The sequence below is a fragment of the Phalacrocorax carbo genome, chromosome Z (assembly GCF_963921805.1).
Source record: "Phalacrocorax carbo chromosome Z, bPhaCar2.1, whole genome shotgun sequence".
In the NCBI taxonomy this organism is placed as follows: domain Eukaryota; kingdom Metazoa; phylum Chordata; class Aves; order Suliformes; family Phalacrocoracidae; genus Phalacrocorax; species Phalacrocorax carbo.
The window spans coordinates 39,525,115-39,597,203 of record NC_087548.1 but is presented as its reverse complement, the minus strand read 5'-3'; the positions used below and the strand labels follow the sequence as shown (position 1 = coordinate 39,597,203).

Below are 72,089 nucleotides of genomic sequence, written 5' to 3'. Positions count from 1 at the left end.
CACTGGAAGTGAGATACCATTAGAAAAAAGCCACTGGTTATACGTAGATTTATTTAGGCCTTTATCTGAGCAAGCCTAGGCTGGGTAGGTTTACTTTTAAAAATTATATGGTATGTTTGACATGACTCTAATGTTTTGTAAAAGGCACTCATTAACTCTTTGAATCCCATCCTTAGCCTGTTTCTTTATTAAAAGGTGCCCCTAAGCCAAATTAAATTAGGTTGATAAAATCCTTTTTGCATTTTTATATTCCAGAGTGTTTGAACTAGGAGATAGTTTATCTCAGTAGTTCATCAGGTTTAACTGAAGACAAATATGTCACATTTTTCTTGTCAGTATCTGAACTTAATGAAATTTTGTCCCTGAATTCTTCCTTGCCTTCCTCTCAACCTTCAACCCTTCCTGAAATCCTGCTCTTTGCCTTCCTTGCTAACAGTGGGCCTCACTTGTAGTTTAGCTTCTACTCTACTCACTCTATCACTACACACTATAGATAGAGAGATCATAATCCAGCATTTAAATATGAATTTAGTAAATGGTTCACTGGTTGCAGAAGGGTGCCTTGTGTACTCACTTTAATAACCGCTGAATTTAAGTTGAAGGTAACTTATAAAAAGAATTATTACTATTGCCTTCATCTGCCTAGCCACTTCCTTTTCAGCTATTTTCCTTTGTCAAACTTACTGACTACATCAAGTCCTAAGCTGTATATAAACTCTTTGGGGTTGCTTAGCCTTTTTATCTGTTTTTGAGGTTCCCACTGCAGAGCTGCTCGAAATCTAACTAGAATCTTTGAGTACTATTATTAAAGTGAACATCTAGGTGTGTGAGTACTTAACCATTAGTTTCACATTGATATGTGCCATCAGATAGAAATTGATCTATTACCTGAATGCATACTAAGAAAGGGTTTTAAAGCTTATGGTGAAGTAAAAAGTGCCTTTTTCATTTCCTTTCCATTTTCCTAAAAAAAAAAAAGAAAGAACCCAAACAAAAAAAAACAACACCAATCAAAACAAAAAAAACCACAAAATACAAAAGTTACATATGCCTTGGTGTTTTCTCCAGCAGAGGTCACAACAACATAAGATATTGCCCTGCATCCATGTGAGCAACTGCCTTAGGAAAGAATAAATCCTTACTATTTGATCCTGTAAAAGCTGTCAAAACTAAGGCTGCTAGTAGAGTTTCAGATCAAATGGGAATTTGCAGGAACACAAGAAGTTTGCTGATGAGATGTTTTGACTAATGTCAATAGTACAAGCTTTGGCTATCTAAAAGAAACAAAGGATTTTAATAGGCCACCTGGAATAGTGCATGGGAAAATTCAGTGAAAAAAACAATTTTTCCAACATTTGTGTGTTTTTCAGATATGATAACTGGTAATATAACTGCTTGGGAATAAGTCTGTTTCTCTTTTTAAAACAGCATTGCTATATCTTGTAGTCTGACCCATAGGCATTTTGCAGGTCAAAATAGTCCATCTATTCTTTCATTTCAAACATGACAATATGTAATGCTTGTTCAAAAAGCCAGCTTTAAACATTATTTGTAAGTACATATGAAAGGTGAACTGCAAACTCATCAAAGTGAGCTTTCATTTCAGGGGTCTTTATTTGGGAAAGGAAAATAATACCCTCTGTCTTACATGCCTTGTTTAAATAACTGGGTAATGATTTTTGTTTTGCTGGATAAACACATAGATATGTGGTAATGTCCCCCTAGACAATCTCTGGAATTGCGCTAGAAGACAAATAACCCCTTAGCTCTAGCTACCACTGTGCAATATAGAGTAAGTTCTTGCTATCTCCTGAGCCACAGGCAAACTAAAATAATATGGGCATCTCACAAGCAAGAAACAAGGAAAGCTAACTCCAGAGAAGTATGAATACAAAACCCAGAATCATCGGGATAATTTTCTTCACTGTATTAATTGCTAGCAATATCTTATTACTTATGTAGCATTATTTTTCTGTGTTTTATGATTGCCAAAGTACATGACATCCAATACGTAGCAGAACTGCTCATGCTGCATTTCAAGTGATGGTACTGTCTCTTGCACATGTGGTGAACCTTGGTTACATCCTAGCAAGACTGAAGGAGACCCTGCTGCTTGAAACTGCTCTTTTAGTTTGGCTACTTTTTCTAGGGTTAGTCTACAAACAAGTACATGACCATCCAAAGTGACTCAGCTAAGACCTTTCTGCTGGGTGGTTAAGAAATTAATAGATACTTCTCCTGTGTCAGCTGCACCTAGCTGAGAGATACAAGTAAGGAGCAGTAGCTGAGTCCACAAAGAGAGGCATTTAACTTCCACTTTCATTGCGTGTATGCAGAATTACAGAATAAAAATGTCCCTTTCTTGTTGCCTTGCCTGAAGTTATCTGAAGTTACTGTGAAATCATCTTTCCACTAGCAAAGTTGCGCTAGTACCCAAATGTCTACTAGGGCATGCATAGACCTGCTAAAGACCTGATTGTTACAAGTGCCAAAAAACAGGTCACCCAGTATGTGCCTAAATTATACTAAGAGTAACAAACCCAGATTCCAGCTTAAACCCTGCAGCTTTAAGCATGTAAGCATTGCAGAGTGTGACTAACACTGTGTGAATAGTCAGGCCAGTGTTCCCCTTTTTCTCTCCTGGGGTCCTAGTGGTGGATGGATTTTGTTGTGCAGGACTCCAGTTTTAAACCTCTGGTACCAGACTTTTCCCAGTATCTTTTGTCTCTCCAGGAAATGCCAATACAGCAGCCTGCTCTGTAGATGGCACTTTCTCATTTTCTCCTGTTTCACTTGCAACAAACCATCCTTGTGCCAGAGATGGAGCCAGAATGACTCCAGAGCCTACTGATTATAGGGGCTATTCCCTGCAAATGCAGGAAGCTGGCCCCTAGTCTGTACTGTGTTTAGTTGCCCCCGTTACTCGACTGTTTTGCAATTGTTAGCTCAGTGCTTAGTGTACAAGAGTTTGCAGATTTCATTTCAATGCTATTAATATGCCCATACAGAGAGCTCAGGGCACCTCCTGGAAATGTTCATTGACAGCAGGGTGCCTTGCAGTTAGACTGCAGCCCTGAGCAGTGTAACATTTATGCTTCTTTGTCAATCTCCTCGGACTTCACAGGTGTATTTGAGGAGGGATTTCAACAAACACTAAATAGAAACAAATTAAAATGTTTAAACTTAATTGTAGTGTAGCTTTACACATAATTTATATTGGATTGTGGCATAAAAAGTATGATTTTCTTCCAGGCAGATAATGAAATAAAGAATATTTCAATCCTAGGTTAAAATAGGATCCTTCCTGGTTCTGCAGCAACTATATAATTGTTCACTCCTGTGTTTCTTATTTCACTGACAAACAAGGCAAGTTGAAGTAATGTTGTGCCATCACCTCCTTGAGGCTAGGAACATTTCCTTTATATAAATCTTTCTGCAGGTATTTTTGTTGTCGTTGTTGAGGAAGTGTATGTATTGCATTATGGCAAAGGAAAAATGTATTTACTTGGAAGAGAAAACACAGCCTATCTGTCACATATGTCATAGCAGTAGAATCAGATTTCACAGATAAGCCATTGTTCAAAACCTTCTTGAGATCCACTTTAATAACTACATGAAAGGTTGAGCTGAATGGCACCCTACTCATCAGTAAGTTATCTGTGGAAGACTGTTCTTTTACACAGGTATTTCTTAAGTACTGACAAGAAGGGAGAAAATATAAAAAGCTGAAACATAATTTAGATTAAAATAATTATTTCCTCTAATGTGGCTACATAGGTTCTGAAACTGCTTCTTTTCCTTCGCTAACTACAGAGTGTCACTGTGAATATTACTGATGTCTGAGGGCCATATTGACTTTTCTGTGCTATGTACTTGCATTTCTTTTAAGTCTAATCTTAACTGTGAATTGTCTGAATCTGTCCATTATGGTGTTTGTTCTATATAACTTTTTTCCTCAATTCTAAGTTCTTCATAAATATGCTGATCTCTGGCGTTCTGGTATATGCATTCCTTAAGGAATTATATGAGGAAGAGCTATATGAGCTTAGGAGCTAGACTTTTTAGAAGTTGACAGAAAAATATCATGGGTAGAATGTTTAATTTATTGTCACTTTCAAAACTTGTAACCAAAAGTTCATTCTTACAAATGTTAAAATACATAATTACCTTAATTTTCAAGCCTATTACATAATGCGACATTTTCTTTCTATCTCTGCAAGAGGTTCATTGTGTTTTTCTGTATCAAATTCCAGCTGACTTTTCTGCTAGCATATCTTTTCTGTAGGCATATAAATGTTCTCCTTCCTTAGTAAGGATTCTTAATTTACTTTATATCTTTGCTCCTGATTGTTTTTTTGAGCTTTACTTTTTAAGCCCATAAAGGTTTCAGGGGATAAAATCTTGTCCACCTCATTCACTGGAGTCCCTCTGCCTTCATCTGATTATTATGAACAAGATTTGACCTTGGCATTGTGGATTTTTCTAGATGATTGTAGTCCACTGCCGTACACACTCACAGATTTGTGTATCAGTACTTTAGAGCAGCATGTTTTCTCACAGAGAGCACAATGACTAAAAAGTAAAGAGATATTTTCTGTTTAATCATGTAATGTCTTATTTACACAATAAGAATTTTAGTTTTAAATATTTAACTTGCTTCTGGATTCTCTCAACTGGTGTGCTCTTTTCTGTGTCTTCACATTTGTTATACATTTCCCTGGTTGAACACCATTATTAAAAGTCTCACCTTCAAAATAATGCACCATTCAAGAGAAAGATTAGTTTTAAAGATGTTAATTTGGTTTGTTTAAAAATTAAAGAGCTAAAAACCATCTTTCAGATAAAACATGTTTTTGGAAGTTAAAGCAGTAATGTCATACAAGCAGCCCTGAGGCAGTAAAGCACTGGACCATGATGAATAACTGGTTCTTCTATTCAGAGCATGGCAATGCTCACAGTAGATGTTTACCTGAATCACATGGCTATCTGGAGCTGTCAAAATTAATGCTGGTGACAGCTGACACCCATAGAAATCTTCAGTTTAAAAAGTCTCTTTGTGGATGAGACAGAAATTTTTATACAGGTTATAGAGTGTTCAGGCTGGGTCTGTCATTGACAAGTCAGTGCCAGCATGGACAGTGCTGAGTGCTTGATTTAAGTAAAAATTTATGTCAGACTCTACTAGATTTCGTAGTTATAGAAAGTTTCAGTCTGTTTGGAATTGATCGCTTTAATACACGGCTAGCTTTTCCCATCAAGCTCTTCGTATGACATGAAAGAACTCCTAATGAGCTGTGAATCTCTTCTTTCCAGCTGCAACAGAGACATAAAACCACACAAAAATCTGAGGAAAGATGACTTACCCGCTCTCCTCCCAGACAACTGCTCGTGTGCTAGGGAAGTAGGCACAAAGAGGTGAGTGATACTGCTATGACCTTGAGCTGGACAGGTGTTTGGAGTGAAGCGTACATATTTTTCTTCCTGTATGTCCAGAATGTCAAAGTTTTTCATTTTCACAATCTCCTTTTATGAAATAAAATGATTTCATGCTCTGTTCTTGTAAATATACTTAATAACACAATGACTTACATATAAGGACATATTTGTGTATCAGTTGCACAGTATTAGTACTGAAGTGTAGCTTTTTATAAGCAAAATAAATAAAAAAGAAGAATGAAGCAAATAGGCAGTAAATGTGCAACAAATACATCTTATAAAAAATTAGTCACCTAGCTAAATAAATTTTTAAAAGTGTCTTACAGTGGGGATAGAGCCACATACATAAGTAGCCCAATTTCTAGCAGTGAATAAGCCAGTGGAGGTTAAGTATTCAGCCTGCCTGTTCATGGTGACAGGGAAAAGTGACAGAAAAAATGTTGAAGATTTTACAGGGGCTCAGTTGTTTAGTGGTAGCTAGTACATCACATACAGAAAGGAAAAAAATAGTAGGTGGTTCCTGAGATAGCAACATACTGTCAGATATGATCTGTCTTGTATGGGTGAGTAGTGTAATGCATGGACATTTTTCCTTTTGTTAAAGATACTTAAGACCTCTCTGAAGACTCTGAAGAGGAGTACAGGTGACACAGTGCAAGCTGAGGAAACATACTGTGAATGAAACACACACCTTACAGATTCCTTCTGCTAGCTTTAGTCAACCTATGCTGAAGGTCTCCATATTCAACAAACAGAACACAATGCTTGCTCAGGACATTAAAAAATAAATACTTACATTTATTTTATTTTAGATTATTTTGACTTAGTATACATAGAAGATGTAAAAGACCAATTTTCTCTGGAAATTCCCCAGTAGGAGAAAAGGATAGGTTAAGAATGTTGAATAATAATTAGTATGTTAATATTGAAGAAGTAATATATTCATCATAGTCCTCTACTGGATAAATATCTGCAGACAATGATCTTCTTGTGTTCACTCTTCATCCAAATGTAAGCATTGGCATTTTTCACTGTAATTTGAACTTGACCAATGTGCTGTATGAGGGCCCATGCATTGTACTGAAAATAAGAGCTCTGTTTAGTGGTTAGGGTTTATAGGAGATAACTTGCATGGATTCTTTTCCTTGAGGATTTCTATATTCAGAAGGAATATAGCTTCGGAACTCAGAAGGCCTTGACAGCTTGTATCATTTAGCAAGGTACGATGATACAAAGGCACTATTCTGTTTGCTACAGCTGAATTTGTGTTGTATGGATCATGCTATATTACAAAAGCTTCTTAATAGCACATGAACAAGGTATTGGTGGCTAAGGGATTTTTCTATGCTGACAGTGGGAGGATGGTGCCCAGTTGCAGTGGTTTGTTTAATAATATGAAATGGTTGTCTGAGTTTGTCTAATTGCTCTTTATGTCTGGAGCCATTTTGACTGGGATGTATTGTGCATTTGTAATTATCAAGCTATTATTTAGTCGTAATCTTATACTCCACATAGAACTCTAAGCAATATGAAGATACAAACTAAAAATATAAGACAAACCCTCTCCTTGTTGCCGTCTCTTATAGCTTGCTTGCTTCTAAATAACCCTCAATACAAATGATTTTTCTTGGAAGAGTTAGCTCCTTCTATTCTTTTCCATTGAGAACAACCTTATTGTATTTTGGTTAATACTTTCCCTAAATCCTTCTGCAATGCCTGGTAGTAATGTGTAAAAGCAGCTATCGTCTCTTCCTCTTTCATGGCCAGTTTATCATACTGTGTAGGAATCATCTATGTTGCTGCCTTCTGAGGAACGTTTCATGAGTTGGATTTTCAAGAGTCAAACTACCCAATACTCGGTTCTGTTTATTGGATCTTTATGCCTATCCAATTTTTCATGCAACAACTCATTTATGTCCTTCCTACAAGACTACGCAGCATTTTATTTCCCTGAGTCAGTTTATGTTGTGCTTCCAGATCTTTAACTTTTTTTTCCAGAGCAGTATATTAATCAAGCCACTGTTTTTCTCTCAGCATAGCAAAGGTTAAAATTCAGTCTGTAGGTCCTCCCACTAACTTCACAGGGAATTATTATTCCCATATTTGCAGAGACTGTTTATTTACTACTTTATCTTAAAATGGAATTTTCCTAATAAGGAATTATTTAAATCACACTTTTCAGTAGGGGAATAGATGAAAGACAACATTAACAGCAAGAGAACTGCAGCATGACTTGAATGAGAAGAGGTAAAGCAGAAGAATCAGGAAGGGCAAATACAATCTTACAGCAAACATGATGTTGGAGGGGCTGAGGAGGTACATTTTATCTATTAAAGTCTTTCATGTTAACTCTTACAAGAATTATAATGAGATCTTACAGTGACATCTTTCAGAGTCTCAAGGTGATTCTTAGCTTTGCTTTCATTCTTCATCAGACTCATACTTCTGCTATTGCTCCCTTCATTTCTCTCTATTTTTGTTGCACTTGTCTTTCTTTTGTGTCCCAGATGGAACATCCCACTCTCCTCCCCCCAAGACCTTTTGCCTGCCAAGCTCTCATAACTTTCAAATTCCTCCCTAAAACCTACTTCATCAGGGAATTTTCACTCCTTATCCAAGCCAGATGCCTTTCTTGCTCTGAATATATTTTCCATTTCTCCCCTTGCCTGTCTTAAGACCAGGATATCTGGCAGTTGAGGATTATCAATAATTTTCTTTTCTGAGACAGAATGAGAATTCCTTACAGCTTCACTATTTCGACTGAAATAGCCTGAGGATCCCTTTATCCTGCTGTTGACATTCAATGGCTTCCCCCCTGTAAAAAAAATAGTATGTCAGGGTCAGGGGAGGGGCCAGGGATGGCCTTGGTGGTGGTAATACAATGGCTTTAAGGAGCCCAAGTTTCTAGGACTTGCTTTTCTGTATGGCATAAAATTGCCTGAAAAAGACAACTTTCCAAGAAGACTGCAAAAACATCTACTTGGTCATACTTTAATGAAAATTAAACATATGCGTTCAGTAGTGTTAAGGAGATGATAGAAAAGTAGTTCACTGGAAAAAGTAGTCCCATTCAAATCTGCTGGGATCTTGCTGTATATTATTTACTCAGGCACCCACTGCCTTAGATAACTATATGGAAAATATAATCGTTTCAATGTAAACATAAATATTTAGTAATTGCTGCTGACTATAGCACTTAGTTTTCAGGGGCTTTGAAAGGAAATGCAGACATTTTCTTCTTAATTTGTATTCTCTGTGAACTGCTGACTAGGACTTCACTATCATTATAAGCAATATTTACATAGAGATCAACTATTCCTCTTCTTGTGTTTCATGCCAGTAAATTTCAATGGTGCTGCTTTGGCATGTAACAGGAGTAACATGATAGTGATTCAAGCTCAGAAGGAAAGGGCCTCCTTAATTACCTGTGTAATATTTGCAGAGTATAAGTCCTCATTTATTCCTGCCCAGACTGGGTGATCACAAGCCACTGTACTCATGTGCAGGTGTAAGATGGAGCCTTTAGTAGTATGAACACAGTTAAAGAGCACTCTTAATTGTGAAAGGTCATTTCTTGTACTCACAGAGAGATTGTATTAGTACTAATAGTGTGTGCATTGTGGAGAGAAATTCCATCTTGACCGTGACTTTGAGTTAGTAACCAGGTGGTTGAGGACTAAATGGGACCATATTCTGAAATTGTTTTGAGTTGGACACTTTGCCATGCACTGTGAACCAGTCTGCTCTTGCAAGGTAAACTGGACTATTAAGCCCTTGTTTGCCTCCTTCAAACGTATGTCAGGTGGTTTAGGCAAATACACACATATTAAATTCCTTAAATTTAGATGCCAAAAGGTGTATCTCTTTACATTGGCATCTCTTGGGAACAACTTCAATGAGTCATCAGATTAACCAAAAGCTATACTTGTCTCTGATCAAAAAGTTGGCTGGTTCATCTTGGTTGAATGGCATTTTTTGCCTTCTTTTTCCTCCCCCACCCCCTCCACCTCCTGACCCCCAATATACACATGGAAACACTTCTCTAACTCAAGGCTTTTGAAAAAAATGAGAACTTAAAGTCTCTACACTGTTTTTGATCACTTTGAAACATTTAAATTGACAAAGCAAGATGATTGACATCTTTCTTATACATGTAAATAAGAGAAAGACTCTGTCAAACAAGGACTAAAGTAGATTTACAATATTCCTGAGAACAGTGTTAATATATTTTAGGCATTGTAAAGGAGAATACATATATGTTTGCAAGGGTCAAGTTGATCCTCCTTCTATACCCCTCTATTTATGTTGGGTTTTCTCTTCCCTTGGATTATATTTCCAAGTCATTCTTTGCTTGTGCTTGCAGTTGCAGTTGCAGTTGCAGTTGCAGTTGCAGTTGCAGTTGTAGTTGCATGGTAGGACTGGATATGCAGCCTTATGCTACCAAAGGACCTGTGAGGAGATGAGAACCAGCCCCCCACATAGTACACATTCAAAGGGAAGTTGCTTCAGACCAGCCTTAGTCTGTTTCTAAGAGCTGAATGGTTATTAGTGGTTGGATTATACCAGACAAAGGCCAAGTGTGCACCTTTTGGCTTAGTGTCATTGAAAAGGCACTCAATTTTGCTCCCTTGTATCACTCTTCCATGTGAACCAAAGAAGGCAAGTGGGGATGATCCGTAATATAATTTCAGAAGTCCAGTCCTGATCCAAACCAAAATGCAAATGTAGACTTACTGTCATAAGGCTTATTTATCCTCCTTTGAGACTTCTACGATTGACTTCAGCAGAAGCAGGGTTTGGACAGTAGAGATTTATGAGGACCTTAAGCTGTTTTACATACGGGTTTTCATATATTTATAAATACTTAATCCTTTATTGTATCCAGTTTTCTTTAATACTGTGTTCATTACTACTTTTAAAGTCATTCAGAGTGTCTAGCCATTCTTTTATTCTCTGCATCTTATTTCTTTAAGATTTTTTTTCCTTTCTATTTATTTGGCACTTATTTTGATTTTTGTGTTTTCTTTTGTACACTTTCCTTTGCTGAACAATCTCTGCTAGTTATTGCCACAGTATATTTTTACTTTTGATTCACTTTCCCTTCTTTTCCTTCTTCTATTTTGTTACTTGTTTCTTGATATGGGACAAGATTGGGTTTCTTTGACAACTATGGCTAAAGAAATTATTTCAGAGGCAAATATATATAGGATTTGGAACTGACACCTTTCAAAAACAGACAATGTAGGTGCCTGTGGAGAGATATAGCTGTGCCACAGGTCTTAGGTCCTGTTCTTAGCTTCATGAAAAAAGGTGTCCAGAGAAGAGTCATAGGGTGAAAGCCTGATCCAGGATTTGTTTTAACCACCTTATTGAAAAAAAAAAAAAAGACAAGCATCCAAACAAACCAAAATGTCTTTTCTTTCAACACTGTGCAAATTGTCCATACTTGCTGCTTAAAAATTTGTGGTGTGCTATGTCTTTACTAATGGGCAGAGCTTGTACATAAGATTGTATGTAAGGCTGCCCCTCTCTAACAAGATATGAATTGTGTCTCTGGATTCAGTCCAGAGAAAATATGGCCCTGTCAATAGCAGGCTATGTAACTGCTGTACTTGGTGTCTGTAGACCACTGTCCCAGAGTTATCTGGTGGCTGCTGATGGTGAGCGGCCTTTGGAGGGTGTTGATAGCTGCACAGACCAAGACACCTTAGAGGTTATTATCAGCTTGGGGCACATATATCTGCAGAGGGCCTTTATGAGAATAAGCAGCTATATGAAAAAGAGAGGATGAGGAAAAAGGGTGAAGGGAAACAATGGACTAGAGGAGGAAAGAGGAGGGAGGAAAACATGCAAGTTATATGCAGGCATATGAGTACAGAAAAAATGAGGCAGATGTAAATCACAAAGGAGATTGCCTTCCCTCACCTCTCCTTCTCTTATTTCCCTTCAATATTTCTTGTGGGTTATCTGTTAAGACTTTTTTATATACTTATCACTACAAAGCTGGCTCTTTGCAAATTGTTCAGTGTTCTGTGTGTTCATAGTTTTCCATTTACAATACTGTCGAAGAATTAGGGACTTTAGTCTCCATGTAGCCAGTGTATATTCCATCAGGAGTATACACTCCTGATGATCTAAACACACCATTGAGACAGTAGTGCTTCTAAGGATATAAAATACGTGCTACATAGTACCCAGTGGTAAGCCAATGTAATAGAAAAGACTAATGAAAGGGGCAACATTAGGTTTTGAAGGTGGATTTTAATATTGTTTAATATTATCCAGATTACATATTTGTAGTATGATGAACAAATTCAGTAGTCTAAGATATATATCTAGAAGTCTATTATTTTTGAAAGACACACAAAAGTATCTATCTGCTAATTAGCAGATAAAGCACTTGTTAAAGTGCTTTTGTTAAGGCCACAAAGAAAAGAAAATGTGAAGAGAGCTTGCCATCTGACATTTAGGGGATCACATAAATTCAAACCATACCTGTAGAATATATTGAAAATGGAACATTTTCATAGCACTACAGAGAACTTCCACTGAAAATAAAAAATAGTTCTTTCTGAACATGAATTTCAAAATTAGTTGACTGGGTACCAGGCATTAAAGTTTCCTTTTCTCAATTAATCACAATAAGTTTTTCTACATTATTCTCTTTATTGTTAGTGTAAGCAAATACCTCTTATATAGTCAGAAAGCAAAAAGGTTGATGAATAATTTGGGATATAGAACTTTTCAGAATTCAGATAGGCTTTTCAGATTACTTTGAAGATGTTAAGTTCTTCACCTCAAGCAACATTATGAGTTCTTCTGTGGGATTTTGATTGTGACAGTCTTAACTTCTGTGTATTCATGAAGTCCATATTCTCCCCTAGATAAAAGACACCCAAGAGCAATATTTATGTTAATACTTTTTATATGAGTTATGTCCTGGATGGGATTTTTGGTGGTGCTGTGCAATTGTCCAGATGTATAACAAGTATACTGGACATATTTGAGAGACATCTGTGCAGCTAGACTGCTGCTGGAAGCCTTTCGAAAAGCTACAGCAATTCTCTCCTGAGAAAAGTGGGAGAGAAAGCAATTTAATTTATGTTCAAAAGAATGGCATTTAATTGATCTAGTACATTTCTAAACTGGCTTTCTGCGCAGCAAATCAGGCACACATTAAGTCTTCACAAGCATGCTCAACAAGTTATTTGCAAAGGCTCTAATGTCAAGAGTTTTCTCCAGAGTCAAAGAATAGATGCTTCATCTCAAGTAAGTAGGGGACATAATTAATCCACTATAAAATCTCCCAGAGAGTGAAAAACACTTAAATCTTACTGACATGTTATTAGCACGATTCCTCTTTTACATTTTACATGATGAGATGAGGCTTGCTTCTGTGCCTAGATGTTTGACATCTGACACAGTCAAACTATTTAGACATAATTAATAGTTTTGTAGAACAAAGGTTTGCTACAGTATTTTGTTACCCGGTTCTTACTGACATTTTACTAGATACATATGTATGGGAAACAGAAATATGTGCTCAGGACTTTCATGCTGTGGGATTCTGTTAATTTTTAAAGAGGCATCCTATTAGTATATGTCATTCAGTAGCTTAATTCATAATGGTACTATTATTCCAAAAATTATATATGGAATTTTATCCTGGGATTCATGGAAGTCAATGGCTGGACACACTGACTTCCTAATTTCAGTGCTGTTGTTTCACATATATTTCTGCCTCTTCTAAAACAGATTGGCTCAGGTTTACAAAGCTTTTTCCATGGCAGACACCTATCTGGTGCTAATTCCTTCCTGTCCTTTAGCAGGAATATTTTTATTGGTCCACTGATTGTAATTTTGAACGAAACATTAGGAAAAAATTCACTTGCACAAAAGCTTAACTCCTTCAAAATGCACTGTTACAGAGAATATTAATTTTTATCATAGCTTATTATTGTTTTCCTATTATTTGCAGCAAATAAATCCTCTAAAATTTTTTTGCAAAAGGCTGTAATTCAGAATTGATGATCTCCCAATTTTTGGCACCCAGTAAATGCAAAACAGTCCTTGACAGTAATGCCCTAAATTATTGGGTTTTTTTCATTTTGACATTTTCTAAAGCTCTCAGCTTTGGCATAACTCTGTTTCCTTTGAAGTAATTGGGAACTTTGCCATCAGGAGCAGATTGAGTCCAGTGATGAGCAAGCATGAAAAGCCTAGCCTTTATCTCTTAAAAAAGAATATGAAAAAGAGAAAAAGAATCTCTGAAGCACTTCACCTGCAAATATATTTTTAATTACTTCTATTATTCATTAAAAGTACTATGCATATGGCTTAATAAAAGGGAAAACTTACATGTTTTGGTTTTAATTCATGATTTTAAAAATAAATTCTTCTTTCCAGATATATAGCATTTTTAACAAAGGATTTCTTGTGATTTATGTACCAAAAAAACCCCAGAAGACACAATTCTACGTAATATAATGAAAATGTATGATATCAAATGTTTCATGATGTAACACAATACATGATTCTTTTGCTAATATGAAGATCAGGATGAATAGAGGTAAGACAGGACATGCTTCTAATTAAAGCTGGACTAAACCTTGGAAGTTTGAAATAATTTGATTAGCTTATAATTTCTGTATACCTCTCCACTTCTAGTTTGGGAAAAGACCAAAGGTCTGAACACTACAGAGGACTATTTTTGTCATAACTTTTGACTAAGCTGGAATGTACTGTAAAAACATTGTTGCCACAAGACTTTTAAACTAAAAACTCTTGTTTAAATCAAGGATTTTGAAATGTCTTGTGTTTTCAAAAACCTAGCATTAAAAAGGGATTCCACTGCACACATATATATATTTTATATATAGAGAGGCACTGCACACATATATAATTATGCAAGTGACACTTTATATATATCTGCAAAAACTGTAAATCATAAACACAATGATCAGCTTTGCATAAGAGTAGACCACAGGCCAATAAAAATGGTCATTTTGAAAAAGTGTGTTTCTAAGTATTTTTATTATTTGTTTTATAGAGGAGTTCTTTGCTTGACATTGCCTCTGACAACGTGAAGCCTCTAACAGTATATAGACTAATTTGACAAAATCTCAAACTGGGCATCCTAGTTATCAGTGTTTAAGCTGGGTTTTGGCATTTCATATTGCAGTTTCTGTGAATCTACTTTTAAAAGTTTTTACTTACATTTCTCGTCCATTTCCTGACATCTTAAATCCTCCAAAAGGACACTGAGCGGACATTGCACTATAACAATTAACCCTGGAAGAACAGGAAAATTACTTCTGACAGTGTGAAACAACTTTTTCCTCTTCTGAAAAATCAGTGGTTTTCTGTCACCTGTAAAAAACCTATAGTGATATTCACAAATGATACCTGAATACCGTATTTGCAAAAATGTGTGTAGTTCAACATTCAGAGAAAATAATAATTACTAGAAAGTATATTTATGGTCAGGATTCTAACACTCATCAAGAGTCTTAAGCAGAGTGACAGTCATATCTTTGACAGTTATGATAAAATTCCTTCTTAACTACTGCATAACTTTCTTCCATTTAGGAAAAACAACCTCCTAAGTCAAAACTGTTAACTTATTTTTAGAAAACGTATGTTTTTAGGTCACAGGACCTGGGCAGGAATTTGTGCTGGTTACAAGTTCTTCCAGATAAAATGCCAATTGGACACAGGCTTTGTTTCAAGTAAAATTGGTTGTTCTCTGATACATTAGATAACTGTAGGGAAATGCAAAGCGCTGTCAGTGATAGTCATCAGACTCAGTCTGCTATTCCTCCATGCTTTCACTCTTGCACCTCTCAGCCTTTGCTGTTCCAGCTCCATGAAATTTGCCTCTTACTTTTCCATTGCTGGGAACAGTTGTTCTTGGTCTTGTAGCAGTTCTCTCCCACTTGTGTTTCCTTCTTTTCTCAACCGTGTTTTATAAATCTTTCCCATCACAGGTCAGTGTTCTGCCCAGATAATTAATTGATTTACACAGTACAGAAAACAATTCTGCAAATTAAGTATGCATTGAACTATCCCCAGATCCTGAATGGAAAGGAAAGTGGCACTCTCACTTGATTTCCTTTTGTCTCCTTTCCCTTTCAACAAGACACTTTCCTTTTTCAGACTAAGTTTATGGGACAACTATGTGAAGACTTACAAGTATTTATTTAATAGCATGTTGAATATGGAAAGGTGAGGAGAAGAGAGACAGAGGAGGATGGCATTAATCTGCCTCTCTGAAGATGACAAAGAATTGAAATATTAAAGTATACCAACCAAAGAAGAGATAAAATGTCCTACAGTTACTGCCATTGGCACCTGAAGTTCTGAAGGAAGCATTAAAAAAGCCACTACTTACCATACAGTTCCAGCCTGAAGAGCAGCTGCAAATGTCAGTGCTTTATCAATGTCTTTGGTAAAAACGGCTGCTGCTAAGCCATAGGCAGTATTATTTGCCCTCTTGATAACTTCATCTGTAGTTTTAAATTTCATGATTTGTTGAACAGGTCCAAATATCTGGTTCAGACATATGTAAGCATATGAAGACTATTAGTATAACATATTTTTTGTAAACAATTTATATTTTAAAACTTTATTTCTGTCAGATGGTCTTATTTCTGAATTCATTCAGTCAAGAGTGTACATCTCAGAACAGAGTTCTAAAAAGGATTATAAATTCACATAAAGAAAAGATTCATGTAGTATGGAGCAGAGATAGCCTATTGGAAAATTATTAATAAAACAATAAATAAATATATAAAACAATAAGAGACAAAAACAGATAAAGATTAAAAGACACCCACATAAAGGTAGTTAGCATGGAGTCACAGTGTGTTACATATCCCTACTGGTTACCAATGAACTGGTATTTTCTTGGTAAGCTCCAGTTTTAGAGTTGTGAAAGACATTCAACTTTTCCTTTCCATAAATATTCTATTAGTCTTTTATCTCTGCCGGTAGCTGCACAAACAGGCATGTACACTAAGTGAAACAACTATTTCTGCTTTTCAGATGGGTGTTATGAGAGATAATAGTTCCTCAGGCTTAGCTTTCCCACTATTGCCGCTCACCACAGAGTGCCAAGGCTGTGTAGGACGGGGGGCTTTACCACATCTAATTACTTTCACTCTCATAGATCATGAACTTTCCACTTGATTCTCCTGGAAACTGTTTAGTACTAGTTTCTAACTAGAGTTGCAGGGGTTGATTTACATAGATCATAAAACCACTGAATGTTCCCCCACTGTTCAAGCTGTGAGTTTCAGAACCTGACTATTTTTAAAATTGCCTTGGGTCTCTGGGTTTTCATTATTGAATACACTCAAAATAGTGTGAGAGAAGCAGTTCTTGTACTGCTGACCGAAAGGAAACTCATAGGTTTGTCAAGGAACATACCTATGTGCAGTTTCCTACCTGTCTCCCAGACTGGCAGAAACAATGCAATGATTTTTCATATGGCTCTCTCCTGTTTTTCAGATCACTCCCCATCACAATTAACTCTAGATGATCTGGTCTTTATTTTAACCTAGCCTGTTGACTCTTGCTGAATGTACTAGGTATGCTCAGCAGACTGCATCAGCAGTATCACTGGCTATATAAAGGAACACATAGATTTGTACCAATTTTGAAGGAGCTTTCTAGTATGAGGAAGTATAATGGACATCACTTGCAGCATAATTGCAGTGGTTATTAATCAAAATGAATGTAAAAAAAAAAAACATAAAGAAGTCATGACCGGCTTTTTCTCATGACCGGCTTTTTCTCATGACCAGCTTTTTCTCAATGGCATAGCAGCTCTGCATTCCTCACTCTCCCATCCCTTGCAGATGATCACTGCTGCCCTGGCACTGCCACCTTAGCTGGGTTAGTAAAACCTCCTTCAACGCTGTGTAGACACATCTGCAAACTGATGTAGGTTAAATGACCCTGCAGAGGCAAAACTCTGCTTTACTGTAATTGCCACTAAAAAAATGCCTGTGCAAGAACAATCTCTTTTCTGTTATTGCAGAATAGCTGCTTGGTGCATATTGTGCCCACACCCCAACTTAAGTGGCTCCTTAGGCAGTGCAAAGAGTTCACAGGCTGTGACTTCAAGGTTTGCTTCTCTGCTACAGGTTACTGTGACTTTGTTATGTGAGATGTGGGCAGTGTGGCAGTATGGGGTGATGTAAACAAACTGAACCTCAGTATTTCTTATCTACTGCCAGCCTATGCTGGAGCCTTTGTTGGCAGGCCAACCTCATACTCCTCTCCCTCACCTCCACTGAGTTGGTGAAATAGATATCAGAAACCAAGAAAAGCATTTTAAACACCACCGGAATGAAATGACAGATTTACTGAGAGTGTTTTTATGTAGCTACTTGACCTTCTAAATGGATATTTTGTTCAGACATTTAAACAGACAACCTCCAGTGAGCGTACAGACTGCCAAGAGTTTATTTACCTCTTCTTTGGCAATGCGCATATCATCTGTAACATTAGAAAAAACTGTGGGCTGGATGAAGTAACCTTTGTCTCCCCATGGACCGCCTCCACATTCCAGTTTGGCTCCTTCTTTCTTCCCACTCTCAATTAACTCCAGGATTTTTTGAAACTGCTCCTTATCAATCTAAATTAAAAGATATCACAGGGATGAAAAGAGCACACACTGATAATGTGTTCTTCTAACTCATTTACCAAAACCTAACAATGTTCCAGCTTTGTTCAATTGCATGTGTTGAAGAGGGACACCTGGAGAGCCCTGCAAATATTATTGTCTCTAACTTCTCAAAACTTTGCAGGCTTCTCTCAAATAGACCAATGATCAGAAATTTTGACATAGGAGAATCAGCTGTAGATGGATATCCTGGTTTTCTTTAACAAATAAGGAAAAAAATCTATAAAATGGTTAAGTTTTGTACTTCTCCCAGTACTCTTGCCAACTGCAAATGGTTCATCAAAATAAAAACTGCTGTGTTGATTCTGCAAAAATAACAGAGGACTTGATCTAGCCGACAAGACTCTTCTGTACTTCACTAGGTCTGGTAGATTGACCATACGTTTTCCTAAACTATTAAAGAAATTCAAAAAGCAACAATAAAACAACTGAAATTAAATTTTTTTTTTTCAATTCATTCTGATTTATTAGTGGAATAAAGACATTTACTTTTGTGGTTTGAGACACATAAATGGCAGATTGTTTTTCGTATGAAGCCAATCTCTGCTCCTCCACTCACCCAAGCCTACCAACAAATTCCATATATGCCAAGCATATTGCAGTTTGGCTCTATAGTAAGGCAAATGCATGCTCGTTGGCTGAAAAAGGAGTTTATGGTGGCAGTACAATAGGGGCTTATAGCTCTCTAACCCCCTCTAGTTTTTAGTGAAAAAGTGCGTAAAGGGAAATAGTGTAAATGAGGACTAGAAACAGATCACACATTGTTTCTTCTTCACCTCTCTCCAAATCAACCAATCACCACTTCAGGCCTGAAGGGAAATTGTGGACAAGATAACATTTATATCAAGAAAAACTCAACAGTAAGGCTTTTTTGGTAAAGGCGTTTAATGCCCTCTTTTTTTTTTTTTTCATTTGTTCCATTGTCGTGATTCTTTCCTTCAGTCTTTCAGAGTTCAGCTCTTGAAGCACTGGCTCATGAACATACTGAGATTACTTCTAGGGGAACTCTTGCACAGAAGCTTCTTCTCTGTGACCATGCTCATCAATCAGCAAAATAGGTGCTGCCTTTAATTCTCTTATTTATACAATAAAAAGGTTGCATTTCAGTTTAAGCAACAGGTTTTACCATGGTCATAGAATGCAACAATATTTTCAGAGGTTCTGGGGAATCCTGGATGCATATTAGACTAAACAGCTATCCAGCTAAAGCTGTGATAAAAGCTTATATTTATAAGGATATGAATTTATAAGACTATTTATAAGGAGGTGATTTGTAGTTTGCTGTGTTCCCTTTGTCATTTGCTTTCAAACAGTTGCCTTACTGAGTGCTGAAGTCATAAAATTTCAGCTGCGCTGGTGGCCAAACATCTCTTGTGCAATAAACATCTTGAAGAGAATACGAGGTTTAGATGATACAGCTCACGTTACTGTCAGTGGTTCCTTTGCTATTATTATCATAATTATTTTTCTTAATAATCTGTGAATTAGCATATATATGATCTTTTGAATTCCAGTAGGCCTTTGGCTTTTTGGTGCCTACTGTGAAAAGTGTTACTCAAACCTGCTGCATGAGGCAGGTCCTGCCCCAGAGGGCCTGTGAACTAGAGGACAAATACGGCTTGCATGGAGGCTCTATGACAAAGAAGTATAATGAATATGCCTGATAAAGTCTATCATTTTTTGTTTCTAGAAAGATTTAGTTAAAGCACAACAAAGAATTTGAAGACAAAGAGAGATATTTAACATGATTACCACAGAAGAAATGTACCTAAACCGCATGGTTACAATTGTCCATTAAATAGGATCATGCCAGTTCCAAAAGGAGAAACTGCTAACTTGTGAAAAAGTCCTGGTCTTCCAGACTAACCGCTAGACAACTGTACTTAGCCTTGAAGATAATGTAACAATAGGTTTAGAAGTACATTTAACTGTGGTGTCATGTCACATTTATATTGGAAACACATAACATTACTTACTTGAGGGCCTTGCTGTACACCAGGCAACAGAGGATTCCCAAGAGTATACTTCTTTGCTCGTTCAATGCTCCGCTGAACAAACTCATCATAAACAGGTTCTTCCACAAAAATCCTAGATCCTGCTATACAACACTGTCCCTGGTGGTAGAACAGACCAATATGTGCAAATTCCACAGCGCTGTCCACTGCAAAGAAATGCAGTTTATCTGATCATAAGTTTGAATGGTCATGTCATAAATTCTTTGTCACTCCATCTTATTTCCCTTTTTAGTACTTTTTATTTTTATGGTCCTTTGAAACACAGATATTAATCCATTTACTTATTTCCAAAACTACTTTTATCAAGAGTAGCACAGTACACCTAGACAAACACACATTCAGATGTTCTATGTGAAATGTAGATTCAACAGTATTTGCCCTATCAGCAGTACCAAGAGGAGTATCCAGCTAGAAAGTTAATAAACCTGTATAAGATCCATCTAGCTGCTTTTGGTTCTGCATTCAGGTTGCATTAGGGTGATCTTAATTACAGTAAGGGTGGACAAGCTGTCAGAGGCTCATTTCTTTTCAGGAACCATGTATTTTTTGGTGGCAATCTAACTTAAAACTATGGTGTGACCAGAAAACATTAAAAATTACTCCTTCATTAAACAGATACAAATCATTTACTGACAAAGAAGAGAAAAAGAACAGGGGACTTGCAAAAGTAGTAGGTTTATATAATAAAAATGCTACTAACAGTCTGCGTCTGCAAATATAATGTTAGGACTTTTTCCTCCAAGTTCCAATGTAACTCTCTTCAGATTGCTCTTCCCTGCTGCTTCTTTAATCAGTTTGCCAACCTAAAAGGTAGGGAGAGGACAGCTTCATCTCAAAAAGTTTATTATGAACTCAGTAACACTTCTCTGAATTCCTCAAAAATGAAAAACAGTTCACAGTTGTCTACTATCCCAGTAACTGTAGAAATTAAAAATAAATTTTAAAAAAATTTTGAAAAGAAGAGCCAAGGTGCAAATGACTTGCAGTCTACAAATCAGAAACACTTTCTAGAAGAGTTTCTCCCTCGATGCACTCATGTTAACTGCCAAAACTGTCTAATGATTTTTTGGTTACTACCACTCTACTTGCTTGTATCTGTAATATAAAGTAGACACTGATTTCTGCTCTGCCTGTTACTCCCATTAGGTTGAAATACCGGTTTTATACATGTAAAGGCCATTTGATACACAAAATGTATGAGAGAAAAAGTAGATATCTGTACTGCCTGCACGGCCAGCCCTTCTATATTCCAGTTTCTCCCTTAGAAGAAAGAAGAAGAGAAAATGGATGCTGTGAGGCAGAAGACCTACCCTGCTTCTTCTATTGATAGTATAATTAAAGGAACTACTTAATATGAATCATCCTGGAAGAACTGTGAAAAGAAAACATGCTTGTAGTCCTTGTAGCTTTGGTCTGTAACTGCTTGTGTGTAGCAAGTATCAGGTAGCTTCCTCCCTCTGCCAGCCTTCTTGCCTTCATTTCTCACTGCTAAATTACACTGTCAGACAAAGAGGACTGTCACAGAAGTCTATGAATATACCCCCTGGTCCACCTGACTTTGGAGGGACACAGGGGACTAGGAATTGTTATTGTCCGTTGGGAAAATCTTTGGGATATTTCTTAGATATTGGAGTTTTACTTTAGAGCTGAAGATTTCTAACAATAATCTTAGATTTTGCACTCAGTGTGTACTGATCCTTATTTAGCTTTGGAGTGGACATCCAAGAAGTTAAGAGACCAGCTGGCAGCTCTTCCATGTAGCATGCATACAGGCAGATAATATAATGTACTGCCTCAAGGATATGATTATATAATGCCTGCACTAAGAAATATTCCATCATATCACTCACAGTTGTTCAGTGAAGGTTAGGAAAAACTAACAGTGACTTTCCTTGCAATTATTAAACAGATACATATTGAAACACACTTCTAAGACCACCTGGATGATCATCAGTATCATTCAAATACCAAAAAGTGATCACCTCACCTAAGTGTGTGCAGAACCAGGAATAAAATTTCTGAAGTACCTTCCTACTATCCTGTTGTTATTAAAATGAAAGAGAACAGAGCACCGCCTGTTTCATTTTTTGCATCTTTAAAATAATTATTCTTCAAAAAAAGCAAACAAAAATTTATTAAAATGTTTTCTTTCTAAAGGACAAGACTTAAAATAGCCTTGGTATACTAGAACCTATTGTGCCTCTGCTTGAAGGGGCTTTCTGCAATACAAACATTGTTTAAATATGTTTTAAGTTAATAATAACCAACAAATCATTAAACAGACTTTGTTTAACAAACTAGCAGCCAAAAGAAAGAAAAAAGTTAAAATAATTACATAGAACAAGTTAGATATTAAATCATTACTGGGAATCAGAAGGGCACTTTTCCTACTTATATTTTCTTGCATTCATTATAGTACCTCTGTAGAGCCTGTGAAAGCTACTTTATCTACATCCATGTGGTGAGAAATTGCTGCTCCAGTGGTGGGTCCAAAGCCTGGCACAATATTCACAACTCCAGGTGGAAATCCTGCCTGAATTGGAAGAGAGAACCCTATAAATTTGGGGAAGGATAATGACTAGAAAAACATGTCTCATATAGTCTTCTCTTTTCAGTTCTCCAGCCACTTCTTCTCAGTCATTGCCAGACCTCGAGGCCCAAATATGTTAATTCTCTCACAATTTATGCCCTCTTTCCCTCACTGGTCTTTTAGGTTATTGAACTGTCCCTTTTTTAAAAAGAAGTACATTTTATTTTAGTTCTTTTTCAGTGCATTGACAAAGAATAAACTTATTTTTGATTTTCTCTTCCAGTCAGATGTGTAAAGAAAAAGATTGCTTAATTTCATGCCTGATTCATTAAAGCTATTTGAATCACCCTCTGTGCTTGTTGAAGTCTGCTCATTATCCCTCATACTAGATGAAATTTAATTAATGATCTGCTGCCTTACACTGACATACTATAAAGAAAAATGATGGAAATAGTACTTCAAACTCAATGTCTTTGCTTTTTTCTCAAGACATAGGTTGAAAGTAGATAGTGGGTAACGTGGGATTTTACAGCACCGAAGAGGCAGATCAGCTACCAAGCATGAAAAAGCTGGCTACCTGAGATATGCACAGTCTCAGTATCTTGCAAATTTTCTATTTAAAGAGGCTGTTCCTGTGGGCCAAATCAAACCTATTGTTTCCTACCAATTCTGTATTAGTTATGTTCCATTCATAAGCAAAATAAGTTATTTTCTTCCAACGGCTTGTCAGGCAAAATCCCATGGATGAGTGAAGTGCAGCTGAATTTCCTGTCGGCTCATGAAGCAGCTATGGGATCTCAAAGGCATTTGCAGAACAAATTAGAACAAAATAGAATTAAAAGACCAAAAAGATGCATCTCCTGTACGATCACTTAAATGAGTCTCTTTTCAGCATTAAACAGGACTTTGGAATTACATTCAAAGGTTCCATTTTCATTTGGAAAATGGTGATTTCCGGCTGGTGAGTTACAGCTCCTAAACCTCCTGTCCTGCCATAGTGACATCAGAGAATTACTTTTCTCTGGTCAGCTTCAGTTCCTTACAGGTTAATGCTCAGATAGATTCTATCAATGCCTTTTATGCTCATTTAATAGTCCAGATTAATATTTACTCCAGAACTAATGAAACAATGAGGTTCCTTCCATTTGCTTAGCATTGCGTTTCATATTTAATTCATAGAGAAAAGTAAGAATAATATTTTTTATGGGACTAATTCACACTGTCATACTTTGGGCATTTAATTTTCATGTCTGTATTAAAAACAATTCTCTACATATTAGCAAAGGAGCCTTGTGAGGACTATTAAGAAGGATAGTGAGGATTACTAGAAGTTACTATATATAGTTTTTTAATGTGGACACTTGAGAATTAGAAATTTAAATTAGATCTTCAGATAGTTTCACAACTCTAAAGCAGCTCTGAAGTGATTACTGAGGTTTTGATCACTACCAGGGATTTGGGCTCCAAAGTTTTTGGGTAATCTAGGTGTAAATTAAAACTCAGCTAGATTTGGGTGAATGAATCTTGAAGGACTTGCTAAGATAAATATTTGTCTTTTTTAAAGCTCCACAATATCTATCAGATAATATACAAAAGATATTTCACAATTATACACTTCAGCTTCTCATCCAGTTGAACACTGAATGAATGGGCAAAATGAGAATCATCTTGCTTTTTACTAAAAACACTCTAACTCTGTAACGGTTGTAAGTGTGCATACAAAATGGACCACTGACCACAGTCCCACTTATGAGGTCTCCTTTCAAGAAATCAGTATATCAGTATAGCTATTTCATTAGACTCAGAGCAGAACTGAGTTACTTCCGCTGTAAATCTGCTTTTTCAGTGAAATATACTTTCTGATACTTATTGTTGAAAATTAATAGAGAAGGTATCTCTGATAGGTTTTTAAAGCAATTCCTCCTCCCCAAAATTATCTAATAGCATTTTCTATGTGATGCAATAACAGCAGGACTTGGCTCCTTCCTGATAGTTGTTTAGTTTCTGTGAGATATTAATGCATAACCAGTCATTATGCTCTGCTGAATCATTGTTTTGAAGCAGAATAATAAAATATGCCAAGTCATTTCCATTAACACTCTTCAAGGTAACAGCACTAGTGATTATTGACATCTATGCCAACTCTTCAAACATGTTAGATTACATTCATTGGTTTTATTGGGAAGCAAGATAGCTGAAGTGTTTAACTGTTCTTTGGGTGTTTGCTAGGCTGGGCACAATAGTCAATCTAAGTTTGGAGACACTAGAGAAACTACCATACACCTTGTGTTCAAGAACACAAAGTGTGTTCTCCCAGTTTCTGTGTGAAGAGAGTTCACAAGTTTGACAGCAGTCACAAGTTCAATTTTACAGCTCCCTGTTAATAATAAACCTAGGTGGATGAAAAGTTTCTTCAATTAAAAAATAATAATAATTAGCTGTAAAAACAGGTTTTCTGTGATAACTATGCTAATAAAGTCATTGCCACCCACCTCTAACTACTCTGCTTTTTACTCCTTGTTTGCTTTTGACTTTGAAAGGTACTGTGCTTTTGTAATACAAATATGTTTGCTAAGGAATAAAGTTTACTAAACTGCTGTTGTCACTTTTGTGTGTGTGTGTGTGTGGACTAGGCTGAAAGATATGCATGCTTTTGCTTTGGACTTGCTTCACTGTTTTACAGTAAGGTAATTTCCATAGTACAAGGCTAGATATGCAATGAGAAGTACTTGCAGAGGACAGCCTGTCTTATATTACCTCTGTGACATTTCAGCTGCAGTATACTCTTACATTTCTGAGAAGGGCAGAAGAATCTGTTGTTGATGACTTACCTCTTTAATTAAGGATCCCATGTAAAGGGCAGTCAGTGGAGTTTGTTCTGCTGGTTTGACAACTACCGTGTTTCCACAACAAAGGGCAGGGGCTATCTTCCAGATGAACATAACTAATGGGAAGTTCCACTGAAAGACAGATGAGAAGGTGTATCCTATTTCTAATACATCACCAAAATGGCTTTGCTTTTTCTATAATAATAGTGCAAATTGTCAACTGGGTGGTTGAACTCTTTGTTGAACTCTTTTCAGAATGAAGATATTTTGAAAAAGCAACTGGCAAGTCATGTTATACAAAGACCAGTGATTTTGGTATATGTGGGTCCAGGGGAACCAAGGTTTTATTTAAAAGCTCAAGAGACAGTAAGTGTACTCCTCTAACAAAGCCTTACAGAAAGTTGCTGGATTCATGGTGAAACTCAGAGTTTTGCTGTCTTAAATGATCACATACATCATGAATTCAGTTTTCTAAGGGAGACAAGGTAATAACATGAGACATTCCTCTGCCCTCTTCCCTGGAGGTTTCAGTGGCAGCTCCATATTATGGTCAGTCCAGCCAGACTGCAGAGCAGCTGACTGCTTTGGACCCCATATTCTGCAGTATGAGGAACTGGGAGAAAAATGGGTTGCACCTTTGAGAGTATTTCTAATAGTATTGGAAGCATTGAGCTTGTGGGCCTTAGTACAAAAGATGCAGTGTGCCTTGCCTTTATGGTAGTGGGGAAAAAGGCAGTTAACAGTTATCTATTATGTCAGAATGGCTTGGAGGAATATACCCGTAACTGTTCTTTATCTTTTCCTTATCTCATTTCAGTCTCACCCCACTCCCAAAAATAACAGGAGCATAAATAACACAAAGTAAGTACAGGGTTTTCTGGATCTTCATCACTAAAGTGAAACTGTGCAAGTGGAAGGGAAATAGTGAGCTTGCAAAAGCGTTTTGCAGCATTCACATAGTCCTTAAAGTTTTTAGTTTACACAAAAACCTTCATCTTGGTTGGTTCAGATTTCAATAGCGAGAAAATAAAGACATACTCAGAAGTCCTCCAACATTTTATAAAGGAAGCCAGTATTTGTGCTAACTGCCTATATTCCTGGATGCAATTCTATTTAGAAGTGGACACACCTGGTGTTTCTAGTCCTTTAGCATACCTTGACTCTGAGTGCTTTACTTGAAATATCTTGTGCCTGACCTACAAGAGAATCTAAACCAGCAGATTCCCAAGCTCTCCTAGAGGCTGGATGCAAACTTATTCCAGTGTCGTTCTCTAAATCAATGTAGTGGTCTTAAGAGATAGCTAATCTGCAGGCTTAACTGAAAGACATCAGGAGCATGTGTGGTACCCACATGTGTGAGCAAACCTGGTAAGCAAGCTGACTATTTGAGAATCTGATAAGCTGTTGAGCAGGTCAGGTTAGTCTGCTCACTCCTACCATGTGCAAAGAGATAGGAGGATTAGGATTGTCTAGTGCATATAATAATTTTCACAGCAACCCATTGAAGCTGTGTAGATGTCATGAATATGGTTAAAAGATTAGTTTCTCAGTGTTTGAATGTTCAGACTCAGACAGGCCTTTTGAATCTTCACTTAAAATAAGTGACTCCAAAACCGGGAATTTAAGCACTCCAAACAGGAGCTTAGGAACATACGGCTCAGTATCACTGTGCTTATTGGACACATTCTTTGTGTTGGTACTTGTACCATCAACACAGTGAATGGGTCTTAGACAAAAATAAAGATCCAGCTGTCTGGATGCTCTACAGAGCAGAACAGATATTCCAGGTCCTAAGGAGCTTATTGCTTATAGGTTGTAAATATTACCCTCTCCTACTTGTTTATTTCTAATTCCTTCAGTTCCAACAAAACACAATTCTGTCTTTCAAACTAATCCACCAGTCAATCTTTTGAGATTTACTTTCCCTCCATATAGAGGGAGCAAGGAGACAAGGCTGGACTGGACTGACTCATCAAAAACTCCACGCTGCAGAATTTGATAAGTATTCAGGATAGTCTCTATCTTCCAGAACCTGAACATTTCTGATCAGTAATGTTTCACAAACGCACTTGAATAAGCAAAATTTCAAAAGCATTTCCATTTGTAACAGGAACATTTGTGTTTTTCGTAAATGTCTTCAACCTACAGGAATAATTTGGCCACACACACCAATAGGCTCATGTCTTGTAAATGTGAAGAAGTTTCCATCTAAGGGAAGAAGAAATAAATTAGACATTTAGACAAAGCATTCATGAGAAACAGTTAAATCAGAAAGAATATAAAGTTGGATACAAAATTTAGCTGGATACAATTTTACTTATAAATGATATTTTCAAAATCCTAACTATGCAAAAAACCAACCATAAAGTACATCTGGATTCAATATCTATTTTCTTCATGTCTCCAAGGTCTGATTCTGCCCGTCTCACTGACTTCTAGCAGTGATAAGCCTGCTTCTCAATATGGTATGCACAGCACACCAATAAGCATTCCTCATTTCTTTTTTCTTTCACCACCTCTCTGGGTTTTTTTTTTCTTTTTTTTTTTTTTGTAGGGGAAAGTGCTCTTTTAAAGGCTATTTGCAGTCCTAGGTACATTTTAATATTATATCTTAGCTTAAATCAAATCCATTAAGTAAAAAATTCTCTTTGATTCAAATAAACATGTGTTCCAGTAAGCCTAGTATAGAGTTGGAACTATTTATCACTCCAGTTTTCCTTAATTCCTTCTTTATTACCATTTTTTCCTTTGTCCTTCTGAGAGAAGGCATCTAGGAACAATGTTTTCACAGAGCTGCTTAACAGGAGAGGGAACAGAATGAAATTTCAGCAAAATATATTTCTCATTCCTATCTCTTAGTACTCTTCCTAATACATTATCCAGCAACTGAAACAAATATTATCATTTGTGCTAATCTTAGCTTTAACAGGCAAGTACCAGGTTTTCATTACTGCACCATTGCATTAGCTATACATTGCTATACAAAATTAACCTACCAGGCTTCTTAGATGTACATAGAGGCCAAAATCTTTTATCAATAAGCAGTACTTATCAGTGATGTATAGAACAAGAAAAATGTTAATAACTGCACTAAATGTTTAAAACAAGCACTATGACAAATCCTAAATAACCTATATTGAGAACTATCTAAAATATTTTCCATTTGAGATATTTTTTGAATTGTACATTTTTACATTGGCTTCAGTTCTGTACTTTTGTTATCTCAAAACTACTCACCCATTGGAACAGTACGCCCATGGATTTTATCAGCCCAGCCTGCACAGTAGCGTAACGTTTTGATACAGGCACCTAAATCCATTAGGTAGGCAGTAGAAAAGAGTTTCCCACCATCAATGGCTTCCATTGTCTGCAGACAACAGCAGTTGCAAAGTTAATATAAAATATTGATAATGGTTCTCGTGCTTGTACTTTGTCGTTTAATTTTTTGTTGTTCAGTTCAGAAGTTTTCAGCTTTAGTACAAGCATTTAGATTAATTCTCCTTTGAAGGATACCTAGCATTTGAAAAACCCAGAGTAGCAATTTACAAATAACAGATTTTCATGATGGTTTATTCAGTGAGCTATGCAGATAACATAATCATGACACATTTACAATGGTGAGATGTTCTGAAAAAATAACATTTCTCACATCTGAATCAGTTACACTGTTCTACTCTATATTAAATATTCTACAAATGTAGATGAAAAGATCATCGAGGAGTCTGTGCAAATAACTGATGCAAATAAAATGAGTGGCGTCCCTTAGCCTATTTGCACTTACACCCATGGTAGGCAGCAGTTTCCTGGAAATAACTGTCACATTAACTTAGGATCCTGTGGTTTTTTTTTACTAAGGAACACCTTTCTAGGTGCTTAATAAATGCATGATTAGCAAATTCTATGAACAAGAAGACTGAAAGCATGGAATAAAATATGCCAAATATACCTTGAGTGCTTGATGTGCAACAGAAAGACCTGAGCCATCAAGAACTTTTAACAGAAAAATTCACTATGACAAATAAATATGTATACAGAAGAGACTCTTTTTTATTGGCTATCTACTAACCAAGTGAACTAAGTGTTCTTATTTGAAACCAGGCCTGACTCTCTGTACCATGGATCTCCATGCCAGGCAGATATAAACGTTTAGAATAATAATCAGCAAATATCCATTCAACACCTATAACTTTTCAGCTGACCAATTCTATTCTACCCACAGTGCACCCAGAGACACCAGCACTAAATGGGGTTGATTTCCAGCCAAGTTAGTCAGTGTGGTTTGGACTAATGTTATTTCAATACCTCTAATTGCCAGAACATCTAAAGACTGTGTGCAGTTAAATAGTGTCAACATCTTCTTGACACTGATAGAATATTTTCCTGAAGTTTTCCAGCACAGAGGCACTGGGGACCTTCAGATTTGTGAACAGTCCTGTTAGGATACTTAGTAGGAAAACCACAAACTATAGTTTCGAGATCTAGTCAGATGTTAGAAATACAATTTTCTTTTCTAAATTTGCTATTTTATATGTCCAAGGTTCTTGAATGTTTCTGGCTGCATCTACAGACTGATCCTGCAAGTACAATGTTTCACCAAAAACTCCCCTGTGAAATCTGCAGTTTTAGTTAGCTGGACACATTGCTGATATCATACTTGAAAAGAGAACAGAACAAATGGAGAAGCCAGAAATGCTTGATGGCTTTCACCAACAAGGAATTGATTAAATGAGATACACCCTTGCCATTCCTGGCAATATATTGGGCACTCTGTTCTGTTTGGACAGGGCAGAAAATTCTTCCCTGCCCTTAAACTTATGAACTCCATAGCTTTGAACATCACAACAGACTGAAATCTAAGAAACAAAATCCTCAGTGGTTCTTTCAGTACCCTGCTTTGGCTTATTGTTCCAGTAGCCTACCTGTAGGCCTGCTGAACCCCTGGAGCTTCAGGATAGGCATGTTATCATTGCATGAAACACTAAAATGGGTTCATGTTCACTGAAATGTGTTGTGATCATGTCCCTGTAGTTGGCACTGGTGAGGCTGGACCTCAAATACAGTGTTCAGTTTTGGGCTGCTCACTGCAAGAAGGACATTGAAGTGCTGGAGCGTGTCCAGAGAAGGGCAACGAAGTTAGTGAAGGGTCTGGAGAGCAAGTCTTATGAGGAGTGGCTGAGGGAACTGGGGTTGTTTAGCTTGGAGAAGAGGAGGCTGAGGGGAGACCTTACCACTCTCTACAACTACCTGAAAGGAGGTTGTAGTGAGGTGGGTTTTGGTCTCTTCTCCCAACTAGCAATAGGAGGAGAGGAAATGGCCTCAAGTTATGTGAAAGGAGGTTTAGATTGGATATTAGGAAAAAAGTCTTTACTGAAAGAGTAGTCAGTCATTGCAACAGGCTGCCCAGAGAGGTGGTGGAGTCACCATCCCTGGAGGTGTTCAAAAACCGTGTACATGTGGCTCTTCAGGGCATGGTTTAGGAGGCATGGTGGTATTGGGTTCGCAGTTGGACTTGATGATCGTAGAGGTCTTTTCCAACCTTAATAATTCTATCATCTATGAAATTGAAGAATTTTGATCCTGGCCAGATGTACTAACACATGAAAATGCCTTTAGAATGAGCTTTGGGTGTCTATTTTCACCTCTAGTGTTTAAAAAGCTATTTGCTGTTCCATAGTACTAGATTTGCAGTTGGGATATGCTGTGAGTGGAGGAAATCTTTCTTTATTTTTACAAAGTTTGAAAAGCACTTCATTCAAACACACCTTATCTAAAAGGGGAAAGTATACAATAATGTGAGTGAGGTGTAGGAGATAAAAACAAAGTCAGTAAAACAGAAACTTGAGAGTGGCCCCAGAGTAAAGCAATACTTTCATATGATGAAATGGCAAGTGGGAACAAAAACTAACTTAATGTTTCAGGTTTCCTGGGGAAAAAAAGATTATTTCTCCATCCTCTTTGCATGTGTAATGCCTTAGGCTGTACAATAAAGAAGCAAATGTCAGTTTATCCAGTATTTAACTGACAAGGGGGTATACTTTTCCTATTACAAATGTAACTGTCTTGAAATTTTGTGTCTCTCAACTCCAATAAATCTAGCATTGTTAAGCACACAAGTTCTAGCCATCCAAGTTTTCTCCTGAGAAGTTAGGCAATTATCAGTCCCTATCAAGGTGAAAAGATTAATTTAGAGAAATAACTCGGTGAAGAAAACTGTAAATTTGACAGTTGCAGACTTTGGAGTTCAAGGAAATAACCTCAGCTACTTTGAACTTTCATTTTTCTTTTAAAAAAATTTTTGGGACCCATACAAGTGTCTTCCAATACTACAGCCATAAGGACAATAAAATGGGTAATAAATTCTTTACAGGTTTTATGTATTTTGAAGGTTTAAATTTTATGAGCTTATCAATGGTTCTGAGCGATGATCCTGAATGTTGGATAGTCCTTCTACACTCTTAAATTTTTGACACTGTTGGCAGAACCCCAGGGTTCATCTTCAGGACAGTGCAAACAGTTATCCTGCCTAAATGTTAATTCCAGAAGGTGCTTGAAATAGCAAAGAGATCATTTTAATGGTAGCATCATATGTGGAGTTTAAAATAAAGGAGGAGGGGTGCTACACTTTACCAAATTGGTGGAGCATTTCTATTTTAAATTGTTCTTGTTTGCCCTAGTGTACAATAGGTAGATGGTGGTGCTACAAGTTATGTGTCTACTGTTAAGAGTTGTAAAATGGTCAATACACAGTATTTGGTAAACACAGGACATCATTCCACACCTCCCATTTTCTTCCTACTAATAAGTAATTCCTTGCAGCCTTTGATCCTGGTTAAGGTTTTTCACCCATTGGCAGTTGCAAGAGGGAGTTAATGAAGGACTAGTGATAACAAAATATGTAGCCATGAAATTCAAAATTTATCCCAGTTCTGACTTATATCATCTGTAAACACTGAGTCAGACTTGGAGTTTAGGTCCTGATTCAGGCCTTGGTTCAGACAAGTGTTACGCATGTGGTCTATGTTAGTGTGTCCTTAAGAATGAACAATTTAAATTTAATTGACTGTAGGTGGCTTAAGTATCATCTTAAAGGTAATCAAATAATCAAATACTTTGGGTGTTAACAGACCAGAGTTCAAGCCATTTTAATGAGGTCCTTTTGTAACACAGATGAAAAATAAATATTGAGACAGTCTGACTTTCCAAGGATTTAGCATGTTATGCTAGCTAATATCTTTCTTTATAAATAGGACATAGGCTTTTTTCACAAGCTTTTTGCTCATGTATCATACTCACAGCTAAAATCAGCCGATCTCTTTCAACTAAGTCAGCTAGTTTATTCAAGAGCCTTCCTCGTTCTGAAGCATCCATTGTACGCCAGGGTGACCCAAGCTCAAAAGCTTTTCTAGCTGCTTTAACAGCCTTGTCTACATCTGCCTGTGGGGAAAACAGAGAAACTTTTATAACCAATAATTGATTCTGTCATCAGTCTTGTTAGATGTTAAGCATGTAAGGTGTTTCACAAGATAAATACCACCAACACTCATCTAACCAGAATTAACACAGTAATTTTAGATACATATGTTATTTTCTTTCAAACACTTCTGCTATCATTTCAGCAATGTAAATCTGTATCAGAAACAGATGGGAACTTTATTTTTAAAATTTAGATTTTTAAACCCTCTGCCTTTTAGTGTCTGTAATTGGAGATACACCCACCAATCACATTGTTGATGCAATTTAATAATTTGTATGTGCAAGGAGATGTCCAAATCCATAATTTAAATATTTAAGTACACAACATTATCGAAAAGTATCTGGTTTTGTGATAAAGATCATATTAGAAAAATCTGTTCCTTAGAAAGTTTCATAAAATGAACACAAATTTATTATTAAGGAAGACAAACCGATGCATTTGTTTTTGAAAGTTTTAAGGAACATTTGGTTTTTTTAAATAATTTTGACAGTTGACTAATAGACCAGGTTTAAAATTCTAAGCCTAAATATTCTAAGGTCTAAGCATTGTCTTTGTATTAAGCAAAGTAACTTGTCAATGGATTAATGAATTTATAGCATATATTTTATTCATCATCTGTCCTTTGCTATAGCAGGAAAATCTACAACGACTTACATGAAATGGTTTTCTGTGCAAGGGCATTCCAAGGTATAGAAAATGCAATTAAAAATCTCATGAGAAAAGGCTTTTAGTACTTGAAATTATTCTATATTTCACGTTTCTTGTCAAATTTTTCCAGGAAAACTATAGTGTAAAAAGGAGGCTTATTCTATCTTTTTGTTAGATATTAAAAGCAAATTTTAAGAAAAAAAGGCAGAACCTATACATGGCACATTTCCATGAACATTTTGCATGCATTGTTTAAAGGTTTCTTTCAAACTTTTTTTTGTACTACTAGTTGCTAGAGTCTCCTCCAAGGAAATCACTGTCAAGGTTGACTAAGAGAGCAAAGTTGGCTAAGTTAAGACCAAAGTTAATTTTTCTAAGTGTGAAACAGATCTTTAACTGATGTTGCTATCCAACAACTAATTTTTAAAAGCTGGGAGTGGGGTGGGCAAGTGGTTTGGAAAGCCCAGCACAGACCTGCTAGGCAGAAGGCCCACAGAACTTCCCAGAATACTTTCCAGGAAGTCTGCAAAAAGATAGGAAGGATCTCTACAAATAGCACAGTCATTACTATAGGGTAATACTGACCAGTCACCTATATCAGGCAGCTGAAATATACCAGCTCAAAAAGAACTGCTTTCCTGTGGAACCTGTCACAGTGCTATCAAATACCTCATCATTTATCTGTGACCCAGAAAACTGCATTCAATGAATATTTAATTAATTCTATTTTTTTCTCATCCCTTTCGATCATAAATATTCTACAGCTTTGTAATATGACTTGGGGGGTATGCCTTGGCCTTTACTGGAAAACAAGGGGAAACCCTAAGTGGTACTAGTGTGGATGATGTAAATTAAAACTAAATACAGCACTATGTGTTCTTTCTACTACAAGTGCAGAAATAATTAAGACCAAGAAAAATTATATAAAGCTTATATGGGCCATGAATGAAAAATAAGGAAAAAAATGTTGTTCTTCAACCGCATGAAGTTTGAGTACATAAATCTACACCATGAGTATAAAGACTGATAGATCTTTTCACAGCTAGTTTAGACTTTCTACAGATGTACATTTACTTTACATCCCACTGACCATTTGTTGAGCTGCTTGATTATTCCTAGGGGCCTTTAGGATTAGGGATCGTAGCTTGAAAGAGCCACCAAACTGAAAGGAAAACAATTCCTACCCACATATGTGTCATTTCAGAGTACATTAAAATATACTGAAAGAGATTGTGCTAATTATATTGGCAGTAAATTTTGGGTGAACTTGTAACACAGATAAATGGCTTTTAAGTTTTATAGGCGTTCTCATGGATAAAAAGATGTTTAATGGACATTTTGCAGTTAAGTTTAAAACACGCTTGTGATACAAATCATTCTACATATGTGCATTTCTTCACTAAAATGAAGATCAGAAGGCATTTTCTGAAAAGATTTTATTTTTGTTAGAATTTTTAGATAATTTTCTCACTTTCAGATGTAAATTTGACTTTGAAGAGGAAAGTGTAGAAAATGAAATAAATATTTGCAAGAATCAAAACAGTAATTATAAAACCAATTCTATTTTCAGTCACATTCATCACTTTTTATATACCTGTGAGTTGGAAATAGAATGTTCTCTTCTCATACTTGCTTTCTCAGTGTTTATAACACAAATATCTTTGGTCATTGGTTTTAAAACTGTTTAAGTAACATTTTTCTGCTATAGTTAAAAAACTATCTCCCCTACTTGGTAACTTACATTTAAATTATGTGGTAGCACTAGGCAAATGCTTTTCAGCAGAAAAATATATAACAGAACAGAGCTGCTTAATTGAGGGTTCAGGTTTTCATCATATCTTTGATTACATGGTATCTATCTGTAATTTTCCACTAGGAAACCTCATAAATATAAAAATGTTTGTTTACAGGTGTCAACAATCTTTTTAGACCTCTACTTAAATTCATCAATTTAACATACTGTAGGAAACCAGTTTTGGTGGTATTAGTGTCTGTTTGATAGGTTACCTTTAGCTTCAGAGTCTTTTTTAGGACTATGTTCCAAAGTACTTTTCACAAAAAAAAATATTTGAAGGGGGCGGTAAAAATGTTGATGTTAGTAATCATCTTCGCAGAGCCTGTGTGGGAAATTATCAGTATTTGTCCACTTCATGTTATCTATAGTGAAAAGCCTTGTATAAATGTGTAATGAGCAGATTACATCACTATGTAAGGAGGAGCCAGGAAAAAATAACAAAAAAACCCAAATGAAATTATTAGAAGTCGCTCATCAAAGATAATAAAAAGAATCAATATTATCAATAAAAAAACCCTAGTATTTCTTCAGAACTTTCTTCATATGGGCGAGATCCTGAGTAAAGCAGTTTTTCAGTGTCTGTTTACAAACAGTATTAAGGCTTAGCAAAAAGCTAAGAATCATGTTTGCAGAAAAAGTTATATGGGTAGGGTATACAGTATACAGGTATACAGTGTATGGCAGGTACATCTCTGAGGTAGTGTTTTACATCAACACAGGACATTTGCCTTCCTTCTTTTAAGAGGCAGAATTCGAATATAAAGCTAGGTTTAAGAGCAAGGAAGAAAACCCTACCTTGTCGCCTTCTTCAACCTCACAGATTTTCTCTTCATTAGCAGGGTTAAACACTTCAAATTTTTTACCACTGACTGAGTCATGCCACTCATTGTTTATAAATATCTGCATAGAAATAAATAATGCAACAATATTAGTAACATACATATAGATGTTGTCTATTATCAGTTTTGTTGAATAAATCTTTTAAACCTGAGAGATGCCTAATTGATATGTACCTGAATTAAAAAAGGAATAGCTGTTTCTACATTATTCTGAAGAGATGAGTAATCACATATGCACTTAACCAGGATCAGCTTTTTAAAATTAACTTATTTTGAAGTGTCAAACTTTCTCTCACTACATGTTATTTTAACTTTGTTTCATATCATAAAAAGATACACTTACAACTGGGTCCTTCATCTCTCAAACTGAAGTCTGTGTTGTGCAAGGGAGGTACAGCCCTAAACGACCTACCTAAAACTACCTGGGTTTCCAATGCTGACAGGGCTGGTAGCGATGGAGGGTCTTTCTGTTACATGCCCTGAAAGAAGTAAACTGAATAATTTGGTTTAGTATGTATAGTACATGTAGTATCTTGGAGAACTATTTTATTTAGCTTTTCTTCGACTTCTCTTCACTCTCTTCTGCCAAAAAAGAAATTCCCACCAAAAACAAAAACCCAAGAGCACGTTTTTCTGAAATTAAAGTCAAGATTAAAATAAAAAACCACTACAGCCAAGTGAATGAAACTAAGAAAGAACAGCTTAAACAGAGTAAAAAGCCAAGAAAATAAGCTAAAATTGTGCTTTTCTCAATCTTGCTAGAATATCCTGTCTTTTTATTTAATATCTTTCTATGTCAAGCTTTTCTCAGAGTACCAAACATATAGCTAGCAATTAAGAAGCACAAAAGCACAGCAGGTGGCCTAGCCCAAAGTTAATCATAACAGCTTACCCAGCAGCAATGAAATTGATACTCAAAGTTCATTTAATAAATGTTAGGAACGGTGTTCTTACTCAAAGATTAAACTTTTATACTGGCTCAAAGCACATTGTGTACTGAATTTACTTTGCATGGTTGGAATAAATACCATCATCTCTTGATTGCAACATTGCTTGTGTACTTAGAGACAGACCTAAAAAAAGCAAGGTTGGCATTGTTGTTTCCCATATTGAACTTTTATGATCCGTAACCTTTTGTGGTATTATAACCCCCAGAAATTCAAAACTGGGCCTTTTGTATGGGAATAAGTAATTGGCAAAGGTACTGGCACAACTGAAGGAATAATTAAATGTTTGAAAGACTTATAAAGTCTAAATGATATCAGTGTCATACTTTCTCCAAAGACAGCACAAAATTCCTACTATGTCTACTTTACTTTTAATATTAATTTTGTCATCTGTTTGGTATGGAACTTTTCTTCTCTGTCAGGCTCTGGTGTCCTAATTTCAGTTGTGCTATATATCCCTTAAAAGTATGTCCAAAGAGGGTTTCAGGATGGAGCAGTTCTGCATCTTTCTAGGTTTTTGGTTACTGAATATTAATAAGATTGTTGATGAAATCTGTAGAAATTAATCTTCTTTTCCATTAAAACAAAGCAACAAACAATAAATTAAACCACAGGAACTGCTCCTGAAAAATCTATATTTTTCAACTGTGTAGGGAAAATATGGCACCATACACACTATCCTAAAAAGGTAAATGTTGTCTTTTAAAAGATTTACTGTACACCATTATTAAAATAACCATAATATTTCTGAATTTTCTATTCTGTCATATTAAAGATGATAAAAAATTAATTGATTCAGCAATTGCTAAATGACAGAATAAAACAATCTACTAAAAATATGCTCTACTCAGTTGTAATTACTGAGAAGTTATATGATATTACACAGCTGTGAAAATTTAGAGGACAAGTAGAGTGACTGCTAAGGAGCCCTGGGTGAAATCTGAGGTGCTTAGCTCTGTTTGCAAATGCAAAATAGAATCTGTGCCTTACCTGTAGGTGCACAAGGTCTGTGCTACCCTAAAGCCTGCTGCCTCTGAGTCACTGCTGGTAAAATTGTCAAAGTGGGTTAACTTTTTATTTCTGACTCTACAGGTTCATTTTGAAACAGAAAGGAAAACCTCAATAGAAAGTTCTGAAACATGGCTTAGGTTTTGAAAAGAGGAGGCTATGTAGCAACCAAGTGTTTTGTAGGTTAGTCTTTAAAGTGGACATGATAATGTATACAGTCCAACATTAACGGTATCTGTCATCCTCTGTCTAACCATACCTGCGATCTCGGTGTTCAGGTCAGTGCTGAAATGGGGTTGCCACCCTAGGCCTCCCTCCTAGTGCCTGAACCCACCTTCCTGCTGCTGATGGACTGGTGCCCTCCCTTCTCGCTCTCCCCCAGTGCAGCTGTGTTGCTGGCACATGTGAGATCTTGATCTTGCTCATCATGGAGACCATGGCAGGACCTGACTGACTGTACCACGTATTTTGTGCTCAAACCATGCCTATCTTTACAGTAATGGCATCTTGCCTCACCTTTAGTCACTTGGCCTTATGTGTGAGATCAACTAGCAGCAAAGATGTGATTCCTGTTTCCTCTCTATTAGGATAAAGGACCCACTGCTGCTGTGCACAGTAGCGGGAATATTTAAACAAAAAACCAGAAAATACTTTGGGGCAGGCAAATCAAAACAATTGACAGTTGGCCTAGGGCAGGACAAAATGAAGACACCAGAACTGCATGGTAAATGCTTTTTGTCACACAGACCTGGGATTTAAACCCTACCACCACAACTACCCATGTTACAAAACTGTGACAGCTTTTTTTGCATACTATTGAAATTGCTTGCACTGGCTGCCTGAGGGGTTGTTAATAATTGGTGAATAGTTTGGTAATGACTATCAAGATCAATAAAAATATTATCTCTAAATAGATATGCTAACAATTTGCTGTTAATATATTCCTGTATCTTTCAGCTTGTTTCTATATGGGCACCATCCATGGAGTGTCATTGCTGCCTCTGATCATCAGGACTGACCAGCAAAGTCCTGATTTAAGAAAAGCTGTCAAGGAAATACAAGGAAATACAAGGAAATAAGTCCCTGGAAATTTCAGATATGTGATGAAGTTGACTATAAGAATATCCACAGAAAATTTTGACAGTTGTGAAAGAACAAAGACAGCAGTTAAATGGTTAATATGAAAAAAGCCATCTTTAGTAACTAGCTACATTGCCAAGAAAAGAGACAAAGTAAAAGGTAAATATTAACATAACACTGCTATGATGTTACAGTATGCCAAATTCATATCTGTCTGTGAAAGGAATAATAGCAAAACATACCATTTTTGGAAGTTTTAAAAGTATTTGTTTAAATACTAAATTTACTGCACCAACCAATATCACCCATAATAATAGTTCAGAATATCTTTCTTATTAATGTTTCTAATACCATTCCCATTTAAAACATTACTTCATTACATTAAATAAATACACAACATTGTATCAGGGCTGTATAAATCAAACTATCCAGATGTCTTTCATAAGCTAGATATCAGTCTTGCAGATGCTGGTATTATGAAAGAGAAGGAAAAAGTGAAAACTCTCCATGCAAGAAGTGTTACATACATTGCAGGCAGCTGCACTGGTAAATGTGCATGCAGCCATGCTCATTTAACGCTGTGGAGTATATGTCGCAAACAAACAGGATGTGGATCTCTAAATCCAGGCAACATTGGAGAAAAAGCCAACAGCAGCCTCTGAAAACTCCCTTGTCCTGCTGAAAAAAAACCATTTGGGATCATCTTGCAATAGATTACAGTGTTTTCTCTGTCAGTTAGAACTCCAGTGGTAACTTAGATATTTTTTGTGCTGGTTTGTCAGACATAAATGCAAAAAGACCTACCCTTCCGTGGCATGCGCTGTGCAGGGGGTTGTCTGTGATGACTGACTATCACCAGGAGATTTAGTGCTGCAAATTTATTTTGCAACGATTTAGAGAAATGTTGTTCCAGGCAATTTGTAACTGTTATTTCACTGGTATTTTTAGGAGGGAAGATGACTTTTCTTTCAACAACGCAAAGAATTAATGATTTTCAGACTTCTTTACACTAGACCTGGAAATACATATTTTTTGTAGATGAGACTGTACACTACGAAAGTTTAGTATTTAAAAGAGAGGGTAGGTAACAGGCTATTGCAGTCAAACCTTTCAGACTGTCTTTATTTACCAGTGTCAGAGTGCAATAAAATCTTGATTCTGTGAAATGGCTGATACCAGTTCAGATAGTCTGGTACCATTTACTTTTTGGGATTGGAGTTACCTGCTCTTGCAGGTAAGTTCAGTATTTCTGTCATTGCTTAGACAATTGATTTGGTCACTCAAATGACCTGAGCAGGGAATGGGGAGACAAGACCTGCTGTTCACCTTTCTTTGTCATACCAATAGTTTTTTTCCCCTTCAGTCCTTGAGTATTTTGAAAGGGCTGTAAGTTATTTTTATAAAGTATCTGCTAGATGGGAAGTGCTGTATTTGTGTCTGTGCTGCGTAAGGAAAGTATTTGACTCTGAACATCTTTGTCTCAGGTGAACCACAGCACAGTTCTGATGAAACAGATTTTTGGACCTTTACATTGGGTGTCATAACCTCATGAAACATAACTTCTTGGTGCATCTTCCTTAGAATAGGGATCCCCTTTTTGTGAGTTTAATGTTGTTCAAGGTCTGTACAGTGTTTCAGGACTCAGTGCTTCTGTGGAAGTGACTTAAAAGTGCAGTTTAGAGCATAAAATGCTTAATTTCTTATGTTGCAAAGATCCTATATGTGATCCCATATTCAGCATCTGTCTAGAAACCTATTCTCCATCAGGGAGGAATTTTAGTGTAATTCACTATTATTGCTATAAACTAGAATACATACTACAGAAATGTAGTCAAGAAAAGTAATAGAACTATCTAAAATGCGGACTATCCCAAATTTAGCTATTAAGGGTAGCTTTATAAGTATGGAATGAAATGTCTAAGCTTTCTTCTCTTTAGATATCAGAAACTCTTCCAAAGTTAAGATACAAGAAAAAGCATAACCTCTTCCCACCATAAATCTGCCCCCAGATAGCCAACCACTCTTGTTAAACTAAAGGTTTTGTTGACAATGCTCTTCAAACAGGCCTAGCTGCCTCTTTCAAAGAGCTAAAAGTGATCACCAAATTTCAACAGCTGCTCAGCTGACTGCTCACAAGCTTTCTAGTGCAGTCAGTAAACCAGAGAATGACACCATCAGTATTCTTCAGAGGCCAGGAACAGTGAAGAGGTGCCAGAGTTGTGGCTGGGTTCCCGCATGCTGGAGGCAATTCAGCATCACTAAGTGAGGTGATGCACAGTGCTGAAAAATTGTTGGCCTCTATTCACACCTGCTCCTATGGATTATGGGAGTCATTCAGATATTCTTGGGTTTGATGATAGCAATAAATCTTACAGTTACATCTAAACCTGAAAGCGATTTGTGGCCCAAGAGGAGGCTCATTTCAAGTGCTGTAAGTTCTCATTTACTAGCCCCAAAGTATGTAATAGACTCTCACTGTATTCTTTAAGCAATGCAGTAAAATTATTTAAGGAACTACTGACGATTAAAACTGTAAAGTTCAAACAAATATATAAATATAGAATGCGTGCTGTGAAATCTCTTTTTTTCCCCAGGTTTTTCTTTTCAAGAAGTTGATAACTGGCTAATATTTTATGTAACATTTTTTTCCCCTTGGAATGGTATGTTACTACTGATGCAAGAATTACCTCTTACTGCTGCAATGAACTAATAATCAGATAAAACACTCTTTCTAGTAATTATTTTTATTATCATATTATTATTTACTTAAACTTTTTGATTTGTCAGTTAGTGACTTTATATCTACAAAGTCAGTTGATCTTAAAAAGAGTATGTTTCTATACCACCTTTATAGCTAATTACCTTTTCCAGATATTCCAGTTAAATTTTTGTGGTTTTACACCTCATCTTTCTTTGCGAAGCTAGTGATTGCAACAAATACAATATTTCTTCAGTCAGAGTGGCTTACCCTTCTACACTTTCTGATATTCCACATGCAGCTTAGTGAGAGAATGTGCTGCCCTTCATGTAATTTGGCAAACTAATAATTAACTAATCTGAGTTTCTCTGAATAAAGGAACACTACAGGGCGTAATATATGTGAAAGCATCATGGCAGAAACAATTTATCAAACAATCATTGTCTAATTCCTCAGTTTTGACTAAGTAAAATATTTACTAGTACGTTTTTAGCCAGCTACCAACACTCATTCAGTTCACTGGAGTATCTTTAAAGGAGATTCAGATATGAAACCAATTCAAGATCACTTCAAGATTCAACACCCAAGCCAGTTTAGCCGTTTAAAATCCATTCAATTTAATTTTTGAAATTCAAATTCCCTGAAAAGTGCTTAGTTTTTGCTATTTGTGAAAAGCATAATCTGAAATGTAGATATACCAACCTATAGGTCCATAGAAATATCAAAATACTTAGCTAAATCATCTCTGTAAAAGGCCCAGAATGATCCCTCTCATAAAAAATGAAATAGACAGATTGTTAAGTAGAGAGGAAAGTCCTTGGAACCTTGGATCCTGCAGAACTTTCTTCAGATCTTTATGTGATGGCTGTTGATATTATGCCCTGGTAGAAAAAGAGAAAATTGAGTTTCCAGAGCTGAGTGATCTGCTGATGTCCAAGGTGCTTCAGACAGAAAGGTTAATACATCAGCAATAATTAATGCTTCTCTCATCTTGATCCCTCTAACATAACTAGTCAAAACAATCCCACACCCTACATCCTAAATTGCAAGAGACAGGAGAGCAACAGGATGGGTAAGAAACAAGAGTGGCAAGGCTTTACTAAATTGTGGGATGACTGGTGGGTATGGGATGACATTTCTATTATCCCATCTCCCTGTCCCTCAGTACACTGGTGTAGCTTTCAGACAATCCTGCATGGTATTTGAAGAGAGGAGGAAAGCATTGCAAAGATCAAGCCTCCACAAGGATATGTTGGATTTGATCACCTGTAGGTACATACTTTTGCAGACAAGTGCATTACATTTGTGCACAGTTACACATTATATGCAGTCTTTAAGGAAATGGTACCTGTTGTCTAGACAAAAGTAACAAGCATTTACTATGTGACGCTCCTTAATTGGCACCATAGACATTTCAGCCATGCTGCTGTCTTGTGGTTGCTTTATGTATTAATGGAAGTGGTTTTTGCTCACTAAATATGAAGAAGGGTAACAATGTTTACAGGAATTTATATCTTGCGTATTCAGTTACATCACCTTCTGAGCTAGCATTTGGCTGTAATTAGTTGTTTTCCTTCGGAAAAATAAAAAGTGAAATAGATAGCACTGCAGTTTCTGAAACACCACTGTGACCTAGGTACTAAAGTATCTTCTCTGAATTAAGCTTTTTTTTAAGCAGTAGAAAGCTATCACATGGCAGAACTACATAGCTTTTGTAGCCTGTTAAATATTTACAAAGTAAGGTCCTGTGTGATTTATTCAAGAAAGACATACACTGAAATCTGGTTAGTTCTCCATGAAAAAAAATAGGATAGAATGGAAGTCAAAAGGACTAATCTAGGTAATCACTAAAGACCTTGCTTTTGGAAAGGAAAATAAGTAGTGGTTCTAGAAAATAAAATTTATTTCCATTGTCATTGTAATGAGAGAAAAGATGAACAATAACCAAGGAGTATCTGAAGAGAAGAGGTTCTTTCTAATCAATTGTTCTCCCTGAATGTTTCAGAGGGCAGAGTTTCAATATCTCCTACCAACAGTTTGTTCAAAGTTCTTGCAGATACCTTCGTACTATGATACAAAAAAGGCAAGGGGTCTTTTCAAGCTGGGAACACAAGTCTGGATTCAAACCTTCTTTATCTGTGTATTTCTAACTGCATATGGAAAGAATTTGCAATTACAAAATGTTTATGGTAATATTGAGTAATTAGTGATGGTAGACGTTATCTGTTTTATTCATAGTTACTTGTTTAAGCTGAAAACCAGATTCGTTATCTCTAAGAAAAATATGTGAGTGTAATGAATTTTATCTTAGTTTCGTTTTCACACATCCGTTTTTTTTTTGCTGTTCTGAAAAATAATATAATAGAAACTTTTCTTTCTTTGCTCCATTTATACTTTCTGAGAAACTTACCACTGCAGAAAGTTTGTTTCAGGAGAAAAACAACACCCACCTCAAGTAAAACACGAAATGATCCTATCACACTTGCACACTTCCTAAAATACTTAGGTTAAAAGGATCACTGAACATTAATTGTTAATATGTGTAATATCAGAAAGAGGTCAGAATAAACATTTTAAGCACTGATTTACAGTTTCTTCCATGGTTCATATAAGACTAAAACAAGCACATCCTAGTGTCTGAGCTGAATGAATAAGAAAAATTAAGAAACACAAACACTACTAACCTTGGTGTACTTAATTTTCAGACCTTTGAGTGGTTCTGGCAGTGCTGGCAAAACTGGAGCAGGATTGCTGTCTGAACCTTGTTTCTTCATATTTTCAGTTAAGGAGTCTGAGGACATTCCTGAAACACAGGTGAAAGGAGGTGTAAGGGGAGCGCAGTGATTTTTGCCCTGACTGAGCTCTTAGCTTTATTTGTGCTTTTTTATCTGTACCAGCTATGGTATATTTGCATACAGGAATATGATTGGATGAAAGAATTCATTGCAAAGAGAAAATGACACTACTTATTTTTAAGGCCAAAAGCAACAGCCTTTCATTCAGCTGAGACCTCGATGAAGAAAGTGCTGCTAAAACAATCTGCTTAGCCAGACACTATGAACTTCTTACTGGCAAACACACTTTAAGGCCTCCTCACCTTACTGGTAAAAATGCTTGCTTTTAGCAGGCAGGGCCCCAGATTTTAAGTTAAGTTTTTCACATACCTGAAGGCAGTTCTGAAGGTAAAGATAGACTTGTTAGCTCTGGAAAGAAACTAACCCTTTCTCACTGGAGTGTTGGCAGAAATAATTCGCAGAACTGGAAAGCATTCACTAAAAAACAAGCCACCTTAGGTTACGCTTGAATATGTTCAGACTACATTATAATTCCTGTAATTAATACCTGCTTTGTAGACACAGAGGTAAGGGATGACTATGGTTATACAAAATCCTTCACATGTTTTTCAAGAAATGCGAAAGTAGGACAAACTTGATTCATCCAGGTAAAATACTCTGTGGGCAGAACCAAGCAAAAGCTTGTTGGGTTTTTTTCCAGAGAGCACCACAATTTTAAGGACAAAATTTTTACTACAGTGCCCTTTGGAAACTCTGAGTTTGTGCCTTTCAAAACAAATTGTTTAATAGACAGGACTTTTCTACCCAGGGTGGAAGCCACTAGCACATATATGTCCCATTCTGATTATTCAATGAGAAACTTCTCTCTGGTACTGGCAAATCATTTTATAAGACACAAGAAACTAATTTCTTCATTAACTCATATTTTTTCTGATCAGTGGTGTCACAGAAGAAACTGAGACTGAATTAGCACTTGTTTTATATGCTAAGTTTGTGATATATGCACAGTGGATTTGTGCCATAAAGAGAAATGATCTTATTGTTCCCATTGAGATTACACAGATGCTTGAAAAACTCACTGAGCTCAGTTAATTCACATATCAGGCATCATCCAAACCATCTGGCAATGGAGGCTTTGTTGCTTTTAACTGATGGATGATTTAGGATATATAATGAGATTTATTTTACAATGCATTAGTTATACAAAACATACTTTCTGAATTAAAGTATCATTGATGATTTTTTGTGTTTGGACAACTGGTTGGAGCAAGAGTTTCTGGCCATTCAGAAAGGCTAGGTAATTTCTGGATAACAGAGAATTCTATTCTCACAATAGTCATCTCTCAGTGACATGCAAAAATCTGTGTGGATTTGAAAAAGTTTCAGCTATTCAGCCTGTCATGTGAACACAGGGTGCCCATTCCCATTCTTATAATGCCATGATATCAAAGGTTACCAGCTCAATTACTTCTTTCTGCGTGTATCCTTCAGCCTTCCTGCCCCACATTGTTGGCTCAAAGCATCCTAATATAGAATGGCATATTTGAAAGTTTTGTGAACAGCACTTTCAGACCTTAACAGTTAGGGTTACAATGTTTGCCTGCCTTGGAGAATGTCTTTGATTCTCATGGAAAAAGACAATGTCTAAATAGGGTTTGTTCACTTTTATTTGGAATATATCTTTTCAGTGCTATCTTCATGTAACAAATTTTTGTGGTTTTCCTTTTTTATTTATTTTTTAAATTTACATGTAATTTTCTGGTTTAGACACTAAAGTTTACTCTAGTAATCTTCCTGCCACTCCTTTCTCCATTAACCCACAAAGAGTTTGTCTCTGTTTAATTCACCTGCTAATTGCTCAGATTTGCCTAATTTAAACAGAATTTAACTGGAGCTGTAACACAGAGAGATCAGTGTAGTTGTCTGGTTTCAAGCAAAGCAAAAAATCTTTCTCCCAGGCGGGAGTATTCTAAATACATTCTCATATTTAAGTACCATTACATTCCTGATTTTTTTTTTTTATGATTAAGCCAGAAGTGATTTATGATAACTTCTCTGGAAAATGATAACATTTATCCTCTTCCCAAATCTATAAGGACAAACTGAATTCTGCTTAGACAGGCTTTACAGATACTACCCTGGGTGAAAGGTTTCAACTTTTCCAAATATGCTGGTAATCATTGCTTTGTTTTCCACCCCATTCATTCAATTAACACATACTTTACCCTCTTTTTTTCCTTTCTGTTTCCCTCTTTCACTCTTGGATTGCATGAATCACCTTCACTACCATGCTTCCTGTGAGTCCTTTCTTTTCTCTCTAAATCTTGTGTATTGTAGAAAGGTCTCTCAAGAAGATTACTTGCTATCTTGAGCAATTTGCTTGTCCTATCGGGTCTTATCTGCTGAGGCTTGCTCCAAGCATTACCACTAATGTCAATAATTCCTTTAACTTCTCTTTGTTCTCATATCTATGAACGCGTGACTCCCCTCTCTTTTTCAAGGGAATTCTAACTATTGCTTAGAGTAGCTGTTCATGACCATCCCAACCGTCTCCCATTCAATAACTTTCCTATTCACTTTCAGCCTAGAATTCCTTTTAGCCTAGTGTAGAAATTACTTCCTTTTCCTCACATCACATGTTCCTGTTTATTACATCTTCCTGCTATTTCCATTCTGTGACTTTTCTTCCCCATCGCGCATCACTACTGTTAGACATTTCACATAAATAAAGATGTGCACTTCAAGCACTATTACTTTATCAGACTGTGCTGTTCTTTCAAATAGTGGATTATACAACATTTGGATATTACAAGTATTGTACATGGAATTCTATACAGCTTTGTTTTTAATATTTTATTGGAAAATTTTAGATTCTATCTAGTTTTTTACTTTTTTTCCAAGGATTTGATTGTTACTTGTTAACTTTTCTACTGCTAAGGAATGAACCTTAGCCACTCCACACCTTGGAGAACTATATGATACAGTATGTAACTATGCAACGGTGCTTTCTACACTTTAATGCATAACATTTCTCCCAGTTTAAACTACTGAATTCACCTATTCAATACAAGATCAAAGAAGGACAAATGAAAGATAATAGTTCACTACAGAAGTTGTAATTAAGCTATGAGATGCCTCACTTAATGACATTGGCACAGTCACAACAAACACAAGATTGAGGGCTGTGTGAACTTTAGGTCTGACATGTCATTCTATGTCAGTAAGTTAAATAAAAGTTTTATGCTGGAAGAAGCTGTAAATCATTTGTCCATGTGTTTCTTCACAAAGATTAAAAAAAAAAAGGTAATAATAACTAACTAAACACAACATTCCAGAGTACAAGTAACCTTTCTCCTCAGATGTGATCATACAGTGAGATATTACCAGCATTGTTAGTAGTTACTTGTTGATTGGGTTCATTGTAGTCTAGGAGGGCAAAATAATTTGGCAAACTATATTCCTGAGATTCATTGCAGTTCCATATTCATTACATGGGATATGATTTAGTGGCCAGCAGCACGCAAACAGAAGCAGAGCTTTTAGTTGGGCTAGCTGGTAACCCAACTAATGAAACCAGTGTGTCACAAGAATCGGCCAGAGTTAGCCTGTTACTGGATTCTTTCCCCTAAACACAATACCAGCACTATCTGAAATGCCCTAGCCTTTCCTAGCTGCCCTGAGATGTCAGTTCAGGAGAGTCCTGTAGATCCTGTGTCATGTTGCCGAAGCCACATCAGTGTCTTCAAAACCCATGTGCAGCTCAAACAAATGGCATTGATGCCTATGTCAAAGGAAATTACTTGACCAGAAGATTTATGATTCTACTTGGTATTTTTATGTTACTGTATACTGGGTTAATACAGTCTGAAAGTCATATATTTATTATAGAAATTCCCCTTCCAGACTTTAATATAGAAATATTTACTTTACATCACAGAGGTTATTCTGAGGATAGAATTATCTCTTATCCAGAAATTAATTTGACTTTTCTAAAGGCCAGAAACTGTTGGTATTTTTCCCCACAAGCAGGCACAAGATTGACTTTTTTTGAAGCTTTTTTTTTTTTTGAATGACTGCCAAACTGTCTTCCCAGTTCCCACAGTCTGGGTGTCTCCATTCTGCAGCAAGAGGGGACAGGTGATTTACTCTTTGTATAACGCTGTTATTGTAATCACAGGAGTAAGAAATTCTGCTCCATAGGTTTCTACAGAAAGCAGACTTTCCCCTTCAAAATGCATATATTTGATCATTAAAGAAATCTAAGTATTATCTTGTACTAGACTTGCTCAAAGCTGTGTAGATCAGATAAGACTGCATATATTTAACTTGGACCACTTCTAAAGTAGGACAGTGCAAGGATTTCATTGTAGGTAAACAAACTGTAGATGTTCCATTCCCTGCTTTCTTTTTTTTTGTCATTTACAGCTCTTCAAATGTTCCAAATTCATATCTTTGGCATCTGATGGTCTATCAAAACTATACCTTGAAGTCCATAACAGTTATGCCTTCTAAAAGGTGGTATAACAACTTAAGTAACCTCCAAGAATTACAATTTCTATAATTCAAAACACTTAAGGAGAATAATCTTCCACAGTGACTTAGTGCACAGTTGTCAAAAGTTCCTCAGAATAGGAGATTAACAGAGTAGGCTGCTGTGCTCTGCAGCTTGGTAGCTGTATTGTATCATCTGTCCTGAATTTAGACAGTCTTTAATGCTTAAGTACATGTTTACACTTTATAAAATCTTAGCATAAAAAATATGCTTGGAAAATCTCTGTTGAGAGAATATCACTGTTACTGAAAATCCTGATTAGCTGAACCACTTCTTCCAAACTCAGATTATACAGATTGTTAAGAGAGAGAATTCAGTGATTCGTACAGATCCCCTGCTGTTACTTACAGAAACTGGCATTGAGTTAGGAGTGGAAGATTGTATCCAACGCACCAAAATATGTTTAAAATTGGAAATGAGATTAATGTAATCACTGGACTCTCACTCAGAAATGCTTTATTCAATTTGTTAACCTCCCTTATGACATCCCACTAATGGCAATAGAACAGAAACAGTGGTCAGTGTTCAGCATACTGTGGAAAGGCGGACACATCAGAAACTAGGCAGAAATGGTGTGAATTTTGTGCCATCTTTGCTCATCTAAACTGAGAGTCCAAAGGTGGGTGGGATGTACAAGCTCTGATAACTAATTGTGAAGCATGAAGTCAAAATTACAAGATTCCTTTGGCTATTGCAGCACACTGAGTATCCCTCATTTCTGAAAATCTAAGCATTCTTTTTATATAAACACAGGTATCTCTGAGCACAATTAGCAGCTCTTAAGGTACTAGAAAATTTCTGTGAAGTATAAATTGTGGAGTGAGGCAGCTGACAGATGCATAACTATTTATTTGGATTTGAAATTTGAACTCACTTACAGAACTACTCACTTTTGCTACATGGACAATAACAGGGTATGAAGAAATGTCCTGGAAGATATTTCTCCATAATGCCTCCACAAACAAGTCTGAACGCACATCATAATACTAGCTACTGTTTGTCTGATTCATGCAAACCCCTTTGCCCCAGTAATGGCCAGATGTAACATGCATTTCTTCATTACAACAAGGGCAGAGGAAGAGCAAGAAGTAGAAAAACTAGTGCAACTGATTTTATAATCTTGGTATCAAAAGATATGAATAAATACTTGATATGAGTGCTAAGGCTGTCATGATGTCTATTCTCTGTTGAATCCATAATGATACTTTCACCCAAGACACCTTCTGCAGGGAGGGAAAAAATTATAATTTCCTGTGGTCCTACACAGAAGCCTGTGCAACCACAGCTGGATTTTTTAAAAATCCACATAAAGCACCACCTGCTAGTGGAGCAAGATCATTTAATCTGATTTCATACGTAGATCAGACACTCTCTGCTTAACTGTATGCTGAACACAGACCTTCACAACAAATTTTAGGATAGTTTCAGCTTTTTGCCATAAATCCTTTCACAACAGACAACAAAGTATGACACCAGAGCAAGAGAGAACAGACAATCTAGAAAGGAAGCTTGAGGATCTGAGTGGAAAATCCATAAACCCTACCCACAGTTGCATGGACAGGAGTGGAACAACACATAATCCCCAAGCACAGGGTACCAAGGTTAACCTATAGACCTTTGGATCTGCAAATCAAGTTTGCTGAAGAAAACCAGTCAAAAAACACTTTTAGAAAAAAGGCCATATTTCCTTTCTCTGATTTTGATGTGGTGAGACAACACAATATATCATGATTAGCCCAGCTGAATGGGGCACTCTTCAACAAATCTATGTTATACCCATACAGCTACCTATGTCTGAGCTAATTTGTATAGCAACTCTCCATAATCAGTGGTGAGAAACAAGATATTTTAAAGCATAAATCCCCTTACTCCAAATGCGGTATATAAAGTAGTTAAAAATCCTAGAGAACTGAACTGTATGCCATAGGTTAATAATTATTTTTGGTGGCTATAAAGGAAGTCTACTCATCTACCTCTGATACAAATACCTTACTGGAGAAATGTACTGCCAGGTGAGATGGCTTTCACTTTATTTTTTTCCCCAGTACAGGGAGAGGACTTCCTATATGTAATTTATGAACTATTATATTGCTTCTGGAGTGTAAATAAAACTTAGCAATATCATTCTGTGGACAGCAGACCCTCAGGAGAAGATAAACACATCTTCTCTGCCGAAGAGTCTTTGCTCTTTAAAAGATTGACTTGAAGCCCAGGAATATTTAGCTGGGTTTAGCTAGAGCAAAATGCTTTATTAGAAGCATGTACATCAGTCTAACTACATTTTTGGAACACTCACCTCTCTTTTTGCTACCTGGATGTCTACTTTTTGTGGCCTATATTTTCTGTAGCCTGGTTTGTACTGTGTACTGATCTGGGGACAAATGTTATATTTTTGTATACGGAGCAATTTGCATATAAAATTATGACTGGAATGCAATCATAAAAACAACATCAGAGAACAAATAAAAAGAAGTATTAAAGGAACTGGATATACTGTGGGACAATGTAGTGTTTCAGGAATTATTAACACAATTTTTGAAACAGTTAGCTATAGAACCTATTTCAGCCACAGGAAGCAATTTTCTTTGTAATATAAATTACAAGTTTATGTGCTAGCTATTTCAGCGCTATAGCATTTCCTAAAAGTTGCAGGAATATTTGGTAACATGCACATACTTTATTTCCTTATATTGATATGGCTTGTAATTGTTTTTCTTTCTTCTTGAGCTTATCATCAAAAAGCTCAGGCAAAAGTAAAAAGGATGATAGTTTCAGTGAAAAAGGCAATCAAACAAATAGAAGAAAGAAAGAAAAAGAACACAGTATAGTCTGGTGCATCAGAAATGTATCTACATTTCTAGAGAGGTAAATTATCAGAAAATTGGGTTAAACCATACCAAAAAGTGTAACTATGACTCATACAGGTCTGTGTATGCATTTGCCCTAAAATATAGAACATAAGTAATCACATTTTACTTATATTGATAGAATTTTTCCTACCCTACTATTTCGTCCATATTATTCAATCATGACGTCAAACGTTTTCAAAATAAAGGTCATAGAAACAGCCCATTCATAAATTAGCAACAGACCAAAGTGCGCATTTTTCACTCAGGCTAAACTAGTTCTCATGTCAACAGGATATTATTTAATTAAAACATTAATAATGGTCTATTGCTTTTCTAACTATTTGCTGAAAGTTAATGGACTTTTATACCTCTTTTGCAATACTGCTTTAAGAAAACTGGAAAGACTATCTGGGCTCTTAAACTGAGAAATTATAAAAGCACAGTATTATCACTACAACATCTTAGTTAATAAATGAGCACAGTTTTATTGATTATAGCTTCAGCCATAGCACTCTTGGAAGCATAGAATGACTTTCATATTTAGAATATCTTTCTGTGATACTGTTATATTTGTCTCTATTCTGTACTTAAAAATTGTGACATTAAATAAAGTCCATTTTGCATGAGTTAGAACAACAAAATTATTCCTGTTTTCCCTGTTAAATATTAAACTAATTTTTTAAAAAAGCTTTCGTTTTCAATACAGAGGTCAAATGTGAACAAGTAATAAGTAATGAAAGAGTTTGAAGTTTCCTCAAATAATTGATTACGAATAAAGAAGTAGATTTTATGCCACAGGTCACAGATAAAAACTCTTATCAGTGAACATCATGAATAATTTGATGAATATCAATAGAGTTCATGCAAGTGCAAAACTAGTCAAGGTTAGATCAGAATCAGACCCAACACTAGTTATTAACCTACATTGTTAGCAACAATTACTGCCAAGTAATTTTCAACATTTCCTCCAGGAACCTTTGTTTCAAAGCCAAGATTTGGACAGCCTCAATTGATTTTACATAACTGCTGTGTGTGCTTTATAAGCCTGTGTGTAGTGGTTGTGTTCTTCAGTTATAAAAGCCTCACATGTGAAAATAACCATCTTTCTATTTTTAAAGTTTTAAAGTACATCTAAAAAAAGTTATTGTACAACTAAAAAGAAAAAACTGTCAGACGTATATTTATTCTACTTCTTTTTTGAGATTTAAAAATAATATTCTAAATGTATATTCCTTAATTTACTTTTTATTATTACTGATGTTACTATTTGATGTTAATAATCAGCATGATTAAAACCACAGCATTTTTGAAATATTTTATCTTGAAATTTTGTATCTTTTGGTATAGGATGTATTGGGCCCTGAGATCTCTGCAGTGAAAATAAGAAAATGCTCCTTACTCAAGAGCCAGCGTGCCTTTTCTGTACAGCATGGTGGTAAGCTGCCAGGACATGATTTGAAGCTTGCTACTAGTTGAAAAAATCAAAAGAATGTCTACTGAAGTTACAAATAAACTAATGTAGAACTAATATGAAATAAATAACAGTTCATTTGTGTCATCCTATTCCCCCCACCCCAATTTGCTTTCACCATGATTGTTCTCAGAAAGTTCCCAAAGAGTTAGCTAGAAACCACCCATATGGATAAGGAACGTTGGGGTCAAAACTCACCTTTATAGCATTTGAAGTGGAATCAGAAATGCTAGGAAAGAACCTTATTTGCAGTAGGAATATGAGTTACTAGAAATAAAAAATAGCTTGGCACAGTGATTCATCATACAGCATTTCCAAATTAACTGCAACAGTCAAATATTTTCCCTGTATTGTAATGCTAATGGAGGATTTTGATGGATTTCCAACTCCTCTATTTCTCAACTGTTTGGTTTAACTTGAGCAAGCAAACAACTAACAGCAAGGAAGACCCCTCTTTGTTTGCAAATTTCAGGGAGGTTTCTGTGGATGCTGTCAGAATTTGGTGTTTCTAATGAAAAGCAGACTTTAACCACGTTGTAGATCTGTGTATACACGTGCTGTGTGGGACTAGGACTCAAAACCCAAATCCCAATATGGAATAAAACTTTTGTAGCACATTATGCAGAGGCTCTGTTTTCCTATTGGTAGAGTCTACTCTTCTTTTGAGGTAATTAGTAAGACAGATTTTATCCACTGTCCTGTAACATATATCTTAATTTCAAGTTTAGAGGTAGTGTGTTGGCCACATTAGCTCGCCATTCGTAACTCCCATTTTTCTCTTCTTTGTCATGGTTGTAATCCATTTCACATGTGTTTGTTGACAGAACTTCATAGGTACTAGTGTACATATGCTACTCCTTAACACCACTGGCAAGTGAGAATTAACTTACGTATGTTTTTTAAAAAAATTATGTGATTAGTCTAGCTTCCACTGAATGCTGCCAAGAGCTTTCCCACTGTCTTGTGAAGGAGTAGTTTTAAGTCCCATGTATCATTTCATTAAATAACTGCGTTTAAAAAGGATTATAACATTTCTGTAAGATCCATTGAACTCAGGATCGAATAAAGATGATAGTACAAGAAATCAGATAAATAACATATACTTTGGGAACTAATTCCCTGCTTTGTTACAGAAACGTTAGCCAGCAGACTTACAAATAAAAATCCAGTAAGAGTAAATCTTGGAAGGAGTCAAGCTTACAGTGAAAACCACATCCCTGCACGTGGTGTGTCACATTATTCACTTTTCATCTAAAATTAGAAATAGGTTTTGTGGATGTGTTACATGTGTGTGCATTTGAATATAGATATGTAGATTATTGCAGATACTGATAGAACTAGATCCACTTTTGGGGACTGATACAAGAAATACATTTCTTGGTCCTTCTAAGGAGAAAAGTAGAAAAAGAAAAAAAATCCTTTCTCTAAGGATTGAGAATGTTTGACCTGCGAACATCGTTGTCCAATAAAATGTACCAATACTTAACTATTTTCCTGTAATTCTGAGAAAAAAAAATGGCTGCAAATATTTTCAGATTGTTACACAATTTCTAAGAAATTGTTGTTTGTTTTTTCATTTTTTAAAAGTGTGATGTGTGTTCTGCTTTTCCTTCCATAAACACATTAAACAGTGAGAAGTCTCACACTGCTTTTCATCTTGCTTTTTCATCCTGTTTCGTTTCATGTAACTTTTGACTAGTGCTCCAAAATTTGCTCTGATCATCAGTGTATCCAGGCTACCAGTAATTTATATAATTAAGAATGTAGATAAAACCATTTTTACATCATTTGTGTGTAACATCATCTGGATGCTACTGCCAAAGTGTCGCAAGAAGACCTTTAAAGCAAATCTCTGAGGATTTAACATCTTTTTAAAGTTTTAAAATAAAATTAGGCCTATTTTGGTTTGATCACTGCATTTATTAGATAGCAGAATAACTAAAAAGCCTTCTTGGTTCTGTTACTTTTGTAAGGAAGAATACAAGACCTGAGAACATCGAGGTTTCTTACTCCCAAGAAAAATCAGTACATGTTTATAACATTTGGTGCATTTTTCAACATCCTGCTGGGCCTTGTCAAATATGTATACTGTGACATATTGCTTTGGTAGTGAGAATGTTAAGTTTAAAGCACAATAATTATACTAAGCATTCAAAATATTCTACGAATTATATGTTACCTAGATGATAACTCAAAGTTGAATTCTGGAGTGGTGGTAATGATAGTAATAAACTGGAATTTACCTGGACAATCACCAGATTCTGCAGAAAGCAGAGGCAAAAATGAGTCAAAGGCAGGAGACAGTGGTTGAATGTAGAGTTACAATTTATTCCTTAAGATTTTTCACTGAAAAACAAGTTGCATATAGCTAAAGTTAAAATTCGTCTTGAAAAAATAAAATACTGTTATTCTTTCTTGTTTAATTAGCTTGCTGAACTCCACTGACAGAGAAATTTTGCAGGCCATGGGAGGCAGTTTTCAGTCTTTCATAACCAAAATAAATTCATAGTTGTTTTGCTCAGGATGAGGTTTGCAGAAGACTACAGTTTTCCTATTATTGCCAAGAAAGATTTACAATTTCAGCTCAAAACTAAGTAATATTCTGAGGTTATCTTGAATTTTCACCTTGAATTTTGTATTAATTCAGCATAGGCAAGTGTGAAAACTTTTACTAAACTGGAGGTTTAAAAAGGAGGTAGACTGAAGGGACAAGTAGTGGTGAAAGGAGAGATTATGAAAATACATACAAGCTAGAATTTAGAACACTAATGAAGAGGAAAGATTTGATGAGATGAAGACTTTTCTACAATGTGCTAAGATATATATTAGAATCAAAGAAAGTTGTGTATATCAAACTATTGAAACAAGTTGAGAAAACATAAGCTAAATTGTTAGAAAAGACCTCAATAGGAAATTGTGGTTTCTTATTTTGCAGTCTGAGTATTTTTCCGCTATAAGTTAATGATGGACAAATCCTTCTTTCACCACCTCAGTAACAGCACGAGTAGACAATTCACATTCTCTTTCAGTGCATAAGTGTCCATACCTCTGTGACGTGTCTTTTGAAAAGAAATATTCCCAAAGCCACTGTAAAGTTTGTCAGTTGCTGGGAGCTGGGGCTTGAACTGCAGCAAATGCATTTTTAAAAATGGTTTTCTCCCATTTTACTCTAATCATAATCAGTTAACCACTGTGGTTAGGGCCATACAGGAGCTCTTGATCTTTCTAAAGCTGAAACTTCTCACTTGCTCTTTCATAGCCCTTTAAGAAATCTGCTTTTCCTCTGCCTTATTTTAAATCATTCCACTAAACTAAAAGTGTAAGTGGTAAAGCTGGCAGCTAGGGTATGATGTACACTATAATATGTTGCATTTTGTTCTTCTTTCACAAGTAACTCTGTGCACTAATGCAACTGCAGTATCAGGATGGAGTCTACTGTCTGTGAATCCTTACACTTTGTGGACTGTTTTCACAAGACTCATTTCCCTTTTTCAATCTTTTATGTATCTGAGCATTTTCAGCCTTCAGTTTGTCAGCAAAATCCATGTAGCTGATTTCTTGTCAGAAATCAAATGAAAAAAAGAAATAAAAAGATGTTTGTAACAAATGTGTAATACCTGCGCAATACCTTTCTATTATCTTCCCGGCATTGTAAGTTCTTAGAAACAGAAACCTCTCTGATCATTCGTTTGTAAAGTGTCCTGCATTGCCGAGGGTACTTAATTAATAGTGGAAGAGGATACTCTCATATTTCTGCTAAAAGCGGAGAAAATCTGTTTCTACTCAAGATCATTCTTGGAAAAACTATAGAATATCTGTTCTCTAAGGATAAATTACATGAGATTCAAGTGCTGTATTTTGCAATGAAGAGGAAAAAAAATTGCAGGATGAGAGCAAGTTCATCTAGCTAGAAAAGTCGTGCAAGTTCATATTAAGTTAAAAGGGACTGTTAAGATGTCACTTAGCATGTAAGTTTATTGATCTATTTAGTACTCACAGTTCAGAAATGTTCAGTGTTTGGAGAACTTCATTTTAAGTTCACTAGTACAACTAAAAATATTTAATCATAGACAGCAGTTTTTGGGTGGAAAGATAATCTATGTAAGAAGCCCTGAAAGGCAAAGTGCATGAGTTGTTTTGACAATATTAGCCTCATGATGTATTTTGCCACTTCTCTTTGTGACAGCATGTAAACCAAAATAATATTATTTTATTAGATTGGACGGTAGTGTGTTGTCTGGTTTTAGTGTAGCTACAGCTGTATAAATAATGCATTTAAATGCAAGTCAACAACAAATCTACTATTTTCGGTGTGGTGTTTTTTTTTTTAATGAAGGTAGAGAAATCTGGCCATGCTATCTCTGTGGAAGCTGCAAGAGTGAAATTAAAAGTAATGAAGTTCTGATAATGTATTTCAAATCCATTCCCTGTGTGTGCTATCAAATCCCTAATTTTGTCATGAACTGAAGTGCAGAGTTAGTTAATACACACAGACAACATATTCTTAAGGTTACATATTTTTGTAGAACATTTAATTGTTCAGTTTATACAAAGACCACAAGGGATATTTCATAAAATAAGACATGGCAATTTGTTCTAGAAAAAGTTTTAAACTTCTAAACACATAAGAATGTCATAACTTCATAAATATCTCCAGATAAATGTTCTTTGAGTTCTTTTTGATTTTCCCCCAGACGTGACCACAAAATAAGAAAAGCTGCTTGCTTTAATCTAAGAAGATAGTACTTTGTAGGGCTCTAAATCTTCTTTACTAGTTTTGGAACAATTATTAATGCTAATAGAAGATAGAAAACAAGACAAATTAAATTTATTTACTCAAATTCAGGTTTAAGCAATATGCTAACAAGCAGGAAAAGATACTAACCTGAGTATTACATAAAGACATTTTGTCAAATAAGTTTGTGCCGGTAGCTGGACAGCCAATATGGAAAATTCAACTGAATATTCATGACAGAAAGTGCTTTGCTTGATGGTGAGAATTTGCAGAAGCAGGGACTGTATGTAATGCCATGCAGCGGATTAAAAAGGGAGTGTTTCTGAAAAGGGATGTTCAAGGTTCAAAAAAGGAAAGGATATTTTGTGTGCGTGACTCTATTACAGTAAGAATCTGTCTGCTTTTTCCCCTAATAATTTCAGGTATCTCTCTCCATGGTTAAAATATAAAAGCATTCAAATATCTCTGGATAAAAGATGAAAATATTTTCTTTACAGATTTTTTGCTGCTGTATAAAGATGAAAATCAGAAAATGTTGTCACCTGAGACCCAAACACCTTCCAAAATCTTAATGACAATTTTTGCCTAGATGCCTCTATTATTGTCAGTCAAAACATAGAAGAAGAAAAAAACAAAAACCCAAACCCCGACAACCCAACAGCAAGAAAACTTCATTTAACAGTTAGAATAATCACATAGTATTGCATCAGGTTTAAAACTAGAGATATGTCAGCCACATTATTCCTTGAACTAAGGATTTGCTTTATGGAAACAAATATATTTCAGAAGACAGGAGCATGCCATATGACAGTGACAGTAAATTATTTACAGTGGCAGGGTCTGTGCATTGTGGTGTAGTTGAGTGCAGCTTCCTCACCTATAGGTGTGGGTAGTTCTGTGTCTGCTGGGACCTTTCAGTCCTTTCTCAATGTTTTCCATTTCATTTATGAAGCTAGAGGAGGACATTCATATTCCCAGCTCTGCTATTCTCACCCAGATACCAAAAATAATCTGTTCAAATCTAAATCCCAGAAAGTCTTTTTCTTATTTAAAAGTGTGGAGTTAATGTTTTATGAGAAAATGTTAGATTTATAACATTTATATGGAGCCTCATTGCCCAATATGTCATACTTTTTTAGCATCAGTCTGACAACGCAAACGCATTTGAAGGTACATGTCTAACTAATCTCTGAATTTCTTCTCAAAGGCAATAGTAAGCAGGAAGGAATACACTGTAGGAACATATCCCAATCTTGTAGCACATTTCTGTATACAGCAAGCTGTCCTGACTATTTAAATCCTTTTCTAGTGTCCCTATTAACACATTAAAACTTATTAACCATCAAAATTTTCTGTTGAACCTCTGGCCTCTGAGGAAATTAGCAATCTGACTAATATTCTGCATGTTCCTGAGCTAGCACGTAAAATGATTCTATTTGATTGTAGCTAATATTCTTCTATACTTAACTGAAACAAATTCTTTGAGATCATAAATTATACTGGTACAGCTTGAATATTGTGAGCTTTATTGACTTTATGCTTTCAGTACCTCTTTTCTGTTTTCTTGGATTTCTTTGTCTAGGTAGCAGTATTAGCTTTTATGTATTTTTTAGCAATCTGTCTAAACATACAAGCAACACATCTTTAAATATTTCTTAGTCTGAGTTTTAGTCCAGAGGTGGATTTTTGCATTATATCAAATCCCAAAATACCATTGCTTGAAGTGCCAAAATGTAATTGTCTCATCCTATATGTATATGCATCTTTCTAAATCTCTCTCTATATGTCTCAAGAATAAGGCAAAATCAACTGCAATACAAACATAAACATTGATAACACATGTCATCAAAATTATTTATAGCAATTTTTACTACCATCCACTTGAAGCCTGTGCCTCTTAAAAGTTACTATGCTCTTGCTTCTGTAGCTGTTTATTATCTGATTCTGCATTCTGCAGATTTGACAAAGTCTCACACTAAGTATGGCTGAAATCAAGCTTCCTGCGGAAACTCCATCTGGACTAAATTTCATAGCAGTGAATTGAAAACACTCAGGACTGTGGATTCCTCTTTGCATTACGTAACAATCTTCTAGAGTCATTCCACTCAGCTTGTTACAAATACCTGCCCTAGTTTGTTACATATTAAAGTGGTTCTTCTCAGACCACAGCACTACCTTTCTTCTATTCTTGCCATGCCAGAATATATGTTGATGGAAGACAGGGGGTTTGTGTGCATTTCACCAAGAAGTGTGCCATTTTAGTTGCATTTTCATGGGCTTGCACGTCAGATTTATGTGGGGAAAACAATGACAGAAACTACGGTTCTAATCTGCTGCATGTAGGGGGATAAATATATTTACTCTTGTAAAATCACCAGTATGCTTACCATGTGTGTGATAGAGTGGCAACTATCTTCTGTTTTCTAAAGGTATGCACTTTCTAGATAGCTGTTAGATTGATTTAGTTTTATTATTTTTCCCTAGTCTTTTACTTTCTGACTAAACAATGGTTTTATGTGTGAGTTCATACAATTTTTATGGCTTCCTGAACAAGATTCAGCACCTATGTAGAACTGGAATCAATGTGATTCAAATGCCAAAACTGCATAAAATTACTAATCTCGCTAGTGTATAGATTTACAATGCCCTGGATTTTTATTAAATCACATTTATGCCTTTTTCTTATGCAACTCTCATATTGTGATCTATAACACTTATAGGAAAAAAAAGATTGTGTATATTAAAGGGCCTTAATTATGAATATTAAAACAGAAGTCTTAGTGTAAGTTCTTTGAATTCCATGGAAGAAGAAAAGTATTTTTCATTTGTGGTATAAAACAGAATAACACCCACCACTGCATTTTTGCATTAATATATAAAGCAAAGATCAAACAGAGAATCATTATAAGGGCCAAATCTGTCTCTCCTCACTGGATCTAATACAGTTTGCACATAATTGTACCAATATTTGGGGAAATAAATAAATAACATATTAGCCATAAACTGTAAAAAAACCCTAAACTTGGTGCAACGTCTCTTTATTTGGTCTCATGTTGATTCTGTCCAGCTAGAAATTCCTTTACACACCCTCAAAAGAAACTGCCAAGGATGTCTTTTTGAGGGGATATTATCTTCTCCAATGCTTTAACATTCCTCTCTGTTCTGATAATCGAGCTTATACTTCATCTTTCATTACATATTCCTTTTGTGACCCCTTAGTCTGGTGTTTTCTTTGTCATAAAGAGATGGTTTTGGCAGAAAGGAAATTAGTTTTTCTTAACATATATAATGACATTTTTATTGTAGTACTTTCATTGTCTTTCTTTCTTCCCTTTTTAAAATAGTTTTTTCATTTTGTTTCCTGGATATCATATTTCAAAAAGACCACTGGAATTCTTTTCATTTCAAAGCATATTTGCATTAGCATTGCTAATTAATGGATACATTATTAATACGAATTACTGCCACACATCTTCATATGCATGCAGGCACATACATACAATATTAGCAATTTACTGTAATGGCTGCTGTAAATTTGGCTGTTCATAGTCCATGAATTTTGCACAGTGGTCTTTAAATGTTTAAACTTTATGTAATTATGTATGTGCATATACATATATAAACATACAAGCACACAGATACATATATATGTTTTATACAGGCATGTATTTTTGTATTAGTTGCACGGTTATACGGGTCTTCCCTGAGCATTAATTTTATCTGAACAGTACCATATGTAATCAATGAAAAATGCAAGGTCTTACCTTTAAAATCAGGGCTTGATTTCTTAGATCTGTTATATTTCACTTCCACAGCACGCTCTGCCCTAAGGTCTGTGATCAGCACTACAGTCAGAGTACCAGGCATGACCTCTCTATATATACAATTCAGTAATAGCAACAAGTGAATACTTAGATTCTTACTTCAGTTCCACATTTATCAAGTGATATTACTCATAGAAAGAGATCCTTCAAGCAAACACTTAATCTGCATTGAATTGGGAGTGATCTTGATGTTACACTTGTGAAAAAAAAGGAGCTTATTGTACAACACAGCAGATGAAAATACCCACAGCCATTGCACGTACCACTCATTCTGTTAACCATGTAATATACATTGTCATTTTGACATGTAGACTATTTCTCTTCCTCTATCACCTCCATGTCAATCCGATTCATTCATTCTTGCCAAAGATGAAATGAAATTAAAAAAAAAAAAAACACAAAAAAAACCCACACAAAAAGGAAAAGGAAACATAGAGAGATTATTATCCTAGATCTGCATTTGCAGAACATTTTAAAGCCAGTTAGATTAACCATTGGGAAGATGTTAGTCTAGATAAGAGAATCCCCACTGGTTTTCTGTCTCCCTTAGACAATGAAATCACATAGTTGTGTCTGTGCCTCTCTGTTTTGGATTGTTCTATTTTAACACAACAGATTGAGGGCTGCCTACTATTCCTAATTAACTCAAGTTAAAATAATGAGAGAGAGAGGGTAGAGGGAGTGCCAAAAAGAGAAAAGAGATCATGAGTTGGAAGAGATTGAATTACAACTTAAACGGGATGGAGAAAGAAAAAGAAAAGAGGGAGGGGGAGGAGGTGCAGATACAGTTAGGCTGAAAAGTAGGGGAGAAGGGCCTGAGGACAGATTTGCCCTTCATTTCCAAGAAAAGGTAAAGACGTCTTGCAAAAACACCAAAGAAATACAAGAAATCCAACACTGTACTGAAGTCAGATTCTTGTTTCTTGTTAGGAAATACTTCAGCACCCACTGGAGAACAGCTCAGATTCCAAAATCCAGCTATTGCTCTGCTATCAACAGCTTTCTCCATCATGTACCCACAATTTATTGATGTAGTTATTTTTGCCAAGAAAATACCATGTAAACTACTCATGGAAGAAAGTGATCTGTTCTGTCTAAGCCTCACAAAAAATGCCAGGGACATGTCAGGTTTTGTTCTGCTGTATCAAAAAAACTTAAATGTAGTTTTCTTTATGCTAGGAGTTAGAAATAGGCACACATGCATAAAAAGAAAGGTAAACTGAATGATCCCAATGTAAAAACAATGTGTTATTTTCTCAGCTATGAATAATTTCTGGATTTTATGTTTGTGCACAAGAGGTTTTCACTCTTCACTTTTACTGTTTTAAATTTTTTTTGTGTGTGTGTAGATATCTTTATATAAATTGTATTACAGCACACTTTTTGATAGACCTTCTTTGGAAGATTTCCTATGTAAAAACACAAATCTGGGTCTTTAGTGATCTTAAATACATTCAGTGTTGTGCTGATTCTGCTCTCACACTGCTGTTACCAGTAGCTTATTTGTTGGGCTTGATAGCGCAACCTATAATAAAATGGCAGGGACTAACTTTAATGTAGAGCAAGTATGAAATAGAAGTCGAGTTTCAAGTGTGCGCATACTGTGCATAATGTCATGTACAGAGGGTATGTTTTTGCCCCAGTCCCAGGAGAAGACATTGGCCAACAATCCCACATTTCTGTGCCTGGGGTCTCCTCTCACCACGTGCAGACATGGGGATGGGAGCCTGCTGGAGGTGGAGGGGGTGATGGGAGCATGTTTGCTGTGGTTACAGCTGAGGCTGTGGGTCTTGCCAGAAGCAAGACCTCACCTCTTCAGCACATGTCCCCGCTCCAGATTCAGGCTGGATAGGAGGAAAGAGGGGTAGTAAAAGCTAGGGAAGCAACAGCACAATTGGAGGTGGAAGGGGAGAGCTAGTGATGACAGGGAGGAGGTCTGGCTGGGGGGAGTCACTGTGAGTCAGATTCAAGGAAAGGAGTGAGGTGAAGAAAACATGGTGTCAGACTGAGGGAGGGGAAGAGGAGGAAGGAGTCAAATCTTCATGCTGGGGAAATGAGGAAGATACTGGGAAAGCAACAGGCCGAGAGGTGGGAGAGGCCAAAAACAGAGTGGGGCTGGGTGAGAAGGAGTTTCTGCAGGCAATGTGTGGTAGAGAGAGGAAGGGGAGAAAGGAGGGCAGTGGGAGAGGCAAGGACTGGGGGTGTAGCCTGGCCCCTGCCACCCTCAGCCCCAAACCAGAAGCTCTTGTTGGACTCCATGCCTGCATGTGCCTGCACATGCATGCACACACACATGCATGCACATCCTTGGCCCCTACTGTGGCCCAGTTAATAAGAGCGCTGGCTTTTATTATTTTATATATTTTTATATATATATTTAACCAGCTGTTAATAAAAGCACTGGCTGGTTTTTCATAAGCCAAGGGGATGTGACAGGTAAGTGGGAAGGAAATAGCTGGCTTATTTTGACTGGCTGTGGTTATTTGCGTCTAACGAGGCCAACTCGTCGCCAGGCTCTGTGTGGATGAAATGAAGCGATAGTCTGAAGCAGGACAAAGGAGGCGCCACTTCCTGACAGGCTGAGGTGTGATCTGACGAATCCTAACCACCCTGGACATTTTTGGGAGAGAGAGGGGAGGGAAGGCAGGAGTGCAGGGTGCCAGTACACAGTGAGGCTTGGGCTCAGGAGAGAAGGAGCTGGGGAGGCAGGATGGGAAAGGGGAGCCGTTCAACACCTTGTTTCAGATTGAGCACAAAAGTGAATTACAAACTCGAACAGAGGGATGCAGAACCTTGCAACAAGGTTTTCTTTGCTTTTTTTTCCCTTTTTCCAATTAATTTTTTGACACATCCACTTCACATTGGGAAAAATAACTAAAAATTCTCACAACTTCATCTCAATAACAGCAGAGGGAACTTTTTCTGCAAGGAGTGGGGCATGTGCTGTATGAGAGGGATGAAAACATTAGCTTTCAAAATGCATTCAGCGACATATCCAAATGACAGACAACCTGACTTCTGGGCCTTAAATATACAAGCACCTGTATCATTGCAATCACTAAGTGACTTCGGGCATCCAAAGACATTTAACAGACAGGATTGGCAAACAAGTATGGCTGCAATAAACCGTAAGATGAGCATGTTGTTGAGAATGTGTTTCCACCGTTATAGGCATCTTTCTGTGAACATCTGGGTACACATGGGACAGAGAATTTACTTACAAATGTACCTCATAGGAAAACAGAAGAAAAAGGGAAAAGTGATGACAATTTGGCTGAAGTCCCAGCACAGATAGGCAAATCTCTGTAGAGAACTGACATTAAACATGTTACATACACACATTACGCTATATGTTTACACAAAGCTAAGGCACACAGTCTTGTCTCACTAGGATAGACTAGTTCATCTTCTTCTATCACAGACTTCTCCAACCATGGCACAAAAGGCTGCCAGAAATGTAGGTTTACAACTGCTGTGAGACTTTGGAAACTAGAGTGCCATAGATTAGGCATTAAATGATCTCTCCAGCTCTCCAGAAGGCTCTATGTGTGATATCCTCCAGATCAAGGTCAGGGAGGACAGAGGATTAAGGATATGAGGAAGGGATACAGCCCCACCTTGGACCTTCTGCCAGTCTACTTGCTGGCATAACCTGCGAAAATAAGCATTAGATTAGTCTGTCCTTTTCCAAACTGACATAGTAATGGGCATGATTGCAGAAAATTAAAAATCAACTTCTTGGAAAATAAAAGGTTTTCCAAAATATATAGAAGCAAAACCCAAATATTAACTTACACAAAGTCATTTCATGCCAAAAAGAGAGAAAAAAAGCACTTCTGGTTTAATCCTAATGTAGAAAAAAAGGAGAATCTTATATCACACAATGTATGTAACAAGAAACTACACGCAGATTACTGGTATGTGTTGGAATCAATGAAGAATCACCAGCTAAAACTTTCTATCATACTTACCTGTAACAGTCCTTCATTACAACCTGAATTCCACTGAATAATATAGAATTACTCATTCATCCCTTTTATATAATTTTTTAAAAATTTGTGTAATTATCTCCAAATTATTAAAACAAAATTTGTGTTTTGAAGAGAAGGGTGCAAAGTCAAGCCATTAATAATGTTTTCTGCATAATAGTTGTCATAGACTTCCTGGGCAAATCACTTTAGAATTAGATTTTGCTTTCAAAAGGCAATATGTATTCTAACTGTATTAAAAGTTTCTCTATAAATCTATTATCAAAAAACCCATTGTAACAAAAAACCACTTTGAACATGTACCCTACTGTGGGGTAAGCGAAGTCCCATTGATAGTGTGACTACTCATCAATCACATTTATACTGGATTTTACATTTTACTAAAAAAAGCAGTGTTCTGAAAAGTCTGCATGTGGGAACCCAGCGGGTCTCTATGAGTAGGCACCTGCCTGAGACTTCAGAGAGTGTAAAAAAGATCACTGTAAGAAGTGTGCGCTATTGAATTTAGTGCTTTATAACCTCTGAGGCAACGCAGAAAAAAAAATCTAAACTCTCTTTTAGTATTTTCCATGTTGGATTAATTATTGGATCACAAGAGATTCCATTTTGCTGCCATAGGCCACATTTTGTTTTCCGCCACTAGGTGCTACCAGGAATTTCCTAAAGCTGTTGCTTTAAAAAACTTAGGAGTTTCCTAGTGCTCTTCATGTGAGAGAGAATGAATTGCCATACTCACGGTAAGGATGCCTTTGAGCCAGTCATCCAGTCAGCTCTATATCAGCCAACACACTAGAAGCAGACCCAAGGGAACAGGCATTTCCCTTGAACAGAACTTGAAAAGAATCCCTCCTGAGCATCGTTGTAAATTTTTGTCACTGAGGTTGTCAAGCCCAGGCATTAGTGCTCAGACAGATGTGAACACATCAGAGCAGTCAACCATCTTAGCAGCCCCTTCTAGCAATTGTGTATGTCCTGCATAAATTATGCAAGCACTTGTCTGCATTGTGACTACCCTGCCCTCTCGTGCATGCATTGGTTACATGAATGATGCAGCATCTATCAACCCATTCCCAGGTTTTAGGTCTGTTCATTGCATGTAAACCCTTTCTATATCATTATTTTTCTAGCCTTGGAGCATAGAAAACTCTAAAATAGTTATCACTACTCAGTGTACACTTATGCCTGAAGCTAATGTCATATGAGCTTTACAGCAGTTTAGTCACATTCACAGAATCACAGAATCAAAGAATCCTAGGTTGGAAGGGACCTCAGGGATCATCTAGTCCAACCTTTCTAGGAAGAGCGCAGTCCCGACAAGATGGCCCAGCACCATGTCCAGACGACTCCTGAAGGTGTCCAACGTGGCCGAGTCAACCACTTCCCTGGGGAGATTATTCCAACGGTTGACTGTCCTCACCGTGAAAAATTTCACTGTCGTGTCCAATTGGGATCCCCCCAAAAGCAACTTGTGTCCATTCCCCCTTGTCCTCTCCGTGTGACTCCTTGTAAAAAGGGAGTGTCCATCTTCTTTGTAGCTACCCCTTAAGTAGTGGTACACTGTAATGAGAGCCCCTCTAAGCCTCCTTTTCTCAAGGCTGAACAAACCCAGCTCTCCCAGCCTATCCTCGTATGGCAGGCTTCCCAGTCCTTTGATCATCTTCATGGCCCTTCTCTGGACTGGGAAGCCTGTCCACGTCCTTTTTGTATAGCGGGGACCAGAACTGCACACAGTACTCCAGGTGTGGCCTGACCAGCACTGAGTAGAGTGGGATAATGACTTCTTTATCTCTGCTGGTGATGCCTTTTTTGATGCAACCCAGCGTCCTGTTGGCCTTCTTGGCTGCAGCAGCACACTGTTTGCTCATGTTGAGCTTCCTGTCCACCAGGACTCCCGGGTCCCTTTCCACAGAGCTGCTCTCCAGCCAGGTGGATCCCAGTCTGTGCTGCACTCCTGGATTATGTTTTCCAAGGGGCATGACCTTACACTTCTCCTTGTTGAACTTCATAAGGTTCTTGTTAGCCCACTCTTCCAGCCTATCCAGATCTTCCTGCAGAGCAGCTCTCCCTTCTGGAGTGTCTACTTCCCCACTCAACTTGGTGGCATCTGCAAAGTTCATCAGGTGACACTTGATCCCATTATCCAGATCACTTATGAAGATATTGAATAACATTGGGCCCAATATTGATCCCTGGGGGACCCCACTTGTGACAGGTTGCCACTTTGAAAAGGAGCTATTTACCACCACCCTTTGGGTGCGGCCTGTCAGCCAATTCCCCACCCACTGCACAGACCACCTGTCTAGGCCACAATGCATTACTTTCTCTAGGAGGAGGCTGGGGGAGGACCGTATCAAGGGCCTTGGAGAAGTCCAGGTAGACAACGTCCACCACCCACCCCATGTCAACCAGGCAAGTCACTTTGTCGTAGAAGGCCACCGGTCACATTACTGTTAAACTACTCCAGCAATGGAACAAGGTCAGGCCTTTATAAGGAGAGGTGATTTACATTTTAGGCATGTCTTTTTTGCTATTTGGATTTTGCTATTTGGATTGTGTATGCTATTTGGATTGTGTATGTTTTCGCAGGTTGCAAATATTTTAACACCCTTTGTGTCTCTATTAGCTCTAGTGTGGATTCCTGAGAACAAAAATATGGTGTAATATTATGCTTACAAAACCAGAATATCTCCCAGTAGATGGTAATGCACTCTGCAGAGGGGAATCAGTGTGTTAACATATGGAGAAATTGTCATATTAATAATCACTTTTTAACTCAATCATTATGCAGATCAGTGGATGATGAAGGACTGCTTGGCACTTGTCCATAAATTTTGGTCTTCATTGTGCTGTAAAATCTACTAGCAGTCGCCAAGTCAAGCCAACAGGAGCTCAGGGACTTCAAACATGTCCATCCTCTAAATGATGTCTGGCATGACTAAATCTACCAGTGCATCATTTATTATAGGTTTATTTTAGGCATATCTATGTCCATGGCAGTGAAAAAAATGCATGTCATTTTGTAGGAGATGCAACAATTCTGCAATACAGTACATTATTGTTATTAATTATTTTTCAGGATGAAACAGCCTCTTGAAGTTAGCTACATATCTGTTGCACCTCAGTGATAAAATACACATTTTATCACAAATATACAACATAAAAACTATAGTTTAGTTTAACTTATAGAATCATAGAATTATTAAGGTTGGAAAAGACTTCTAGGATCATCAAGTCCAACTGCGAACCCAATACCACCATGCCTCCTAAACCATGTCCCAAAGTACAACTTCTACATGTTTTCTGAACATCTCCAGGGATGGTGACTCCACCACCTCTCTGGGCAGCCTCTTCCAATGCCTGACCACTCTTTCAGTAAAGACCTTTTTCCTAATATCCAATCTAAACCTCCCCTGATGCAGCTTGAGGCCATTTCCTCTCCTTCTATTGCAAGTGACTTGGGAGAAGAGACTAAAAGCCACCTCGTTACAACTTCCTTTCAGGTCATTGCAGAGACTGATATGGTCTCCCCTCAGCCTCCTCTTCTCCAAGCTAAACAACCCCAGTTCCCTCAGCCGCTCCTCATAAGACTTGCTCTCCAGACCCTTCTCCAGCTTCATTGCCCTTCTCTGGACACGCTCCAGCAACTCAGTGTCCTTCTTGCAGTGAGCGGCCCAAAACTGAGCACTGTATTTGAGGTGCGGCCTCACCAGTGCCAAGTACAGAGGCGTCATCACTTCCCTACTCCTGCTGGCCACACTATTCCTGTTACAAGCCAGGATGCCTTCTCGGCCATCTGGGTACACTGCTGGCTCCTGTTAAGCCAGTGGTTGACCAACAACCCCAGATCCTTCTCTGCCAGGCACCTTTCCAGTCACTCTTCCCCAAACCTGTAGTGCTGCATGGGGTTGTTGTGACCCAAGTGCAGGACCCAGCACTTGGCCTTGTTAAACCCCATACAATTGGCCTCAGCTCATCGATCCAGCGTGTCCAGATCCCTCTGCAGAGCTTTCATATGCTCCAGCAGATCAACACTCCTACCCAACTTTGTGTCACCTGCAAACTTACTGAGGGTGCACTCAATCCCCTCATCCAGATCATCATTGATAAAGACATGAAACTGACCTGGCCCCAACAATGAGCCCTGTCCCTGCCTTCCAGCTCCAGGGGCTGAATACCCAGAGATAACTGGTCGATGGTTAAAGACTGAGGCAAAGCAGATGTTTAGTACCTTGGCCTTTTCCTCATCCTTGGTGGCAATATTTCCCTCTGTGTTCAATAGAGGATGGATATTTTCTTTCATTCTCTTTTTGTTGTTAATGTATTTGTAAAAAATTTTTACAACAGTGGCCAGATTGAGTTCTAGCTGGGCTTTTGCCTGTCTAATTTTCTCTCTTCAAGACCTAGTGAGATCTCTGTACCTTTCTTTTGTTGCCTGTCCCTTCTTCCAAAAGTGGTAGACTCTCCTTTTTTACCTGACTGTCAGCAAAATCTCTCTGTTCAGGCAGGCCGGGTGTCTTCTCTGCCAGTTCGTCTTGTGGCACTTGGGGGCAGCCTACTCCTGCACTCTTGAAGAATGATCAGCCTTCCTGGACTCCTTTGCCTTTCAGGACTGCCTCCCAGGGAATGTCCCAACCAGTGCCCTGAACAGGCCAAAGTCTGCCCTCTGGAAGTCCATGGTAGTGGTTTTGCTGACCCCCCTCCTTACTTCACCAAGAATTGAGAACATATGGTCGCTAAGCCCAAGACAGCCTCCAACCGCCACATCTCCCACCAGTCCTTCTCTGTTGTGAACAGGAGGTCAAGCGGGTCACCTCCTCTCGTAGGTTCACTTACCAGCTGTGTGAGGAAGTTATCTTCCATACACTCAAAGATCCTCCTAGACTGTTCCTTCTGCTGTGTTGTATTTCCAGCAGACATCTGGTAAATTGAAGTCCCCCACTAGAACAAGGGCAACTGATTATGGTACTTCCTCCAGCTGCTTGCAGAACAGTTCATGTACCTCTTCATCCTGCAGTATATCTGCCGTGTTGGCCTTCCCCCTCATCCCATAAGCACTCAACCTTATCACCATAATCGCTAAGATCTATGCAACTGAAGCACTCCTTAACATAAAGGGCCACCTCACTGCCTCTCCTTCCTTGTCTATCCCTTCTGAAGAGCTTATAGCCATCCATTGCAGCACTCCAGTCATAAGAGTCATCCCACCATGTCTCTGTGATGGCAATTAAGTCATAGCTATCCTGCTGCACAATGTCTTCCAGCTTCTGCTGTTTGTTGCCCATGCTGTGTGCATTGGTGTAGATCCACTTGAGCTGGGCTATTAGTTTCACACCCAACCCTGGCATGCCACACCTAGGCTCCTCTCTAGTGCACCTGGCTACATCCCCTTCCCTCTTTGAAACTAGTTTCAAGCCATTTCAATGAGCACCGCCAACTCATGTGCAAGAATCTTTTTTCCTCTTTGAGTTAGGTGAATTCCATCTTCGGCCAGCAGGCCCAGTGCCATGTAAACCTCCCCATAATCAAAAACACCAAAATTCCACTGATGGCACCAGCCTCTTAGCCACACGTTAATCAGCTGAGTTTTCCTGTTCCTTTCAGTATTCTTCTTCCCTGCCATTGGTGGGATTGAGGAAACCACTACCTCTGCTCCCGATCCTTCAACCAATGATATATATTGGAAATTAAGGTAAGCAGCAAATTTCCACCACCATAAAGGAAGCATTGAGCATGTTCACTTAGCTGAGAAACAATACACTTACCACATGCTTCATGTTAACTGTAAGTCAGATTTTCATTAAGAGAGAGAAAAATATTTAAAAGCTCACTTTTCTATAAAACATATTTCTGAATCTGGGAAAAAGTTGTCTAGGAAAATACTAGGCACA

The 72,089-nt window shown here is 37.0% G+C and overlaps 1 protein-coding gene across 1 annotated transcript; it reads right to left on the bottom strand.

The window, feature by feature from the left end:
* Positions 1 to 11,687: 11,687 nt before the first annotated feature.
* Positions 11,688 to 44,858, bottom strand: ALDH1A1 (aldehyde dehydrogenase 1 family member A1). The gene is made up of 13 exons (XM_009511426.2): positions 44,671 to 44,858; positions 36,210 to 36,314; positions 32,791 to 32,931; positions 28,735 to 28,864; positions 27,644 to 27,705; positions 25,501 to 25,629; positions 22,559 to 22,672; positions 20,840 to 20,942; positions 20,101 to 20,285; positions 17,912 to 18,076; positions 15,827 to 15,984; positions 14,653 to 14,727; positions 11,688 to 12,316 (listed from the first exon to the last, which is right to left on the bottom strand). Exons 1-13 carry the CDS (start codon positions 44,785 to 44,787, stop codon positions 12,244 to 12,246), a joined length of 1,557 nt encoding a protein of 518 aa, XP_009509721.1. The 5' UTR covers positions 44,788 to 44,858; the 3' UTR covers positions 11,688 to 12,243.
* Positions 44,859 to 72,089: the final 27,231 nt, after the last annotated feature.

Bases quoted from the DNA above. Each gene is read 5' to 3' on its own strand.
- ALDH1A1 (XM_009511426.2), bottom strand. From the start codon at position 44,787: ATGTCCTCAGACTCCTTAACTGAAAATATGAAGAAACAAGGTTCAGAC. The intron at 32,932-36,209 runs GTAGGGTTTTCT...TTTTCCCCACAG, and splicing joins AGGTTGAAGAAGGCGACAAG to GCAGATGTAGACAAGGCTGT. The intron at 14,728-15,826 runs GTAAGTAGTGGC...CTGTTCTTCCAG, and splicing joins CTTCAGGCTGGAACTGTATG to GGTTAATTGTTATAGTGCAA.